Below are 72,089 nucleotides of genomic sequence, written 5' to 3' on the forward strand. Positions count from 1 at the left end.
GCGGCTGCTTAACGGCCTCCTGACTTTTCTGCGAATTCTCCCCTCCGCGAGACACGGCGTACTGCATTGCATCCAGCAGGGGCTGAGGCGCTTTAGGGGAGCGGGGCAACTGCTTTCGGCACCCTAAACCAGCCTGAGCTTGAGGCGCCAAACCTGCCCACCAAGGGCTTTCCTCATCTAACTGAGCAGCCCGGCCGGCCGGCCAGCCAAGAGGTCGGCCTACGTCGGGAGTAGTGAAGAAGGGGCCGCCCCCCGCCCCCGGATCCACTCCAAGCTGGCTGAGGCGCTGCTAAGCGGACGGAGCGAGAGAGTGAATGCTCAGTCCTGGCCCAGGAAGCCTCGTTGCCTTCCCCGCCCGGGGCCAGGCGGAGCCAGCAGCGGGAGGAGGAGGAGCGGGTGAGAGGTCGGCCAGCTCCGGTCGCCCATAGAGACAGAGGAGTCCCGAGTTGTGAGGGCGGCGGCGGCGGCGGCGGCGGCCGAAGGTGGGACGAGGACGGCGAGGGACGGACCCACCGACGGTAAGTGGCGGCGGTGGCGGCCACGGTCCGTGAAGGGAGTGGAAGGGTCTCCGCGAGAGGAAGAAGAGCTGCCCTTCCTCCTTCTCTGCCCCAGTTGTGTCCCCGCCTCCCGCCATTGCGACGGCTGCTGGTGGCGGATAGGGACTGCCCCCTCGGCTGCCACCCGCTGCCCGTCCTTTGCCGCCCGCGGCTCGGTTGGCCGAGCAGGGCGAGCCGCCGCCGCCTGTTCCTCGCCACTATGTGGCGCTGAGTGAGGCGTGGCTGCCGCGCATGGGCACCCTTCGGGCTCGTTAGGCCACAGCTTCCCTCCCTGCCCTAACGAAGCGCTTCACGCAGGGTCGTTGACCACCTCTGCCATCCCCTCCCTTCGTACTGGCCGTGATACTGGGGTGCGGGGAGGAGAGTGGATCGGATGGTGCCCCGCTCCGCACCAAAGGAGGTGCGGATTCTAACCCGGATTAGTCAGTGCGCAGCCGGAGGGGATCTCTCATGGCGCCTTATTAGAGAACATGGAGTGTAAGGGTGTGATCTTGTATATGTGAACACGTCGTTAGAGCCCTGTGGGATCAAACCAAAGAACCGTCTAGTCCCGCATCTTGTTTCCACACAGTGGCCAGCCCGATGCTTCTGCGAAGCCCACAAGCAGGGTATGGGCATGTAAGTAGTAGTCGCCGAACCTTGCTGTTGCCCCCCCCCCCCCCCATCACCCTGCAGCTGGTTTTCACGGCCTCTGATCCTGGAGTTTCCTTTTAGCTGTCATGGCTAGTAGCTCTTTGATAAACCTATCCTCCATGAATTTATTTAATGCCCTTTTAGTCATCTAAACCTGGCAGATGATTCCACAAATCAGTCACTCCAGCTTTTCCAAAATTCATGTCCTCCAGATATGTTGGACTGCAACCCCCATAATTCCCAGCCAGCATAGCCATATTGGCTGGAAATTATAGGAGTTGCAGTTCAGTGTCTGGAGGGCATCGGGTTGGGGACGGCTGAATTACCCGTTGCGTGAAGAAGTAGGGTGGCATGAGGTTACTGCCACCAAATGTCCCTTGGATTGCCCCTCATTCCAGAACCGCAGATGATGACTGCAGATAGAATGGACAGGTAAAGCATTGTAGTGTTCTGGTACAGTGTCTTTCATTGGCACTCATCCCTGTGTTCAGGTTATCCATGAGATGGTTTGGACATTTCAGGACAGCAGTCTGCTTTCACCACTGAGAATTGCACAGTGCTATGGAAAGTCTTTAAAAAAAATCTTCCGATCCTATCTCACAGGCACAGGATGAATAGGGCACAGGATGAGTATCTCAGTTGTGGGCAAGCACTGGGTGAAAGACAGTTACTGTATATTCTATAGATTGACTTTTGCTTGATGGTATTGTCTAAAGGCTCATGAAGTTAAGCAGGTCTGGGTCTGGTCAGTGCTTGGAGGGGAGACCAAATGTAGCCACCTTGAGTTCCACCCAGGGACAAAAAGTGGGATATAAATGTAATATAAATAATATAATATAAATGGTACCTGTTTCTTGGTTGGAAGATAGGTTTCTGTCCTATGTGGTATGTAGATGACTGCAGTGTTTGATGGTTGTTTAACCTATACTATTTCATAGCTGGTGCTGTGTGAGTGATATCTTCACCTTAGCAAAGCATTGTGGCAAAGTGGGGCTGATGATTCCCATTTCACTCAGTTGTGTGGCTTGTGTAGTACAGTGTGGCTCCTTCTGGTGAAGTGACCACATTGCACAATGTATGAAAGAGGATGCACAATGCTGGAGGGTTTTTAGGAAGAGGCTGGACAGCAATCTCTCATGGATGGTTTAATTGTTTTCCTGCATGTTGCAGAGGGTTAGACTAGATTATCCTTGTGATCCCTGCTGGCTCCTCAATTCTATGATTCTGTGATTTGTGACACCTTTTGCTCGCTTTTGCTAGTGGTTGTCCCTCAGTCGTATTGTGGTGGGTGTCCTACGGTACATCCGATCCACCATGGAGAAAGAACCAGTAATGATTTGTAGTCAGAGATTCACCAGTGCTATTTGAACTCAGTATTTTGGCAAGAATTGCATGATTCTTCTACTATACATTTCAGAATGTCAGGATTTGTCAATGAAAATAAAAAGCTTCTTTTTAAAAACAAACAAACACAGAAGCATGGAAATAAAAGGCCAGGAAAACAATCCTAAGTACAGGGTGTGTAATGAGGTTTTCCACTTTCTGGTTTCCCTTAAGCCGCTTGTTTTTAGTTTCATCCCAACCCACATGCTTTTTTGAAGGAGGGCTTGATAAAACTCCACCCATAATCTGTCCTGATGCTGTGGCAAAGGAGAAAAAGGAAGTAATTGTTCCAGTCTGAACTTAGTGTGATGACAGGCTGTAAGCTGCAGAACAGTAATAAACATACTTTTACCACTGTTGGTAAAACATCTGCTGGATATTAATTGCGTTTTCCCCCAAAGGGGACATCATAATTGGCAGATGTCCACAACTTTTTGTCTTGGATCACTAGCCACCCATAAGTTACAGTTGTTACTGACCCTTCCCCTCCCAATAGTCCTCAGCATATTCCAGAGAATTTGGGATGGGGCGGGCCCCTCTTGTGTCGCACTGGGCTTTCATATTGCATTCAATATGCTTTTGTCTGCTCCAAAGTTCAGCACAATCTGAGAAACACACCACTCCCTGACTCTGAAGAGGGGGAGGGCTCTTACATTTGCAGTTCTGCCTGCAAACTCAGTGCAGCATAAAGGTCTCCTTCTCCTCTCTCAAGGTGGGAGAGGGAAGAGGGTTTCTCATGCTGCTTTAAGCAAGGGGCCCTTGTTCTTGGCAAACTGGTAAGTGGATGTGTGGAGGCCTAATTATTGGAAAGCCTAGTCACAAGAAAAAGTGACAGCAGAAAATAAGGGAGTTATTGAACATGTTCTGTCATGTTTAACCTTTGTTAGCTACAGAAATAAAGCACAGGGCATAGTGAAATCTTGCAGAGTTGGATTGAACTCTGTTTCTTTTTATTAGGTCAATACTTTGTTTTATATATATTTCTTTGTATGATTTTAATCATCAGTTCATTATGACTTCTTTCAGCTGACATGAAAATGTTTTCTTTATTAAAACTGTAGCTCCAGCTTTTTAATATTTCTGTTAACTGTTGTTCACCTCCAGCAAATTATGAAGGAATGACATGTTGATGTTAGCATAGTTTTCTGTTTGTGCTAAACTCTTCCATAGGTTCTAGAATAACAAACATTCATTTTTACTACTACTACTACTACCACTAATTTATTTCTTACCCGCCTCTTCAATTGGATCGAGGCGGGGAACAACAGCAAGCATAAAATACATAAAATACTGATTAAAAACATAGTGTACACTGTTAAAAAAACATCCTAAAAGCATACTAAAAGTATCCTATGAACTTATGAAACAGAAAAGTTTCCATGAAAAAATAAAGCACCAGAAAATTTTCCACCCACACCATTGTTTGTATTACTTGGATACTAGAAGTTACTTTGCTCTTATGTTAATGTCATTTCATGGTCACAAATCAGTTGGAGTTAGAATTATTGTGGTATGCCAGTATTCAACAACTTAGCTTTATCTTATAATTTGAGAGTAGGTGATCCATGTAACACTATAATAAACGCACAACAAGACTTTTAAGCAGCATTAGGAGTTGCAGAATTAAGAAGATGAAATATATTCTTGCCTTTCTTCAATCAATTTTGGGTGGAACATATATGGATTTGACAAGCATTTTACTGGTGTTTGCAATCCCTTAAATTTTTGTAAAGCTCTCCCAATCTACAATATTATGCACACTTACCTGGGAGTAAGCCCTGTTAAACCTAGAAGAATTAAGTAAACATGTATACTACTGCATTGTATAGAATTGCACTGTCAGCTTCTAAACAATAATAATAAAAAATAGTTTTAAAAAGATGTTCCTCATACAGGAGAAACCACAACTGAGTGGTGGTGCACATGTTTTTCATGCAGGTTTTTCTTTTAAAATATATCTATCCTGCCTTTTAGTTGAAGGCCAAAGAGGCAGCTATAACTATAAGATAAAACAATGATACAAACCATAACAGCAAAATTACCATCATCATAGGAAGAGGAGGAGGAGGAGTTGTACACAATTACCTCATATTTAGCCCCAAAGCCCTCTCTGAAACAATCAAGGTTCTACTGATAAGTGAAGTTCAAATTGTGATGAGGCCAAGCAGGCCTTTCTTAGGAGGATATTCCATACTCCATAAAAAACCTAGCTGTCTTATGTGTTCACCTGGCATACTTCTAATGTTTATTTGAGAGCTGGGATAGGTTCATATGGCAGGAAATGATCCTTAAGATATCCCTACCCAAAAAAGTGAAAACCATCATAGAATCAGAAGGGGCCTTAGAGGTTATCTAGTTTAATCCTGCTCAGTGCAGAATCTATGCTGCAAGATGTGGCTAGAGCATTCCTGACAGATGTCTGTCTAGCCTCTGCTTAAATGCCTTCGGCAGATGAGAACCTGTCACCTCGTGAGAGACCCTGTTCCACTGTCAAATAGTTCTTGCCTTTAGAATTTTTATCCTAATGTTTAGCCAAAATCTGTTTCCTTGCAATTTCCACCCATTGCTTCTGCTCCTTCCCTCTGAAGCAACGGTCTGCTCCGTTTTCTGTGGCCTTAGCTAGACCTAAGGATTATCCCAGGCAAATGGAGGGGTCGTCCCTGCCTGCTCCCAGGATCCCCTGTGTGTCATTTGGATGCACAGGGATGATCCAAGGACAATCTCGGGATATAGGCCTGGTCTAGCCATGGCCAACGTGACAGCCCGTCAGATATTTGAAGATAGCTATGTTGTCCCTTTTCCAGGCTAAATACACCCAGCTTTTCAGCTGTTCCTCCTAGGACTTTGTTTCCAAACCTTTCACCAAATTGTCAAGAGGAGGGCAAACCTTGTTTGCCCTCCTCTTGACATAGCCCAGTTTGTTAATGCCGTTGTTAAAAATGTGGATCCCTGGACTGGTCACAGTACTCCAGATATACCCTGACAAATGCAGAATACAGTGGAACTATTACTTCTCGTGATCAGGACATTAGGCTTCTTTCAATGAAGTGTATGATTCCATTAGTGTATTTAGCAGCTGCATTGCATTGCTAGTTTATGTTTAGCTTGTGATCAACTTAAGACACCTAGATCCTTTTTCATATGCATTGCTGCCAACCTAGTTCTTCCCTCAGCCTGTATGTATATCTTTCAATTTTTTGTACCTACATGAAGGACTTTATTTATATCCTGATTTTCTGGGGCGAAATTGCATTCAATGCAGCTTACAATAAATATTGATTAAAACAAAATTTTCATTTCACTTCATTCATTATATTTCCTACCCAGTGCCTGTTTACCCTACCCTGTGCCTGTTTGCTTTCTCTTCCCCTCCTTATTGTTTTATCATGGTTTTATTAGAATGTAAGCCTATGCGGCAGGGTCTCGCTATTTACTGTTTTACTCTGTACAGCACCATGTACATTGATGGTGCTATATAAATAAATAAATAAATAATAATAATAATAATAGCCAAAGCTCTCTGGACAGTTCACAGAAATTAAAAATCTTAATTAAAAGTTAACATAAACACAATTTTTTTGAAAAAGTAATGCAAAAAAACATACTTTACTTTACTCTTACCTCTGTTTAATTTCATTTTGTTAGTTTTGTCCCAGTGTTCCGTCATGTCATTTCAGATATTGTTTCCGTCTTCTGTGCTGTCATTAGCTATCTCTCCAGCTTCATGTCATTTGTAAATTTGATAAACATCCCCTCTACACCTCCATCCAGGTCATTTATAAAAATGTTAAACAACACAGAGGCTAGGACAGCTTTCTGTAGCACTCCACCCAAGACCTCCCTTGAAGTTGATGCAAAACTATTGCACACATTGGATATGGTTGTTCAACCAGCTTTGAATCTACCTAGCAGTAGTATTATCCAGCCCACAGTTTACCATATTGTCAATAAGGATACAATGGGAGACTTTCTCCAATGCTTTGATGAAATCAAAATATACTGTGTCCTACCCATGAGCTATCAAATTAGTAACTCTGTCAAAAAGAAAAATCATTTTGAATTGAGCCCAGAAGTTTGATACTTTGAATCAATTGTAGTTTCTGGAAATCCTTGAAAGTCAGTTCCATATAATTTAGTTCCATATAACATCTTGTCTAGAACAGCTGATACATCAGTTTATGTAGGTAAAAACATTCTTGGCCCCTGCCATAACTGGACATCCAGAAACCATGCTAGATTCAGGATTATCTCCAAACTGTGAGCCTAATTTTAAAAAGGGAGGGCAATCCCTCACATCTCTGGTTTTCAGGGCTGGGGGAAATGTCTACTACAACACTAAGCTAAATGGACCAGTGCTCCAACTCTGTATAAATATTTGTGGGGGGGGGGCAGGACTTTAAAGAAATGCATGATCTAGAGTAGATTCCTGTGGATGTAGTGGTGGTGATGGTGGAAGGAATAAAAGTGGGGAGGGATTTGTTAAGTAGGAGATTATTCTATCCAAAATATTCTTATATGATAACTCTCATAAAGCGATGAGTGGATTGTATTGCTCTTCTTATTTGAATAAAAATAGTTCCATATGTTCATAAAATATTTCCAAAATAGTTTGGGTTTGTGTAGCAGACCAATGTTGCTCATCATCAGTATTATTCCGTTACACTCCTGCAGCCACATTCTGCGCAGCGCTAGGGACCTATCCTTAACGTCCATACAGTAGTTGCCAAGTTGTTGTTTCATTATACAGGATCAAGGTATTTTTACTCATGTCAGCACTAGGAAAGCAGGATCCCCCCCACAAGTTAATGCAGTTAGGGTGTTCATTTTTTAAATTATGTAGAAAGACTGTAACAACCACAATTGATGGGTAGCAACTAAAAAAAAAATATCTACAGCAAATTATTGATTTGGGTATTGGGGAAAATATAAATTTCCCATAATAGCTTGCAGGGGGGGGGAGTCTGGATCCAGCCCAATAAACGAACAGCAGCTGTGCAATTACTATGCAAAGCAAATAATCTGTAAAAAAATATATATATGTAAATTTCTTCTGATACCTTAGTTGAATCCTGAGCTGCAAAAGTTTGGAGACGTTTGAGATTAACAAATTTTCAATGCAGTTCTGTGCAGATTCGCTCAGAAGTAAGTCTTATTGTGTTCAGCGCGATGTGCTCCCAGGAAATTATGTTTAGGATTACAGCCTCAAAGTCATAGCTTTTTCAGGTTTTCTGCACTATGGTAATTTTGTAGAATGGATATAATTCCCGATTTTAATAGTGCTATTTTCAGTGAGGCATCTTAGATGGAGTTTTGATTACACACAAATTGGTATGCAATATGGTTCCTGTGCCCTACCAATGAAATAAATGACAGGATGCATGTGGCTTGATGACATAACCAGTCTTCCACAATGTGGTGCCCTCCATATGTTTTGAATTACAATGCCCATCAGCCCAGGCCAGCATGGGCAATAGTACAGAATAGTGGGAGTTGTAATCCAGAACATCTAGAGGGCACCCATTTGGGGAAGACTGGTGTATATAGTACCATGGAACACAAGGTTTATTGAATAATTTTTGCATGGCCCATCTTGCATTTAACTTGCTAAAAGTTGTTTCCATATCAGCTTATCAAGGGGGTTTCCATTTAGATATGTGATGCATATAAGTAATTGTCTTTCGATTAGCATTTGACAGCTGTGTACACCAGTTTGTCTTGTATGCTTGGAAATTATAGGATCAACCAATTATTTGTTTACTATTGCCACTAGTTGACCCTGTTCAGACGACACGCTAAACCATGGTAGCTAAGCATTTTGAGCTAAACATTATGGCTTAGTGTGTTGTGTGAACCATGACTTACTGTGTCATGTGAACCATTCCTAACCATGGTGGCTACATAACCACAGTTTAAACACACTAAGTATTTGCTGCAAAAGGCCAAACCACGGATTAGCATGTCGTCTGAACAGGCCCATTAAAACAATGCAAACAGTTGAGCTTATAAAGTGTTGCTTAGGTTTATTAGTGGCAGACTAGTCAACAAAATATAATTCCCATCTAATGAAATGGCTTTTAGTACTTTATTATTATTATTATTATTAGTAGTAGTAGTAGTAGTATACTGTCTTTTGCCCAATACTGGGCCTCAAGGTGGCCTTACAAAATTTAAAACATATACATTTTATATATTGGAGAGGAGCCCACCACCCAGGAGATTTAATTTATTTATCACATCTGTATGTGGCATACTTGCAGTTAATGTGTTTTATCCTTGCAACAGTCTTGTATAATATGTTGGGCAGAGTTTTTAACTTGACTAGGGCTGTCCATTACCTTTTGTGGTTAAGCAGGGATTTACACTGGGTTTTTTAGAATCCAATCCAGCACTCTCCCTACACCACACTTCTTCACTGCACAACACTATACTTAGATTATATGATACAGATCTGTGTTGCTTAATTTCCCAAGCATCAAAATTATAGCTAAAACTAATAAAAAGTGCTATATAGCTAGCACCTAGAGGCAACACTTGAAATGAGGGTTCAGCTTTGGTAGGCAATATGCACCTGCAATACTAAGGAACACATTCTTCTGCTTTGATGATCCCATATTCTAATGCATGCTTATGTTTTAAGCAAAACACTGATTCAATTACATTCTATCTCTGGGACATGAAACCACATGTAAATACATGTTTCTGGTGGCGACGGTCTCCTCCGCAAAGGAGTTGTAGAGGGCTGATGTTGATTTCAACATGATATGGCTGTTTTGGTGAGATACTTGTATGAGGTTTATAGATTGGGAAGTCTTGTCTCTAATGCTTAAATATCAACTGAGCTTCTGTACAACAGAAAGAGAACATAGACTTTCATTTGTTTTATGTCATGTTTATTTATGTTTATTTCTGGTGGTATAAGAATATTTCACTTTGTTTGGCACATTTTCCTTTCAGTTTTAGCCATATTAAAAGGTTAGTCGTTTCAATTGCTGTTTTGTTTCTGTGCTTGCTGCATAGTGCTAAATGCATTGGTAAAGTTTTGTGCTTCCAATAGAGAATAAATAACTTTCCATTTAAGTCTTGAAGACATAAAGTAGAACTTTGCCTTTGTAATAGCAGTGAGAAAACATGCAAATGGCTTGTATGTGATGTTACCCAAACGCTTTGCCTTCTGTGGCTCAAAAGACAGGTACTGTCAGTTAGTGTGCTTAACAGTCCTCCCATTTTATGATCTACTGCTTGCTAAACCGGAATTGCAACACTTACCAAAAAAAAGGCTATGCATGATCTTGCATTCCCAATTGACAGTCATCTGTGAATTTAACTTCCTCTTCCTAAGTTTCCAGTCAACTGGAAGAATAAAACTGCGTGTTGTATGAGGACAAATAAATTAATGAGCCAGTGTCAGGCTTGGATGTAGAGATATCCCAGTTCAGATCCATGCCCAACAATGGAGTTTGATGTGTGGTCTTGGATATGACTATGAGGAAGTTCAGATGTGTCTAAAAATCATGTGAATACATACCACCTGATACTGTACCACTTCAGACTAAGGTGGGTAAAGGCATGCTTAAATGCATTCAACTGTTAAAAATTCCATGTGTGAAAAGCTGATCCATCAAAGAAAAGACTAAGCTAAAACCCTTCTTCTTAATGTGCTAAATGAAATGGTACAGTTTCAGGAGGAATACTCTGCGCTGTGTGTTTTGGATGACTGGGAATACTGGAAAACGAAAAATAATGCCCGCAATGAAAGAATATTTATTACAGCATCTTGAATTATTTTCAATAATTGCTTCTCACTCCAGCATCAAATTCATAATGACATAGGAACAGACTGACTTTTGTGTTATTCAAGCTTGTATATTTTCCTTTCCCTTCAGTCTTGCTTCATGTGGAGCATTTGTAAAGTATTAGGATATCCTGGCACGTTAAAAAGAATAACAAGTTTGTTTCCTTTTGGCACTGTCTAAAGGGATGCTGTCACTCTTGATAGGCCCAAAGGTTCTAGAGCTTTGAAACACTGTACAGTACAATCCTACATATGTCTACTTCGAAGTAGGTGGGAGGCAGTCCGCTGGGTTAGCCACTCGACTGACCCTCCCTGAGGGAAGGGTTCTGCCTTGCTTTGTTAAGCTAATTAAGCTTAGAGGACAGCTCCTAGCATTCACACTCCTATCAGGTGTGAAGAGATGTCTTATTCACTGAATAAAGCTTTGTGGAGTGCACAGCAGACCTCTTTATTGTCTCACATTGGTGGGGGGCAGGCGGGGTGGGGGGGAGAGCTTGGAATCACAACACATATGCAGGTTTACTCAGAATCAAGTCCCATTGTATTCAGTGGAGCTTACCATGAGGTTCATGGGATTGCTTGGTTAATGACTGGAGTATCCTCAATAGAGATAATTACTCTTTGTATATATTACTTTTATATGTTAAGTCTATGGTCCACAAAGATTCCAAATATTTTATGATATGCTTAATTTAAAATAGTACTTTTATGTCAGCATTGATGTTTAAGGGCTCAATCCTATGCATGTTTAGACAGCAAAACGTTCTATATGGCTGGCTGGGGAATCCTGGGTTTTTTAGAATATTTGTTGTCTAATCATGCATAGGATTGCACCTAACACTCTAATCTGCATTGATTGCAGTAGGTCTCCATCTATGTAAATGGGTGCTCTAAATGTTTGGCAGCAGGCATGGTGCTCTAAACTGAGGACAAGGTTTAGGACTTGGTTCAAGTAAAAAGGTTTTCAATTTAATTTGAATTCTAGATTGGGTTCTATGGTAAGGCTGGTGATTCATCTGCCATTCTATAGCTTTTAAAAATCTGTTTTAATCCTTTTTGTTGTTGTTGTTTATTCGTTCAGTCGTTTCCGACTCTTCGTGACTTCATGGACCAGCCCACGCCAGAGCTTTCTGTCAGCTGTCGCCACCCCTAGCTCCCCCAAGGTCAAGTCTGTCACCTCCAGAATATCATCCATCCATCTTGCCCTTGGTCGGCCCCTCTTCCTTTTGCCTTCCACTTTCCCTAGCATCAGCCTCTTCTCCAGGGTATCCTGTCTTCTCATTATGTGGCCAAAGTACTTCAGTTTTGCCTTTAATACCATTCCCTCAAGTGAGCAGTCTGGCTTTATTTCCTGGAGTATGGACTGGTTTGATCTTCTTGCAGTCCAAGGCACTCTCAGAATTTTTTTCATCTGTTCTGCTGTTTTTAGTAATATTTTGTACAGGTTTTATATTTTGGATTGTTTTAATAATTAATTGTAAGCCTTCCTGGAAGTTGTGAAACTGAATGGTGGGATATCAAATATTTTAAACAAAGACCTGGACAATAGGAGATCTGACCAGTGCATCTAGGGTAAGGTGAGCTTCAGGTAGGAGGTCTTTGTTTAAATGCTATTGAGACAATCTAAAAAAAAATGAAAATCCCTACCCTACCAAACTCCCAACTCTAATAGGAAATGTTTAGTGTACATGGTGCTGTACAGAGTAAAACAATAAAATAGCAAAACCCTGCCGCATAGGCTTACATTCTAATAGAATCATAATAAAACAATAAGAAGGTGAAGAGAATGCACCAAACAGGCACAGGGTAGAGTAAAACTAACAGTATAAAAATAAGATCATTGTTTTAATCTACATTGTTTTAATCTACAGTTTCATGCTGCAGAAAAAGCCAGTGTTTATGAATTTTAATCCCTAACATTGGCTAATCACCATAGATCATAAATCATTTTTAAAAGGCAGGGGTATATATAATGCAGGTGGTACACTGAGATACACAGCGCTAACGTGATGCTCTGACTAGTGATGTCTCTCTGGAGAAACCAGAATGAAATCCTGTTTTTTAAAAAAATTGTTAGGTGGTTGCAAGTATATTTCATTTCATTGCTTTTTCTTCATTTATGTTATGCCTCTGATCTAGCTGTGCTCATGTGAACTGTTTAGTGCAGGAACTATTAGGACACTTCTCTGCTCATGCTCCTGAACAGGTTATTGCAGTATCTCCAGTTACCTGTCAGAACCCTGACTGCTGAATTTGACTAGGGAATTATGTGCACAGTAAAAGGGTTTTCTCATTAAGCAAGGGACATACATGCATGTGAATGACTTACCTGACGTCTACCTGAAACAGGGTGACATGTCTTAGTTTATGTTGGGGTTGGGAACCTGTTGCCCTCTACGTAGGAACATAGGAAGCTGCCTTATACTGAGCCAGACTATTGGTCTATCTAGCCCAGTATTGTTGACACTAACTGGCAGCAATGGGTCTCCAGGGTTTCAGGCAAGATTCTTTCCTTGCCCTACCTGGAGAAGTTGGGGATTGAACCTTGGATCTTCTTTATACCAAGCATGTGCTCTGTCACACTGACCTATGGCTCCTCTAGATGTTATTGGACTCCCAACTTCCATGAGCCCCAGCCAGCATGGCCAGTAATCAGGTATGATGGTAGTCTGAAAACATCTAGGGGGGCACATATTCACCACCCCTGACTTATTTGCTGTGCTTTCAGTTCATCTTAAATTAAACATCTGTCCTGTGACATAGAAGCCATCACAGAGGAAAATCACATTTCCTTATTTTAATTTCAGTGTTTTGCTTTCTCATTTCTTTGACAGTTCCTATATCCACTTACCTGGGAGTAAGCCTCATTGAACTCAATGGGACTTACTTCTGAGTAGATACTATATAAATCATTGTCAGGCTCTCTAGTTTCCTGCCAGGGCACTTTTGAGTATTTCCTCATACTAGTATGGGTATTTTCACATACTGATATACAAATGCTGCATAGTCCCTGGGTGTGCTGACCGCTGGAACTTTCAGGATCATATTGGGACACACACACACACACACACCGCTAAGAACATAGTTACATAAGAACATAGGAAGACCCATGCTGGATCAGACCAAGGGTTCATTAGTCCAGCACGCAGTGGCCAACCAGCTGTTGACCAGGAACCCACAAGCAGGACACAGATAAACTAACTTTTGGGGTTCAGGGAAGAGGAAGATCAGGTTTGTGATGACTTGGGGGGTGGTTTACAATGTCCATGTATAAAATGGATACCATACAAAACAACTCTTCATTATTCTGATGTAAACATCTTTCTTTTGTGTATAACTTTTTAAAGCATTCAGATCATTTGGAATCCGTTGAGATTGTTTTTCTCATTTTGTTTGCTTATTAAAATTTATATTACACTGTTGGTTGATAAACACTTCCTAAAAGAACAGGTATTTTCATTGGACTGTCAAATGATCAGAACTGAGAGTATTATAAAAACTTTGGCATCCTAAGAGTTCTAATGATTTATATGTTACTGTAGAAAAATGTAGGACTTAACCAAAAACTATTGCACTCTTTTCTCTCATTCTTATTCCAATTGACCCCAAAATATCTTCTGTTTTCCAGATTTGCTAAAGACCAAGTACAACATTTGTGACAGAACAAGAATTGGAAGCTAGATTACCAGATTCCTAGTCGGTGCTTTAATAGGCAGACTGTTCCTGACCTTTGAAGGTATTTTGGTGCTTTTTTTTTTTACCGGAGTAGAACCCTTCTTTTCAAGTGCAAATGTTACTTTTATCTTTCACAGGTGATTGCAATCTTTCTATTCAGAGTTGAGGCTTACAGTGCCAACTAGAGATTACAAATAAACATTCCATAAAAATGTAACTGCAATTCTGTGCGGAATTCTAAATTTGCCTTTGAATAACATTATTCCTGTTAATGCATTTGCACAGTATCGTATATAACTACATATGCCCGTATAGAATTACGGAAACTTCATGGGGTGCTCACACTTTCTCGTGTATATTACTTTGTACCTTTCTTGAAAGGTAGAGAGACTGTTTCTTTACTCTGTTTTCACTTCGCAGCTGTGGAACAAACAGTAAGGTTCAGTTCAGATGATGTCTATTCCTGGAAGTTGAATAAGCAAGTGGTCTTGAGCTGACGGAAATGGGCCATCAATACACAGGCTGGGCTGCATGCCCCATCCAGTGTCAGGAGCAATGGGCTGGAGAACATGTGAGGTCAGAGACAGGTCCTTCAATACCTTGGACAGATAGAGAGTACACAACTTGTTCTGATGGGTTCCTAGCTCCAGATGAGCGTTTATATATTCCCTGGGCCTGAATTCCCCTCTTGCGCTCAGCCCCTTTCCTGAGAAATGGAAAGCCTTAAAGGAGCAGTCCTTCGGCCTGGAGCTTAACACTCAGTTACCTCTCTGCTATTTCCTGCTTGGGTAAGTTGCCTGCATTAGCAAATGTGCATTGGAGAGTGAAAAGCCATTGATGGCAAGAATTCTGGGCCATCAGTGGCATTCAACTCAGGGGGTTACTGTCTGTGGGAGTCCCTGCTTAGGACGTTCTTGGTGTTGGGGCTGTGGTCCAGTACCTCTGCAGCTTGTGCTATTGACCCTCCCTACATAGTTGGTCCCTCTCTGTGTATGTCAGTGTCCAGGTCGCTGGTCATAGTTGGGGTTATGATAGATGCCATAGAGCTGTGGTGTTTCCCATTCTCTTCGGCATTCACATGTTCTGGCAAACTGACCCGGGACATCCACATCAGTGAGACGTCTTTTATTGAGGGAAATCTCATGGTGAAAAGCTTAATAGTTACACACTTCAGAAATACTTAAAGCTGATTGATGGTCAGAAATTTTTAGGCTTGAAGATTATGTACCCAGTTGCCATCTCAACGGTTCCAAAAACTGTTTTCAAACCAACCAAGGGAGGGAACTGATTCCTGGTCTGTTTCATCAGGCAGTCACAATGGGACATTCTTGAAAGGCTTAACAAACCATCCCATGGGCTGGTTCAAACGCGGCCATACATTGGTAACTCAGGGAAGATGGTCAAAGCCTAAACAAAATCACGGGGTGGGTAAAAATCACAAGCACAAGAAGTCCCGTGCTGGTGCTTTAGCATAGGGAACTCCCCACCACCTGAGTCTGCAGAGAAAAGGTCCAACAATAAAAAATCAACTCCAGTCTACCCTTACACTGAGCGGTTGATGAATAAACACACACAATCCACAACAAATGAGAGTTCAAGTCTATGAAAAGCTTCCCGATACTTCTCATGGCACAGTCTTTAGTAATCCAAAGTTCAAATAGAAGAGAGTCTATGTGCAGAGTGCTTTCAAAGTTCCAAACCGTGATGGATCCAAATAGGGAGGGATTTCAGGCCATGATCAAAAGATGATCCTTGCAAAGGTTTCTCACCTTTGCTCCAGCTTATAAAGGGAGGTATGGGCCTCTTTCAAACCACTTAACAGACAGGTGCTCTGGCCTGTAAGCCATGCTTGTGCCCAAACAGGCGGCACTGCTCAGCCCACCAAGATGACACTACAATCTGAGTGACTCATTCAGCAAGCCCTTTCCCCCACCTTTTCTAACATTCTCAAGTTCCCAGAGAAGCCATGTAGCCTCAAAGTTGAGACAGGGAATGAGTGTGTAGCTACTCCCCCCACCCCCACTCTTTCCCTGAGAACTCTGACAGAGATAAGTTTTCAGATTCTGACACTCCAAACTAATTCTAAATAAATCTAACTACAATTTCCAAGGCCTCAAGGGCCTTGCCGAAACCTATTCCTGACATGAGCCATGGTTTGGCAATCATTGCCCTTCCTGGCTTATAAAAGCTGCCAGAGGGGAACTGGCTGAGTGGGTAAGCGGAGTGGTCAATGCCTCCCTTCTCCAAGGAAGGGTCCCAGCCTGTTTGAAGGAGGCAGTGGTAAGACCCACACTGAAAAAGCCCTCCTTGGCCCCCACTGTATTGGATAACTACCAGCCAGTCTCCAACATCCCATTTTTGGGCAAGGTATTGGAGCGTGTGGTGGCCTCCCAACTCCAGGGATTCCTGGATGAGACGGATTATCTAGATCCATTTCAATCTGGCTTCAGGCCTGGTTATGGGACAGAAACAGCTTTGGTTGCCTTGGTGGATGATCTTCGCCGGGAACTGGACAGGGGGAGTGTGTCCCTGCTGGTTCTGCTGGACCTCTCAGCGGCGTTCGATACCATCGACCATGGTATCCTTCTGGGCCACCTTGCTGGGATGGGTCTTGGAGGCACTGTTCTACAGTGGCTCCATTCCTTCCTGGATGGACGGACCCAGAAGGTGGTACTGGGGGACTCCTGTTCGACTCCTTGGCCATTGGCCTGTGGAGTCCCTCAGGGCTCTGTTTTGTCCCCCATGCTATTTAACATATACATGGAACCATTGGGAGAGGTTATCCGGAGTTGTGGGGTGCGGTGCCACCAGTACGCTGATGACACCCAACTCTACTACTCCTTTCCACCCAATTCCAAGGAAGCAGTTTCTGTGCTAAACCGGTGTTTGTTGGCAGTAATGGATTAGATGAGGGCGAACAAATTGAAGCTTAATCCAGATAAGACAGAGGTGCTCCTGGTCAGTCGAAAGGCAGATCAGGGAATAGGGATTCAGCTTGTGTTGGATGGGGTTACACTCCCCCTGAAGACGCAGCTCCGCAGCTTGGGTGTACTTCTGGATTCAGCCCTGAGCCTGGATGCCCAGGTTTCGGCGGTGGCCAAGAGTTCATTTGCACAGTTAAAGCTAGTGCGCCAGCTGCGCCCGTTCCTAGAGATGTCAGACCTGGCCACGGTGACACATGCCTTAGTTACATCCCGATTGGATTACTGTAACGCGCTCTACGTGGGGCTGCCTTTGAAGAGTGTTCGGAAACTCCAGCTGGTTCAAAGAGCTGCAGCCAGCATACAACTCCCCTGTTAAAACAGCTCCACTGGCTTCCATTCTGTTTCCGGGCACAATTCAAAGTGCTGGTTATGACCTATAAAGCTCTATATGGTTCGGGTCCAGGTTATTTGAAAGAACGTATTCTCCCTTATGAGCCTGCCCATGCTTTGAGATCTTCTGGAGAGGCCCTTCTTTCAGTCCCACCTTCCTCACAGGCACGCTTGGTGGGAACATGGGAGAGGGCCTTCTCGGTGGCTGCTCCGGTGCTCTGGAACTCTCTTCCCGGGGAAGCTAGGCTGGCTCCTTCCTTGATGGGCTTTCGGAAGCAGGCTAAAACTTTTTTGTTCAAGCAGGCCTTTGGAGAATAATCCAGCCCTCCATCTATGTTAATATCTTATAATTTTGTTGTGTATTTTTTAATTGTTTATGGTTTTGTTTCCCTCCCCCCCCCCCCATGTATATTTTAAACTTTGTAAGGCCGCCTTGAGGCCCAGCATTGTGCAAAAGGCGGGATACTACTAATAATAATAATGAGGAGGAGGAGGAGGAGGAGGAGGAGGAGAACAGTACATAGGTAGGTTCATGTCGGGAGAGGCACTCTGACAGATATTGCAGTCAATTCTGTGACTTCTCAGTTGGCTAAGATTAAGAGGTCTTTTCCCTCCAGGAGCTTAAACTATCTTTTCCACTACCATTTAGATAATGTATTTTTTTTGCTGTAGGTAAGTATAGATTTTAAAATGTATTTGACATTCTTTCAATTCATTTCTATTCTAATTTCTTCTGGACTCAGATAGTTTACTGTAAAATGTCAAAGGAATTTAAATTCCCATATATATTTAACTCTGCTGAATTGGTTCTTACATTTGTCCACTAGAGGGTAGCCCTCTGCTGATAATAAATCCATCATTACTTATGGTCTTGCTACCAGTAAGAAACTAGATGATCGGCCAGAGTCCAATTTAATGCAGAGAAATACACTACGGTAATAGTTAAGTCAGAATGGAAATTTTGCCAGAAAGATCCATAAACTGGAGTTATAGTATTCTGTTCAGAATTTTTTCCCTGTACAATACACATGTTTTGATTTTGGCAGTGTTTCTATTAGGGGTATGCTGATTCATACAGATTCAGGGAATGCCTGAATTGAAGAGGGGTTACCTCAAAGTGGATTGAATCCCAATCTGAACACCTCTGAAGATTTGGAGGAATACAGAGAGACAGATAATCTGTCTCCAAAAAGTTAATACATTTCCCTCCAAGCTTTCCATATAAGGAAGACTTCAGGGTGGAGAGAGGAGAAGCCTGTAGTTTTGTGAGTGGCAGCTCAAGCTTCTAATCACAATGAATGGTTTTACTAGGGTTCTTCACTCCCAGTCCTATATCACAGGACTGATCAGAGCCCTTTGGTAGTTCTCGTTCTCTCTCTCTCTCTCTCTCTCTCTCCTGGATGGTGTCTTCATGGTGGTGCCTCCCTCAGAAACCCCACAGTTTTCTGCTCCTGCGATGCCAAGGAGAGAGTGTGGGGTTTCCAATGGTTATCTGGATACCAGAGCCCCCACCCCTCACCCTCTTTCTGGTGAAAGGCGACCAATCACCGGTCACCTTCCACCAGGGACTGGCCCTGGATTGGCCCTGGATTGGCCCCAGAGTGACGTCAGACAGCAGAAGAGCCGTACTGACTTCGCATCCCACTGAAAAAGTTGGCATAAGCCCCAACTTTTTGAATGCACAGCTTCGCAGGAAAGCCCCACGGTGGCTGTGAAGCTGCGTCTGCGTCATATAACTGACACAGCGCAGATCCACAGCTACCATGGGGCTTTCCCCGCCTATAGACAGCCCCCTGCTCTCTCACAGGTGCAGGAATATTAAAAGAGGTTTGGCGGAATTTGTGGGATTGGGAAGCTGTAGCATTAGGTACTTTCTTTGAAATTGGGGTATGTTAAATACTTCAGCCTCTACCACTGTATGGTACACATCTATCATCCACCCCTGTCCTATTGCACTTCCTGTGATTTTAGTGCCAATTGAGCCGAGAATAGTCTTTTGAATATTTTTCATTCATTATAACTCCCTAGCCCTGAACCTATTCTTATGGAATTTTGCAGTTTTCTTGCTGAGGGAAATCTGTATGCCATAAACTATTTTCATACAAATTACCCCAAAAAACCATGGGAGGGGGGAAAGGGGAAGTGAATTCCTTACCCTCCCCCCTCATATTAACACTCTTCTTTCACAGAAAACGCTGCACCTATCCTTCTGAAATTTGCAGGTTTCTTAACTAAGATCACCTCTTTGCTTATGTCATTTTCATAACTATTGTACACAATAGTTAGGATAAACACATTCTTTTTTGTAATCTCCCCCCAAACTATAAACACTGCTTTTGCACGAAGCTCCCTGCACCTATTTATCTGATCTCCTCAGAAGGGTTAAGTATCCTTGCAAAATTCTATCCACTTCTGCTAAGAAATAAAAAAGTTATCAGCTGTTTCCTTGAAAAAAATATCACAATATAAAGATGCACAGCACAAAAGCTCCTGCATTTGAAATTTGGCAGGCATAATCCCCTCATAAAGAACTACTTAACTACAGATATCATCCAATCCTGGCAAACAGGAAAAAAAGTTAGCCATTTATTGATTTCCAATGATAGCAATGGAAGGTATGAAGATTTGAATTTCCGAACTTAGATTCAGATTCGGATCTGAGTTGAAGTGGGTGGCCTCCGAAACAGTCCAAGCCCAAGTGAGTTGTTTTTCAAATTGGGCTCTGAACTGAATCTTGTGGTTGGTGCCCACCTCTAATATCTACGTGTAAAATGTTACATGATAATCCATCCTCTTTATTAGATCATCATCTGAAAATTGATCATTTGTCTGAAATCAGTGCTTTATTGTTTTGTTTTAGATGAACGCAGAACAGTCTTGTTAAGTTGGAAGAGTCACTCTTTCACTGCATATTGAATTAAAAAGAGACATGTTGCATTTGTGGAAATAGCTATAAAAACTTTCCCGTTTCAAGTCTATCCATAGGATACTGGAAGGCAGATAATTGCAGTATGCGGGGAAAGTGGCTACCAGTTCTTATCCATTATAGACAAATGGCAACATAAATATTTAAAATATGAATTAGGATTCCTGCCTACAGGAATCATATTGATGGTTCTCCTTCAAATTAAAGTGGAATAGTAGAAGTTGGTTTCAAAGAAAAAGGGGCAAGGACAGGGATGACGGGATGGATTTGTCGTTCATCTCAAATGACTCAGCCACTCACAGTAAGCAATTAAAACAACTCTGGAGGGAAGGGATAATAATTGACACACTTCTCCCTCATGTAACTTTCTTTATATTCTTCAGACTACCTTTTTCCTCTTTGGTTGAAAAAAAACTTCATTTTGTTAGTCTGCTTTAAATGGTTCAGAACACCTGTTACAGTGTTTTCATTTATTTACAAGATTGTATGATCTCTGTACCTCAGAGCATTAATTAGTCATTCTGAGGTAAAAGCTGTGGTAACAATTGAAGTATTCTGGTAAATTTTGAAATGCAGGAACCCATCATGACAGTCCCTTTAGCCATGCCCCAAGGATAACCCATAGTCATTCCCCCCGGGAAATGGACATATTCTGCTGCTTATTATTTATATTCTTTTTTAAAAAAAAATGGTTAAAAAACTCTGGTTCCTTTTCTTCATCCAAAGACGTTGGCCATGGCTAGACCAGGCCTATATCTCGGGATTGTCCTGGGATCATCCCTGTGCATCCAAATGCCACACAGGGGATCCCGGGAGCAGACAGGGACGACCCCTCAATTTGCCTGGGATAATCCTTAGGTCTAGCTAAGGCCTTTGAGAAAGGGAGAGGGAATCCTCCTGAAAAGCCTCTTAAGATTTTTCCCCTTGATAAAGACCCATGTCGAATCCGTGTTGGGAACAACCGGTACAGCTTTCTCTCTTGTTTGTTTTTGATTTAGTCTCCATACCAGAGTCTGGTTTAGATGCCTTTGGATCTTTTCAAGCTCAGCTTTAATGGCAATCATTTTAAGAAATTTATAAAGGATTTAAGGATCTATGAAAATTGTTTATGTGATGAATTGAAAGTAAATAAGGTGACAGCTATCTCTAGGGAATAAAAACTGGACTGTTTGGGGGCAGTCTGGGACAAAATAGGCATTATGATATTGGTATACTTTATTGTAGGACCAAATTACATTTTATTTTTGACTTGAACTCTGGTTAGTCATAGATGATGAGCTCAGCCTTGTATAAGCAACAAAGCATGCAATCCTTAAGAACAATAAGCGGCAACTTTCTAAATATAAACACATTTGGTCATTAATGAGGGAGCCTGAAATTAGCAATTACACACAAAGAATATAACTAAAAGAATAAGCTTACTAGCAGGAAGTTCTGTGAAAAAAATTGTTATTGTTTTCTTAAGTAGAGACATTTGATTTTTTAAGTATTGGGTATAACTTTGGGGTGCATATGCACTTCATAAGTAAAATAAGTGGGGGTTAGAGATTTTGAAAGGTCAGTCCTCAGCTGTGAACTTAAAGCAGGGATGGTCAACATGTGGCCTTCCCATCATCTCCCAATATTGGGTGGAAAAATACTTTTTAAACAAACAAAATGGGTCCATAGCACTATGGAGTACCAAAAGGACCAAATTTAACATATAAACAAGCATTGACCCTTTTTGGTAGTCCATAGTGCTATGGATGCCATATTTTTTTTAAAAAAAAAAATTAATTGTTTGCGCCTGTGTGTGTCTGTACACAGACGTTCCACTGTTGCCCACCCCTGACTTAAAGCAATAGAAGTACTATTAGACTTCAGCCACGTTCACACAAAACACTACAAATGCAACACCAGAATTACTGAGTATTCCGTCTTATTAGTAATGTGCAGCATGCTCGTGTATGCTGTCCAATTGCTCCTGGTTGGCCCTTTCTGAAAGCAGGAGAAGCTAAAGTATCCAGAAACTTACCAGGGTGAAAAAAAGCTTGGCATTACATCCAAACCTGGGCCCTTGCTTGTTGCTCCGTAAGCCAACTTCAAATCCTGGCTTCAAACTCTGGCTTGTTAGAGGGGTGGCAAGCCAAAAGTCTAGGTTTAGATGTAGTGATAAGCTTTTCTGCCCTGATAGGTTTCTGGTTACTTTTAACTACTCCAGCCTACAGGAGGTCCCAGGCAGGAATAATCAGGTACTGTGCACCAAGATGCTGTTTGTTACCAGTCAGTCAGAATTCTCAACAACCCTGCCTTGTTGTTTTGTGCAAAGGCTATAAGCACAATATTTAAATCTATGTTCATGTACAAGAACTTTGTTTTGGGGAAAGCCTTCAGCTTAGCTAGAAGAAACTTGCTGAGTATTATAGCCTTAAGATTCAATCTGTAGTGTGTTGGATCCAGACTTGCCCTTCCGTAACTGGAATGGCTCTTTTCATTCACAGAAGGGGCCAAGATTCAGCAGAACCTTCTACTGTAGGAATGGGATGGAGAGTGATTTTCACCAATTTCCCCCTCCCCTCTGTAGGCCCCCATGCCACCTGTCATGGTGTTTCAGAGAGTCTACCAACCCTTCCAAATGACTTTTGGAGGTGTACATGGTTCAAGGAGAAGGGGGAACTGGGGAAAAATCTCCCCATCCCCCTTTCTCCAGTAGGAGAGTCCCAGGGTGGAACTCCACCAACAGGCAGTCTGGATCCAACCTTTTCAGTTGAAGTATATGATTTATAAGGTTGAGATTTCATAATCAATGAAAATTACAGAATATTATCTAAAGATCCCTTGATTCTTATCACAGCATGTGGTAACCAACTCCAACAACTCCAAGTCTAATCTGACTGATACTTCAACTAGCAGTCAGATTAGACTTCTTGTCTTTTGGACCACAAAATAGTATACCAATGTGCAAGGATGCACTTCCTGAATTCAAAGGCATCTCTGTGGCATACATAAGTTGTACCCGGCTTCTACTGTCATGACTTTACTCAAGGAGCTTAAGGAACTGTGGATTTATGAGAATACTCGAATTTTGGTGCTGGCAATCCCTTGCCCCATAAAGAACTGCATTACCTTATGGGGAAACTGACAGTTACACCAGTTTATAGTGTAGGTGTGGCTTAAGGGTTGCATCAGTATTGTTTAATAAATTTAGTTAAATAAAGGCAAAGCTGTGACCCATCTCCCAGTGCCACACTGTGCTACAACTTTAATACAGAAGTAACACTATTATTATTATTATTATTATTATTATTATTATTATTATTATTATTATTTATTTATTTATATAGCACCATCAATGTACATGGTGCTGTACAGAGTAAAACAGTAAATAGCAAGACTCTGCCGCATAGGCTTACAATCTAAATGACAGATATAGTTCTATGATTCTGTCAGGTACTGGGGCTCCGGCACTGCCTCACCTGCAAGCCCAGTCCCCTCACTTAGTGGCTGCCTGGGCCTCCGCAGTGGGAAGGCTTCGTACCCGTGCCCAGCTGGACTCTCTTCGTTCTCTCACATGTTGGGGAATGAAGTGAACAAGGCCGGGGCTCCACCCACACATGGATTAACCCCCCTGCCCACCGGCACCTTCCGGATCCTACTCCCCAAAGGGGCTCACCTCCTTTGCCCCCTTCCGGCCTTTCACAGAGCAAATGGAAACGCAGAGGCGAGCCGCTCGAGGCAGGTCAGTGAGATAGATATTGTACGACAGCCACTCTAATTGCCAAACCATGGTTTGGCAGTAGGGACTGCCCTACAGATTCATTCAAACTCTCTTCCCCACTTGTGTGAAGATTCTCTGCTCCCTTTCCTGATTTGCTCTAATAACATTTGCCTTAATATCTAGATTGGACAAACTATGGCTACTGTTAACCAGGCATTGCCTACAAGCAATGGTTTGAAGTGGGTTTACATAGTTTGCCCAATTCAGATGTTGTAGAAAACTTTCTTAGAGCAAATCGGGAATGGAAGCAGCAAATGTGGATGTAAAAAGGGAGATGGGAGTACATGAGTCTGCAGTGGATGCCCAATTGCCAAACCATTGATTGAGAATCAGCCTGCATTTGATGTAACTGTACTCTGGGATACACTCGTGCATTGGATGTGGTCACTTTTAAAATGCAGGTTCACATTCTGGATGTTCTCCTTGACCTGTCACTGATTTTGGATGCCAACTTGGTGCTCCAGCTCCACTGTTTCCTTGAGAAGACTGATGTGGCTTTGCTTTAGTAGCTTCTAGAAAATGACTGGAAACTTTGGCCAAAAATTGTTTGAAGCTGGCTGGACAGAGCATATTATTCCAGTCTTTTGATTTCCTATTCATTCCTGGTCTGAATTCAAGGTGCTGGTTCTTATATTTGAAGTCCTAACCGACTTGGGACCTGGCTATTCAAAGGACTGCCTTGGTTTTCTCCAGGTTCCCTGCTGACTGAAGTTTAACAGGTAGCTATAAAGGGCAGGGCAATTTTAGCTATGGTGCCAACTTTGTGGAATGCCATTCCTGGGTAGGCCCGCCTTGCTCCATCTTTATGTTCTTTTTGATGCCCCAGCTTTTAATGAAGGCTTTGGAGAAGCCTGATGACTTTGCCAGACTCTGGCCTTAGCTAGACCAGGCTTTATCACGGGGCAAACCCCAGGATCATCCCTGTGCGTCCACATGATGCACAGGGGATCCTGGGATCAGGGAGGGATGATCCCTCCCTTGCCCCGGGATAGAGCCCTCCACTTTGGGCCCACTTTTTCCACAGTCTCGAGCTGAGCCTGAGACTGCAGAACGTGTGGCCCATTGCCACGGTTTGATCCAGCTCCCGCGATTACTCACACGGAGCCGGGAGCTGCGCACAGGGTTATGGTGGGGGGAGCGGGGTAATTAAATTATTTTTTTAAAAAAGCACCTACCTTTAGCGCATGAGCATTCGTGCACTCCTCTTCTTTAAAAATAAAAAATGGCGGGCGCAACGCCTCTCTTCCTGAGGTCGTCGCGCCTCATGTGTAAACGGAGGGGGGATCTCGTGTTAATCGCAACACGAGATCTTCCCTCCTCTGTCGCGGACTATCAGGTAGATCTAGCTAAGGCCAAAGTATCTGTTCTGACTGAGATTGATCCCCTTTATGTTGCTAGATTGCCAGTTTTTAAATTGTGTAAATCACGCTTTTAAAATTTGTATTACACTTTTTTGTAAGGTGCTTTGAATTGTTGTTGTTTTGTTCCAGGAAAGCAGGACATATTTTAAAATAGAATTGTTTGGGAACTGGACAAATTAATATCTAAAATGAGCCAAAGTATGACTGGTATTTTGGGCTAAAGAAGTTGTACTTTAATCTTTCAGTAAAGATACTCGGGTATAAGTTATGGTTCTCTTCAGTCCCCTACATTCCATCCTTAGTGACAGCTGTTCAATAGTCCGAATCCATTTATAAAAGAATGTGAACTGAACTATTAACTCTTGCTCAAAGGTTGGTTTGGAGCCAGGAGAGTGGAAAGAGCGAACTTAAAGGTCAAAGTAGTGCAGGGAACTTTAATGAAGTAGAACAGGTTTAGAGAAATTATCTGCAAATAAGTTCAAGTGTTAAGCAAAGATATTCATAACCTTCTTTCTTTTTCTTTTCAATCCCTTAATTATTTTCACAGCAAAGAAATGTACACCAACTCTTTAGTAAATAATATTTAAAAGAGGTAGGAAGGTTTTCTTATTCTCAATTACAAGCCTTGTAAAATGGATGCATAAGCCATTTTATGCAATTTTCAGGTTTGCCCCAGTTATAACAGTGTTTCATCGATATTTCCTACATTAAATATGAACAGATGAAAGACAAGTGTGCATCCCCAAAAGCATGAAGATGCAAACCAGAGAGCCCTGACTGGCTGAGGCTTCATGGTGAAGGTTCTTGGGTGTTTAGAGATGTCCACATGGCCTTCATATTTTCTACAGGAAACTCATTGAATGTTATGTAGCTACAAAAAACATGTTGAGTATTGCATGAAGTGTTAAACACCTTTTCATTCTGATGAATTTAGTGCAGCTTGCATGTGTATGTGGCTGTATAGTACACCAAATATATAAATACACCAATCTCCACTTAGGAATTCTTGGTGTAAGTTTACACCAGCCCTTCCAAAAGAAGAATTTTTGTGAGCCTAAATTATTAGACAGCATTTACAATATGAGTCGTGCGTTAGTTGGAGCTTATAGTAATTGCAGCTATCTTGGTTAGGAAGACGCAGATGTGAGTGAGGGCAAGATTTCATATATCTTTAGTAGAAAAGAGAATTCTGGCAGATACAGCTCTTTGTGTCACAATGCTATAACTTTTAAAAGGCTGCACCTGCTAAGATATATCAACTGCATGAATATTTGAAGATCAGGGTCTCTGTCTTCCTTTGCATCTGAATACCCTGCTTTTTGCACTTCCCTTCCTTTAGGTGTTTCATTTAATACACAGATGGAGAGGAAGAATGGCTTATGAATTATAAGCCAGAAGGGGAAAGTGGGAGTTAATAGATTTATTCTTGACTTCAGAAGTTTCCTGTGGGATAAAATGAGTCACTGGATTTCTTTTTAAAACGAATGGTTTCTGCCTGCTTGCCAGAAACCTGTACAAGAGTTAATTTAAGAATGCTTACCTGGGATTGTGGACTCCTTAGTTTGCTTTGGCCATCTCCTTCCTGGCCAAGAACTGTGTTAAGACACAGACCTGGTTTGAGCATCACAGTGGTTTGTTTAATCCAGTACTTGTGTGGATAAGCGGAGCACACAAGCTACTCAATCATTTCCACTTTCAGTTAATAATCCAGAAGCGACCCATTCCAGGGTTGTTTTGAGATGTGCGAATCTGATAACTCTGGGTTGTTTATTGGTTAGACAATGCATAATTAACCCATTAATTGCCTATGGGTTGTTGCTGGGTTACCTAATGGTTTTTAATTGAAAGTGGAAATGTTGAGCATGCAGTTTGCACACTCAACCCGTCTCTGTAATTCCTACATTAAACAACCCCCAAATTGCTGTTATGATCTGCAAACCGTATTAGAAACCCCTGACTTGAAAGTGTCAACAGCAGATTCATATAAGTGCTTAAGTCTTGACACTGGATCCATTAGTACTTCTTGTTTTCAGGTTGAAGTACATGCTCTTTAAATTAATAAGAGCTTCACATTTGAGGTAGTAGGAAGGAGAATATATACTGAAAGCTGGTGTTCAAACACTGAACACCGACTTGCTTTGTTCTGATGATGGGCTGTAAAAGATTGGTCCATGATGAGCAAGTAATTCAAGATTCCCATACAAATCATTAATATACTTTTCTGTGCTGTCTGATGGATGTTTCTCATTTGTTATGTCACATGTGTTCTCAGGGTTTTTGACTCTGTGTCTGCATGGACTTTATGGACTCTGTTGTTATATACCATAGCAGTCCTATTAAAAAATAGAAAAATATATTATATTAAAATAGAAAAAAATGTGGCAGTGAGGGCAAAACTTGCTTACTGTCCCTGACAGTGGGCAGCCCAGCCTCTATAGCAGGGACCCATGGAATAGGTCATGCTTCTGTACTATCTTATCTTATGGCTGCCTTGAGGCCCTGTATTGGGCAAAAGGCAGGATACAAATAATAATAATAATAATAACAACAACAACAACAACAACATTAAAAAAAAATTTTTGAAAGCTAGGTGAACATATTCAGGCATAACATTTTTTCTGTAGAAAGAATCACTTCTGCTTAGTCAGACTGTGGTTTCATCATTCAGTACTGCAGCAGTGAGTAAGCCTATAATGGCCAAATCATGCTGAGTAATGCAAGACAACTATGGCATGGGAATTGCCTTATATGGAAAGACTCAGGGCTCCATCCGACAATCGTTTTATTGCACACTCGTAACTGGTCACTCACGGATTTTTCGTAGGTCCCTCACATGATGTTGTCTGCCTCCCGTGCGCCTTCCGCCCCTTCTGGTCTTCCTTACGTGACAAAAAAACTCTCAAGAAAGTCCAGTATAATTTTAAACCCGGAAGTTGCTGCTCTCTCCTGCTATGTGCAGGAGAAGCAGCGGGATTAGAACAGCCTACTGAATGGGCCTCGTGCTCGTTGTTTACTTCCTGTTTTGAAACAGGAAGTAACTGAGCAACAAAAACAGGAGCGGAGAAGCGACGGTAGGGAGCATGTTTTCCCACGTGTGATGGAGCCCTTATACTGCATTCATAAGAAAGTCGTGCCATCCAGAGGATCCATCTGCTTCAGCTGGGCTTGAGTGATCATCTGGCCTCAAAGACAAAACAAGGGTCACGATCCAGCCAAAGTAAAGAACTTTCAGATCAACTTGAGTTCGATGAAAATGGCATGCGCTGAACCTAAATGTGTTCAACTTTGGTTGGAACAGGCAGGCCCAAAGTTCACTGTGGTTCTGAGTCTGCAGAGCAGGTCATGAGTTCGGGGTGGGTGGGATGGGGTAAACAGAGAAGGCAGCTAAAGTTCCAACTGTATGTATGGTTGGAATCATCCTATTTTCATGAAATCTGCTGAAAGGTTGTAGGTTCATCATGGCTATAGAATAATGTTTCTATTTATATTCTGAGACTCCATTTCCCTCAAAAGGAAAAGTGAACAGGTATGCATAAGGTGCAGACTGGATGGGGGACTGTTAACTGCCTTACTTTCCTGTAGCACCATCAATGCTAGCTGGAAAAAATATGAATGGGATAGACAGCCCATCGAGATGGATAGAATGAGTGCCAAATCTGAGTTGGGAGTAGAATTCCATCTCCCAGGTCCATGTCTTGGTTCTTGGTTTTTATTGTATTGGTGTTGGATCTTGTTTTTTATTGTTACCAAGTTATCACTGCATGTTGCCTGCTTACCTGAGCTAAGTAAAAGCATAAATCTATTCTGATTTGAAAGAAATAATGATTAAAAGTTAAAAGTTGGTCTTTTATATTTGGCCATTGTTACAACTGAGTTTCTAGTTAATTATTTTTAAGCTATTGTATGAATTAAATTTTTGTAATTGCAGTGAGCAGCAGGCTACCTACAAAATAAGTAGAGTAAATTCTTTTGCATACTTGCCATTGTGAGTTAATTACATTTCACTCAGTGGGTAGCTTGTAGGTTCAAGGTCTAAGATAGTCTGTAAAAGAAGCTAGATTGACCTTAATTATCCCAGTTGGAGCTTACCTTTTAAAACTGAAATATACCTGCAGTGAGTGTTTTAAACACTTTAAATGCACTGTGACTACGGGCAAATTACAGCAATATTCTACACATTCTGTTTTACAGAAAATACACCCAACGATCGTTCCAGTGTGTTTGTTTTTCTGAGTATTACGACTAATGCATAAAGTTTATCAGCTATTCTGAAGGTGGTAAAAAAGGAGATGATGCTAAATGGGAGTCTTATATTCTTTAAGCAAATAAAAATATTTCCTAAGGGTTAAGATGATAGGTCGCAGACCAAATATGGGTGAATAAGGTATATGCATTTCAAAATAACAATAACAATCTTATAATAACCAAGTGGATGATTTCTTTATAGATGATCTAGAATTGTTTGGCATTTTGGGAAGAGCAGATAATTTGACGGATTTTTAGTGTTTAGATTTCACAATATCTTGCTTCCTGTTCTTTGTTTTTGTTTTAAAGAAAAGAAGAGGAGCAGTTTCAGTGAGCAATAATTTACTGGTGCATATTTTTCTTAACTCTTGTGCTACAAAATCCTAATAGCTTCCTCTGGTTTATCTTTCATTTAGGCTTTATGTAAACCTTGCCAGACTAGCCTTCTGCTGGTAGGATTGCGTAGTGAAGTTAAAAAAGTGCCTCCACTAGTGAACTTAAAAGTTCATAGTGCAAGGCTCACACATAATGACAAACCATGATTCAAAGACAACTCATACTCAGTCTATACTCAGCCTGTACTCTGGGTCGTTGTTACATGTGAACCAGCAGGTAATGTCTGGGTTCATAGGTCATATAGAAACCTTCAATCTGTTGTGTGCAAACCAGGTCTGTATATGCTATTTCTGATTAAACTTGCTAATACCTTATTATAGCCATACATAAAGAAAATGCCCCTTTTTGTTTTCTCTTTTTAGTTGTAATTAAAAAAAAACTTATTAATTATTTATCTTTTGTTAAGATATTTTAATATAAGTTCAGAATGGAATTTGTGAACACCAACAAATATTACTAATTGAAATCCCTCCCTGTGTTTATGGCTTCACTTTTTTTAAAAAAAGGCCTTACGTTTCATGGTACAGTAAGTACTCAATGTTGTTGTTGTTGTTATTATTATTATTATTATTATTATTATTATTATTATTATTATTAATTTATATAGCACCATCAATGTACATGATGCTGTACAGAGTAAAACAGTAAATAGCAAGACCCTGCCGCATAGGCTTACAATCTAATGAAACTTTTTTGGATCTCAAAACATGAAGAGGGCCTTTTGGGAATCTAGGACGAAGCTGACTGGAATGTTAAAAAAAATACAGTTCACAAATCCCATTGTCTAATCATTGGGCCCGAAGCCAAATACTTATCTGAAAGTGAACTTGGATTTCTTACTGCTGTAAACTGATCTAATGTCCAGCTGTAGTTGAGTCATATCTTATGCTCTCAGAGCTCCTTCCCTTCCTTTGCAAGGTGAAGTCATCTAAACACTAAGCATCTATATAATCTTTTACACACAAAAAAAACTCCTTTAGAAAATAGTACCTTCAGCCTATATCCAAAGAGTTACTTTATTTAAATCAATATCTGAAATTCAACCTCCACTCACTACTTTTGGGCCTGTTTTCCCCTTAAGGTTACCAAATCGTAATGCTGCAATAAGAAAACAAGCCGCAGGTACAGTATTCTCTACACAGGCCTAAACTGTGAAACTAGAAACCTCTGGCCTGTTGCTCACAATCCAAAGCCATCCAAATTTCCTCTGCCTAGCATTCCTTCGTGTCAGTAGTACCACAGGCCCAATCTTAATTTGTCCGTGGCTCTATTTTTTCTTCTTCCTTGAACTACATTTTCCCCGCCACTCTTTATTTCATGTGGCACCTACTTTATTTCATAATTTTAAATGGTGCAGAGATAGATGTTAGTATGGGATGTTAGAATCATAGAATAGTAGAGCAGGAATGGGCCTATAAGGCCATCAAGTCCAACCCCCTGCTCAGTGCAGGAATCCACCTTAAAGCATTCCTGACAGATGGCTATCCAGCTGTATCTTGAATGCCTCTAGTGTGGGAGAGCTCATGACCTGCCTACGTAATTGGTTCCATTGTTGTACTGCTCTAACTGTCAGGAAGTTTTTTCAATGTCCAGCTGGAATCTGGCTTCCTGTATCTTGAGGCCATTATTCCGTGTCCTGCACTCTGGGATGATCGAGAAGAGAACCTGGCCCTCCTCTGTGTGACAACCTTTCAAGTATTTGAAGAATGCTATCATGTCTCCCCTCAGTCTTCTCTTCTCAAGGCTAAACATGCCCAGTTCTTTCAGTCTCTCCTCATAGGGCTTTGTTTCCAGACCCCTGATCATCCTCGTTGCCCTTCTATGAACCCCCTTCACCAGCTTATCTGCATCCTTCTTGAAGTGTGGCACCCAGAACTGGATGCAATATTCAAGATGAGACCTAACCAGTGCCAAATAGAGGGGAACCAGTAGCTCCTGAGATTTGGAAGCTATACTTCTATAAATGCATCTCAAAATATCATTTACTTTTTTTGAAGCCACATCACACTGTGTTGGCTCATATTGAGGTTGTGATCTACAACAACTCCAAGCTCCTTCTTGCTTGTAGTATTGCTGAGCCAAGTATCCCCCATCTTGTAATTATGCATTTGGTTTCTTTTTCCTAGGTGTAGAACTTGGCATTTATCCCTATTAAATTTCATTCTGTTGTTTTCAGCCCAGCGCTCAAGCCTATCAAGATTGCTTTGAAGGCTTTTTTACCCTGTCTTCCAGGGTATTAGCCATCCCACACAATTTTGTATCATCTGAAAATTTGATAAGCATTCCCTGAGCCTCGTCATCCAAGTAATAAAAATGTTTAAGAACACTGGGCCCAGGACTGAGTCCTGTGGTACCCCACTCATTACCTCCCCCAAGTTTGAGAAGGTACCATTGATAGGCACTCTTTGAGTCTGATTTTCTAGCCAATTTGGATCCACCTAATAGTTGTTCCATCTAGCCCACTTTCAGCTAGTTTGCTAATCTGAATAACAAGGGGCACTTTGTCAAAAGCTTTTCTGAAGTCAAGATATATTATGTCCACAGCATCCCCACAGTCCACAAGGGAGGTTACTTGATCAAAAATTGAGATCAGATTAGTCTGGCAGGTTTTGTTCTTGACAAATCCATGCTGGCTTCTAGTAATCACTGCATTGTTTTCAGGGTGCTTACAGATTGATTTCTTTATAATCTGCTCCAAAATTTTCACAGGGATGGATGTCAGACTGACTGGTCTGTAGTTCACAGGTTCCTCCTTTTTGCCCTTTTTGAAGATAAGGACAACATTAGCCCTCCTCCAGTCGTTCAGCACTTCACCTGTCCTCCATGATTTTGCAAAGATAATAGACAGTGGTTCTGAGAGTTCCTCTGCCAGCTCCTTTATTACTCTAGGATGCAGTTCAATGGGCCCTGGAGATTTGAACTCTTCCTTGGCCATTTGTTTATCAATCTCAAGCTGTAATCCCGCCCCTTCATCTTGCACTTTACTTTTTCCAGGGGGGTCATAGATCCACTTTTGGGAGAAGACTGAGCCAAAGTAGGAATTGAGCACTTTTGCCTTTGCTTTGTCATCTGTTTTCATTTTTGCCATCCTCATTGAGTAGTTCAACCATGATTTCTTTCCTCTGTTTGATCTTATTATTCTATCTTAAATTTTAAAAATTATTAAAAAAAAAAAAAAAAAGTAGACATGATCCAGCAAATACTAAGCACTTTTAAGCCCTATTGATTTTACAGTGTAATCCTATAGTGGATTTTATTTCTCAGAAGTAAATTGCATTGAATTCTATGGGGCTTTCTCCATTGGATTGCAGCTTAAATTTTGTAAATTCCCTGGAATCTTTGATTAAGGGTGGTATAGAAATGAATTTAAAAACAAATACTTAAAAAAAATCAATGGGATAATTGGTTAAACCTTTCCATTTCTTTCACTGAAATAATTAGGATTTTAAAGTGCTGAGCTTTCACTGGATTGACTGTGGCTTTAGAATGCTAGACAAATAATGAATGGACACACCTGATTTTGTCCCCTATAAAACCAATTTCTCATTTTACATTTTTGAAAATACTTAACTAGTCGCTGTCTGGTAATGTTCATCACCCTTCTTGTCTCCTGACTCAGTTCATTAGAAAGCAACATTAGCTGAAGCAGGTTAGCAGTGTTACTGGTAGAACTGTAAACATATCAGTTCAGGTGCTGCCATTGAGACAGTGTCAAAAGAACTTTGGCAGTGGACAGTATGAATTCTGGTAAACAGTCTTTTGAAGACCATACTGATTACGCACACAGTCTTGAACAAGGCAGACGGTATTCAGACTTTTATTTACTTAGTTTCACAACAGGAAATGTGATCTTGTTATAGGGTTGTTGTTTTTAGACTGTGAACTGCATGCACTCCTGATTCTATGGTGCTCAAGTGTTTGGCATGCATAGCTAGCAGAGCTTCTAAAGCTAGTCGGTACATGCTAAATGTTAACATTCTTCCTCTTCATGTGTTTTATAGACAGTGTTAGGTATTCTTCAGTGATTGCTGCCTGAGTTGGCTGCTATTCTTTTAGTTAAATATGAGCACTTTTGTTGACTAATGGTCCAAATTAGAGTGATAAAGCAGGTCATTAGGTCAGATGATAGAGTCTTCATACTAGCATAATGGCATAGTCTGACATCATCCCACCCTTTCCACCACGCCATCAACCAGCACTACATGTTGACTCCAACAACAGATAGTTGTACAAATAGTTTTGTGGGCTATCATAAGCTCAGAATCCCCCTCTCTGGAAAAAGCCTGCACCTCCAGTTTTATAAGAATTTGCAACAGCTACTGTTTTATAGAATGTTTCAGTGGCAAGTGGTACAGCATATACTTCTCATCCTATATACTAATAGTGAACTCATTATCTAGGTGCCAATCCTTATGTTGCCAAAACGGCACCATCCACACCCAAGAGGAAAGTATCAGCAGGTTCAGAAGAAGCCCTAGGTTTGTAGAAGGACAAAACTTTAGGGAACAACCCTAAGAGGCAAGAGAACTCCAACAATAGCCAAATGAGGACTGAACATGATTAGATGGGTTGGAATGCTGACAGTCTTTTGGGAGGAGGGAATGCCAAATGGGGAAGGAGAAATGGAATGGAGTATCCTGGAAGAGAGCATGGCTAGCTAGAATCTTAAATAGGAGCACTCGATGCTGCAACATTTTGTTGCAGGTCCCACTTGTCTCTCTCCATTTCAAAGGATATCAGGTAATAGGATTAAGAAATATTTCTGCTTGGAGACCTTAGAGAGCTACTGCCAGTAAGAGTAAATTATATTGGGCAAGATGATTTTCTTTTGTGCATAGTTAACCTGTTCTGCCAGGATGTTTCAGGCATCCTGGCAAGTTTTATAAAAGTTATGTCTCTTTGAGGCCACAAATGACTAACCCAGGTGCTTGTGGGCTAGGAATTATTTTTATGGGCTTATTTGCAATTATTTTTATAGTTTTATTATTGTTATTATTATTATTATTATTATTTATTTATTTATTTATATAGCACCATTAATGTACATGGTGCTGTACAGAGTAAAACAGTAAATCGCAAGACCCTGCCGCATAGGCTTACAATCTAATAAAGTTTTATTTTACTGGAGATGCCCACGCATTTGTAAATGCTAACTATATGTTGATTTTTGGCTAACCAGACTCTTGAGAGTGGACCACCCTCCTTTAAGAGACGTATGCTGCAAATTGTTCAGTTGCAATTTAGGAAACTGGCAAAAAGAGCCCCTTGGCTTTCTCCATAGGCATCGTATCCTTGAATTGAAGTTTATGCTACTTCCTGCCATCCAATGTCATACATGAACATGAAGTGTCATGCACTGATGTAATACCCACAATGTTGTTACCTTTGAAAGGCTTGGCTGCATTTTGCCCCAGTTTCCCCATATCTTTTGGGAAAGTAGTTTTCCTTCAGGTGCTCCTTTTATCAGAGGACCTTGAACCTAACTTGCCTGTTCTTTACTGCTCATTATCACGCAGGCAGCCAGGCAGTGACTCAGCAGGATCTGAAGCAGCCAGCCAGCACCAGCTCTAGGTTTTTGAGAGCGCTTGGGCAAGGCACCCTCAATGGGGTGCTGTCTCACAGAGGGTAACTTCTCAGTAGCATTGTTACCAGCTGCTACTGTTCCTCCTCTTTCTCTTCCCTTTCAATACTGCTGCCAATTGCTTACTTAGCAGACAGAGAACCAGTGAGCAAGTAGGCAGTGGCATCTACTGCTCCTCCTTCTCACCACCCCCATTGTCTCGACCAGAGCAAGACGCAAGTGAAAAACAGCCTGCAATGGTGAAGGGGAGGAGCATGTCCAGGGGGCCCTTGTCAGTGGGCCCCTGATGGGAGTGTGGGCCCTTGCTACATGCTCCACCATGCCTCTCCTTGGCTCCAGCCCTGCTTCTGGCCTAAAGTGAACATGTTTAGGTCCTCTGGGAAGAATTTACTCCAGACAACAAAAACAAGGCTGACAACCATTACCCAGGGGGGCTTTTCTTCTGCCGCTCCCAGATTGTGGAGTGGCCTGGTGGGAGAGATTCGTCAACTTAACAGTCTTCTGGAATTTAAGAAAGCCATAAAGACTGATCTCTTCCAGCAGGCCTACCCAGTTGAATTTTAAGATGCCTGTTAATAATATGCTGCTTTTAATAATGTATTAGTTTTATATGTTTTAATCAATTATATGTATTTTATGGTGTTTGCATTTGTGTTGTGCCCCACCTCGATCCAGAGGGAGAGGCGGGTAACAAATAATTTATTATTATTAATAATATTATTATATTTATATTATGCTTCCTAACAACATCAAAAAAAAAGGGACCTCCTTTCTTTGGCAATAAATTCCTGTCATATTCAACATACATTTCCTCTCACCTCAACCACCAGACAGATTTGTTTGCTACAGAGGGTAAGAACTGACTTGTCTGCCAGGAAGCTTAAATAATGACATAGTGTGCTGTCTGGCACAAGCCTCGTTGCAACTGATCCAGTTACTACATTTTCTTGTCACAGGCTTTGCATGACTTCTTTCTAGACACTGTTTCTAACGGATTACACTTGTCTATAGGTTTTGCTATGAAGCCCTGCTCTTCTGTCAATTTCATATGCACAAAAGGTGCATATATTCATGGCTGCCAAATTTTACAATGCTGGGATACTCTGATATTTATAGCTCAATATTTAGAGTTCTAATTTAGACCCTGAAAATCTTTTAACCACGTAAAATTTAGAACGAATAAAAATTGGATTCTTGTTTTTTACTGGGTTGTTAGACTTTTCAGACTCACTGGACTCATATATTTCAAGCATGCCGCTGGACCTATGAGAACTAGAAACTTAGTTTTGAAAAGAAAGTCATGATTTCTGGTATTTATTCACATGTTGCTCATCACTGATGGAAACAAAACAGAACAAATAGCAAGATTGGTAGGCACGCCGTTTATGCAGTAGTATCAGAAAGTGTGTCCCAAAGAAGCTGGATTCTTATTTCTGGATCAGCAGTTTTACTGACAAGGAGCACTTCTATCTTGTCTGGATTAAGCTTCAGTTTTTTAGCCCACCTTCAGTCCATTAGTGATCTCAGGCACCCATTCAGAGCCTCTCTTAACTGAGGTGAATTTAGCTTCTGAAGATTTAGCTTCTGAAGCTTCTGAAGGCTATAGCTTCTGAAGATTGCTCTGTAATTCAATAGTTTTACAACATTCAAAGTGTAGTAAGTATTATAGGAAAACAGACATAACAGAATGCACTATTGTGGATCTGGTGACAAAGTAATTGTTTCAAGGCCTTTGTAGTAGACACCTTACTATAAACTTTGCGAAGGGGTGAAAATACCAGCTTGAGCAGGAGCTCAGGCTGATGATTTCTTCGTGCTGCAGTTCATTTTTCTTCTTCTTTTTGTTCCTAACCAGACTTGGCACTCTTACAGTTTTGCTCTTTACAGTTTTTGCTTGCACACAAGAAACTCGTTAACTACTTCGTAAGGTTTGGCTGCGACAAAATGTCTGTGCACAACTAGCAGTAAAACATTTTTGGCACTGTTTCAGATATAACCTTGAAATTTGTTCAACAGTTGTCTTTTAGCCACTCACATGGCATCACGAAGGCTAAAGAGCCCTTCCAGCAAAGTTGTCATGTGCTGCTGTGGTCAGTCTTTGGTGGAACATGATGATCAAAGTCATCATGATGATTCATTGGAAGGCATCCAATAGCAGGATTGTTAAAACCCTCTGACTCAGCTGCTTCTTTGAACTCTCATCCTGGGATGCGGAGTGCAATCAGTGCCAAATGCAATGAACAATAGCTAAAGAAAGGAAATTTGATCTTTTTTAAAGACTCTTTCTGCTGCTTTTGATTTCCATAAGAAGTTGGGTGACATCCTCGCATCATTTCAAATTCCATATATACACCTACTGTAAACGCATTTAGAGCTGAAAAATAAGAAATGAGAAAATATTTTCAAAATGTGTTTATATGAAACATGTGAAAACTGATGTGTATAGATTTTAAAGTTAAAAGGGTCTTTTGTAGCAAGAGACGAAGAATGAACACTAATAAGCAATACTTTGATTTAATATTAGTGCCTTCATTTTCCAAAAAAAAAACAAAAATAGAAATTTAAAGGGGAAAATCTGTCTCGTAAAACTTGAATGGAGAGGGGAAACTAGAAATAAAATTTTAGTTTGTGGGAAAGTTAAGATAACAGTATTTTTTACATGATCTGCCACCTTCATTCCAAAGATGGAAAAGGAGGAGAGCAGGTAGTATTTTTGTCTTTGATCTTGAAGGCAGTACTGGGGGTGTTAGAACTGCAGGTTACTTTAAAGAGTTTGATTAATTGTGATGCCGGGGTTGTGTCTAAAAAGAGTAAGCCTATGGGGAACATGGGTAGGAAGGTGCTGTTGCACCGTGACCTTCTTATGGGTCCCTGGGGGAAAGGTAATAACGGCCAGGGAAGGCAACGGCAAACCACCCCGCTATAAGGCCTGCCAAGAAAACATCAGCGAAAGCTGGCGTCCCTCCAAGAGTCGGCAATGACTCAGTGCTTGCATGAAAGATTCCTTTCCTTTCCCTTCCTGGCTAATATGTGAACAGAGTGCTGGACTAGACGGACTCTTGGTCTGATCCAGCAAGGTTTTTCATATGTTCTTAGGTAGAGTTGCAGGTGCTCCACACAGCACATTTTTCTGCTTTCTGGTTCCATGCTGGATGAAGCCCAAGATGGCTTTGATCCATTCCTCTTCATGGATGCTGGCTGGATACAATGGTGGGGATAAAGAATGAACCCCCCCTTGTAGCCATAATTCCATTTGAGAGCTACTGCAGAAGAACAAAATTTGTTCATTACAGGTGTTATATAATGTATGATTATCAATAATAATTATACAATTTTGTCCCTTTTATTTTCCAGGTGTTGGAATGGATAGTAGGTCTTAAGCAAAATTCAAATTCCCTTGGTTGATTCCCTTTGTAAAATGTTTGAAACTGTACAAGATAGTCCACGGTTATGAACTGGAATTGCTATTTTATTAAAAGAGTTTTACATCTATAACCCCATCCACATAGTTTCTCTACTTTATTACTGTGCAATTATTTTCTCTTGCCATTGAGACAGCTTAGTAACGGTCAGAAAACAAAGTCCACCAAAAGACGTGAAATTTTGTGAGCAGCCCTTTTTGGTATTGATTGGCAACCATTATAGGTTGCTAGAAAAATGACTTGTTGGCTTTTCTTAACAGTGCTTGAAAAAGCTTACTGAAAATGTCTAGCAAAACGTCTGGCACAACAAACAACATAGCTCAGGTCAGAAGAACTGTTCAGCAGCTGAGAATAGAAGCATCTATAGAAAGAATAAAGGTAAGAAGGTTGTTGTTTTCTTGTACTCTGTGACCATTATTTAAAGCAAGTCATTTATGTTTATCTGAAGCTGATTTTTTTTTTTAAAAAAATCAACTATTCCTAAGTTGATCCTTGCAAATGTTAGAATCAGGCTGTATAGAGTATTGCAAGCCATGTTCAACCAATGAATGTGGCAACCAAAACTTCTAGTTTCTGTATACAATGTTCAGATGTCTATAGCAGGCACACATTCAGAGCATGTTATTCCAGGCAGTCAGAGATATCAGCATTGTCATACTTTTGATGTATATTGGGAATGTGTGTGTGTGTCTGTCTGTGTGTTGCCAAATAGATAATGTACATAAAAACTGGCTATTTTTAAGTACTATGTGCAAAGGAAACTTTCCACTTCCCTTCTGATGACAGCCTCCTACACTCCCTGCGAGGCTTCTGGAGCAGCAGCACCTCATGAAGTGTGAGCGGTTGCCAGGAGAAGGAAAAATCAACCACCCTGATTTCCATTCACCGTGCATGAGTTTCTCTGACATAGGCTCAGTTCAGACAACACATTTCTCAACGGTAGTTTTAGAAATCCACAGTGGACTTTTTACACCACTGTTGAGAAATGTGTTGTCTGGAGGGAAAACTCCACCCCATGGTGGAGGTTTTTTTTTTTTTTTTTTTTTAGAAAACACTCCATGCTGAATATCCATGCTGTGTAGAGAAGAGTTTCTGCACAACCATTGTGTTGTGTGGAGGGCTCCGTGGAGTTTGCTGTTGCATTGACTTTTCCCTCCGGCTACAGAGTTCTCTGGCAAGAGTGGCAAAAGGAGCAAGTGCTGCTCTAGGGGAGCCGCCAAGATTGTGTGTTTTTTCAGCAATGGCTGATGGGATACCATCAGGAGGACTGGGGGAGTAGAGAGGGAAGAGGAACTGTCAATCAAACATCGCGTTGCCTTTTATTTAACTCCACGGGAGACCACAGTCACACAACAGTGGAGTTAGAACATGCTGTGTTGTGAGTACCTCCTAAAAACTCAACAGCTGAGTGGTGTTTTCCTACTGCATAGAGAAATGTGTTGTCTGAACTGAGCCATATACAGCTTTGCAACCAAAATGCTCTTTTTGTGAAGCATTTTCTGCTTAAGTTTTACCATAGCTCGGAATTTAAATAATATGACTTTTTATTTATTGCACTTTTAAACTTCCCAATAACCCAGTTTCTCTAGGCAATGTACAATATATTAAAAACATAAAATGCAAGTAAGGAAACAAATAAAACAGCACATAATAAAACCAAGATAAAATCAGCAACAAAGAATAAACATATTGAACATATAATATTAAATGCTGAAAGTGCTTCATATACATTATCCCAGTACAACAACTCTGTAAGGTGGACTAGTCTTATTGGGGGACGGGGAGGCCAGAGGATACACACTTTATGGGCAAACTGAGATTGGAAATGGCTTTTGTAATGTTTGTGACAGTGTTCCCCATCATAGTGCCCTCCAGATAAGCTGGACTACAATACCCATGCTGGTTGGGGATGGTGGGGGTTGTAGTGCAACACATCTGGAAGGCATCATGTTGAGAAAGGCTGGTTTACAATATTATTTGTTTGTGGGTACATAGATACCCAGATTAATTTCCTATCAAAATGTTTAAGAATAAAATCTATATGTAAAGAATGAAAGGTGATAATCAATGCAGAAAAGGCTGAAGTCCTGTGCACATTTACCTGAGAGTAATTCCTGTTTATCACAATGGACAATATAAATATGAACAGTATTATGCTGTAAGTTTCTTGGAAGCTGCAAATCAAATGAAGTCCTAGCTGGCTGTAAATATTATTACATGACACAGTCTTATTGTGTCATGTTTTATAATTGTTGATTTTTGTATATATTCTAAGCTGTATTGAGTCATTGAGAAGAACTACATAACTTCTCAAGTACCTGAATAAATACGACATCTTGTTTTGCATTTTGTTGATTTCACCACTGAAACTAATCCAGAAAGCAAGCTGAAATACAGCAGCTTCTCTGCTTGGAGGCTGACTTCTGTATTAATTTTTATATTTATTCACTCATATGTATCCAGTGAATCTACTTGTAACTGCTTAAAATTCTGGTGATCTTCTATGCTAAAGTTCTGCATGGTTTTTTGCTCTTCAGGTGTCCAAGGCATCAGCAGACCTACTGTGCTATTGTGAGGAACATGCCAGGAAGGATCCTTTACTAATGGGCATACCTGCTTCAGAAAACCCCTTCAAGGATAAAAAGACCTGTACTATCCTATAGGCAAAGCAGCAAAATGCCTTCAAGACCCTCCCCTGCAAAACCGACCAAGCAGATTCTTAGAGAAGTAACCGAAGGTCTCCTGGTACCAACTCCATAAAACAGCAACTCATTTACATATAGTGTATAAATGAACATTTAAGTTTTCTAAAATGTTTCTTTCCTTTATAGCACTCTAAGTGGGGATGCAAGGTTTATAAAGTTACTTCTTCTAAAATGGGATGGTTCTAAGAGCATAGTTGGAAATTGGATTCTTTTGGCTTTTGAGGGGATGAGAGAGTGTTGTGTTGGGGTGGGTTTTACTTTAAAGTGCAATGAGTGTTCACAGTTCCAGGTGTTAGGCTGAACAGTCAAGACCAAAGTTGCCTGAGTTTCATTTACAGAACAGTGAGGCAGACAAGCATAGAATCCTAATCAAGGTTACTTTTACATTTGATTTTATACATGTGTATATCCTTGTCTGTGTATTTGGTGTCTATATCTAGGTTGTGTACGTATGTTTGTTTAGGTATATACACACATTCCAAAGTGCATTCTTTAAGTGCGCCTTCAGAGTTAATTGCTGCATTTATCGATAAACTCCTGCAGTTCATGCCTTTACCATCAAGTATGTCTTAAGCTTTTCACAATGACTTAAGAGAGCTTATAAACATATTCCTAGTATAAATTTGTATTCGCAAAATGATTTTGAAAGGTGAAGGTTATAACTTTTGGTTTTGCCTTTCTCATAGTTCCTTTGAAATTTAGACAGTACTAAATAGCACATAGATTCTGAAAATGGCATCTAAAATTCCTCCTTCTTTTCCACTGGCCTTTAAGAGAGGAATCTGCCCCTTACCTTTCCTACACAATTCCTACTGAACCGATTTTAGTAAGCATCTCAGCTTTTCTTACTTTGCTCACCAAAGTCATATTTCACAAATGCCAAACACTATCTAAAGAGGAGTGGGAGACTGGTTGCAATCCATGGTGCTATTGCTTCTGCACAAGGCCTAGTGAAAGTAACGGTTGTGTTGGAGAAATGCTTGAAGGATTGCAGCAATGCTCAGCAGCAAATCTCTGAGCAATATAAACTTTATTAAAATAATTGTGTATACTTCATGTGTTGATGAAGTATTGAATGGAAAGAAATATTGACTTCTTTTAAGCCACAGATTTGTATATATATTCCATTTGTTGCCAGCCCTTTAATATTTTTAATTTTGTAGTCTGCCATAGGTGTGTTTCTACAGAATTTGTTAAGTCTCTGGAGTTTTGTCCAGCAAGGAACATACTGTGGTTGGTCCAGATGCATGACTAGATGGCCTTAACAGTATACTAGTAGAGAAGCCAACCCATAGTGTATCTACCAAAAGTATCCATTTTCAGAGCATCCATCTTCAGCCAGCCTAAAGAAAAACCTCCCTTGTCGAGAAGAGGTAGTTTTCTTCTTCTCAGTTAACTGCAGCCATATCTGCTCCATGACAGGTAAAATAAACCAACAGAAATCTCACACACCTAGTTTCACTGTGACTACACTGAGAAGTTGGTTGCAGAACCAACAAATCAAGGTCCCTGCCCCGCTCACTGGTTTTTTGCACTGTACTAGCCTGAAACTACAGAATCAAGCTCTTGCAGATTTCAGTCTTAATGCTGCATAATTCAGGTTAAAGCCTTGAATGATGGCAGTATAAAAAATGTTCATAGTCTTACTGCTTGTTTCTTTTTACGGTTAGAATATTTTTCTAAAGGCAGGTTTAGAAATGATAAGCGATAAATATTCACAGTGATGTTGCTCACCATACTTCAACCTGCCCTCTCATAATGAATATTATTATGAATTATTAACAATATTAATTAATTTGAGGGCAAATATCCATATCCTTAGAGCCATTTTGTTAGGTCTGAAACAGAGCATTTATAACAAGAGATGTTTCTTCTCTGATAATCGAGTCCTATGAACATGCTTCCAAATGAATATACTTAGGATCAGTCTCTGAAATAACTGCCTTTGTATCTCAGTTGGTTTATGCTAAGATATTGGGCAGCTGCTGATTTGTGAGAGACACAAATCTGCTTTTCTAAAGGCTGAGAACAACATGGGTTGATTTGCATTTTCTGTAGGTTTGTAAGCGTTCAATCAGTCTTGTCAGTAGTTCAACATTTGCCTAGATCATGATGTACCACATATGGAAATCTTTGAAAAGTGTATTGAATCTGGATGCAGTGACTCAAAATCTAGATACCTGTTGAAACACTCATAGAGTTAATGCAGCAAGTAAAAGTCATTGGAAAAGTCTACATGTGTTCGCTCTACCAATTAAAAAATGACTGCTTCACGTGACCATAAGTGCTGCTCTAGTGGGACACGAAAAGCACAGAAGCTGTGTTCAAGCTAACAAGTGATGGGGATATTGTACCTCTCTGGCAATGGAATTGGCACTCATCCCGGTAAGCCTCTCAGTGAGGAGAACCTGTGTGGGCAGAGCTGCCAAGGGACGGCTGCCTTGGCTTGGGTTTATGTCTAAAGCTAGCCCCAAATCCCTGGTGCCCGGTTGCCTGAGTGACTAAAAACATGATGCTAGCTCCTAAAAAGCTGAAGTTGAGCCTAGGAATTTGTACTCTTCCTTTCCCACCCCCAGCCCCACCCCCCACAACCATCAAGCCCTCGTAGATTATATCCATATATCTATGTTTTTCAGGAACTTTATCCTTTCTAGAGCGCTTTCCTAATCAAATTAATGCATTTTTTTAAAAAAAACACTAGTTCTTGATGCACGAATTAGTTTGGTACTTACTTATAAAAAGGAATATGTTATTTCAGTGATTGCAGTCATTTTTTTTTCAATTACTGAATTAAAATATAAACTTGGAAGCAAACAAAGCGTTTAAAATATTGTACACAATACAGTGTTACCAGCAAATGCTGCTGTGGATGCTTTAATGTAGAATAATTTGGACACATTCTATTGTCATTCCCCCTCTTCACATGAGGTTAGTGGGTCATTTTCTTAAACCTTAAAATCAGGATACAGCTGACTGACCTAGTACAGCTTTTGCCTATTTAAAATATAGTAAATAATTGGGTAATGAAATATGTAAAACTTAGACATTACATAAGCATTGCATGTCTATTGTCAAAGCCAGTGTTAAGATGTGGTGACCTAGGCAGCTGAAAAGGGAATTTCAGGACAGAAAGAAAGGTTGTCCAAGGAGGTTGCATTGCAGCTGACCAACACCATTCCTCTTTTCAGATCTTCTCTTCCTCGTTTCCCACCTCTGGTCCCACATTTTGCTGTAGCGGCCCCCTAGATACTGGGCCTGTTTTCTTGGGGTGGGAGGTATGTTATTTTTATAACCAATGCTATTATAACCTAAGTGTATTTTTAAAATATTGTTCATGTGTTCAATATCTTCATGTGTGTTGCAGCACCAGGACAAAATGGGTTGGATCCAAAGGTGCCCTTCTGCATGTGGCAGAAGGTGTCTTCTGCTCACCGAAGGACTGTTTTATACCTCATGTTAGAGAGTTGCCCACGAAAAGTAAAACTAAGACTGCAATCCTATGCACACTTACCTGGGAGTAAGTCCCATTGAACACAATGGGCCTTAATTCTGAATAATGTTTAGGATTGCACTGTGAAGTTGCAATCCTAAATGCACTTACTGGGGAGTAAGCACCACTGAACTGAGCATAGTGGGAATTGCTTCTGAATAAATGTATAGGATTGCACAGCATATCCAAAGATGATTTTCTGTTATGTAAGAGAAAGCCTGAGAACTGCTAAAGAACTTACCTATTAGAGCACTCTGTGAACAATTCTGCTAGCGGTTGCAGAACAACAGTGCTCATGGTGCTTTGGATCCAAACCAATATTTTCACCAGCAGTGCTTTAGATCTTTATTACACATAGGTATTTTACTACCTTTATTACACATAGGTATTAATTGAAAGGGGAGTATTAAAAATGTCATGTTATAAACTGCAGGGACGTAATGTTAACCAAGTAAAACTTGTGCCAACTTTGTTTTCAGAAATGCCTTTTGACTTTCACTCTAAAATCACATAGGTTGAAACCCTGGCCCCTATTCAGTTTCTTCCTTGACTTAAGTCACAGCAACTGTAAATTTAACACCAAAAGACAACTAACTGCTTTGGGTCACTTCTGTCAGATGTTCGGTAATTGCGAGAGGCATTGCCACTTTTTTCCAGCCTTCCATAATGTACTGTCATCTTGAAGAGTTAAAACATGCACACGTTGCTCTTTTTGTGAAAGCAGACTTTGTGGTGATAGTATAATCATAGAGTGAAGTATAGAGAATGTTGCCTTCGTATGCACCTCTGCTTCTCATTCTCCATTCATTTCACTGGGATTTGAATGGAAGTTCTGCGGCAATAGCACTTAGATAATTGCATCCAATAGCATTGAATGTGGAAAATTGAACCATCCAAAATAATAACTGCGAGATCACTGTGAGGTTTTGAAATTATGATACTTAACTAGAGTTTTCAGCAAACTGTACCACTACAATGCGTCTTGGTGCTTTGATTAGAAATGCCTCAGTAGTAAGATAATACTTCAGAAAATGTTTCGTATTTTCTTTTTTGTCCTTTTTTTAAAACTGTAATCTGCTTATTTCTTACAGGCACACTTTTTCTCTGGGCTTTTCTTTGAATTGCTTTTGCAAAATATTGTTTTGTATTATTGTAATCCTAGATCAACAAGAATAATACCATGATTTGCCTTTGGGGGGGGAAAAGGATATGTGAAATTATTTTAATCACGCTAACTTGTTTTTGCCTTTCATAAGCAATCAGTCTCTAATAAGATTGCATACATTGTGCATTTGCATACATTGTGATATTTTATTGAAAGATGGCTTCCTGTAGCCATGAGAGGGGTTAAAAAACCTGTAATTAAGATTCCTGTTCACAGCTAATATATTTAGTACCATGGATATGAAACACAATAATTAAATATCATTTCTTTTCATTGTACTTTTGTTGACTTTTGGTATTAGAAATGTTTGTTACTTTCATATGTCACTTCAGTTACATTGCCCAATAATGAGGTGTGAAATGTAAAAAAAAGAAAAGGTATTGGATTCTAACACATTTATGCTGATAGTACCTGCCTGCAATCACACTCTAACACCACTGATGTAACACAATCCCTCCACAAACAAAGCAGAGGTGTGGGAATTCCACACCCACAGTGCCAGGGGGTTGTCCTTGTTTCTTCCCAGGGCTCCTTTGACTTTCCAGAAAGCATGACAAATATCAGTGGACCAGGGACCAATGATACCACTGACTTCTGTGTTATGCAGTTTTCTCAGGCACAGGGACCCTGTAGAAACAGGAAGGTGGCAATCCCATTCCTCTGTGGCACTGTCAGACGTCCGCCACGGATCATTGTTAAAAACAAACAAACCTGACTATGGCAGCTGTTACGATGGCTAGCATCCTCTACCCCCTGCTTGTTACTCAACATATTATCAGGATAGAGTACACAGAACGGGAGGAGGTGCAGTGAGTTGATTATTACCAGAACTGAGGGCCTGTATGTTGCCAATGACCTTTCTACTTGAGCATTTGTGCGCAGAGGTCCTAGCAGCTCATTATTCCCCTGAACCAAGCACTAAGGCTGCAAAAAGTGAAGAGGAGGAGAAGTAAAGCTTGGTGGGTGGAGTCATAACCAGACAGTTGAATGCACATGAGAGAGAGATGACTTGGATAGCTTTGTGCATGCTTCCTTCGGTGGGGTGCATGCTGCTGCCACCTGTTGAGTAAGAAAGGGTTGTTAAGCTAGTTCAGTTTCCCCTGCTTCCAGGGCAGGAACAGAACATTCTCTTTGTAAATGCTCTGTGCAGTCATCTCTTTTCAGGAGGGGGTTGTTGAGGTGGAGGAGGTGCGGAAACTCTACTCTGAGGCACAGAATTCCCCACTTCCCACCCTGCTTCATTGTGTGGTGTGACTTCTCTTTGTGCCACCCCTTGTAGCAGTGGAATTGAGATTCCTGGTGGATATTAAGGTCTAGAATCCTGAGGAAAGGGAACAGTTAAAGATTCTGAAAAGGCAAGGGGTGTCCATCTGCCCCTCATTTCCTTTTGTCCCCTCTGGCTGTTGGGTGTTCCTTGTTTGTACCTAGTGAATGCATAACATGTACCATAGGAATATATTATGTGGAGACACCTTTCAAGTTTGCAAGTAACACTGCATGGCTCAATTAGACAAGTCTATCAAGAGAACCAGGCCATCCTCCTCCACCAATACGAGTACTGACTCGGAACAGTGCGTGCAGTGAGGATAAGATGGTAAGCATTGATATCTTTCATGTTTTCATTCCAGCAGTTTCAAGTGATGACTTCGCAAACTATAGTTTCAGGTTCTGCAGCTACACACATGTTAACTGCAGTTTCATTTACAGTTAGTCATAGATCTTTAACTATGTGCAGAATACTGGACCAACTGGTTCCATCCATCTGGTACTGCTACTGAGTAGTCTCCATTCCTTTCATTCAGGCATGTGCAAGATTTTATAGTGGCAAGCCTTAAGACAGTAACGTTCCTCCTTACTCCCTCCTTTAAAAAAATATTGATTGCTTTTTAAATGAATGGCATTTCTGCCTCCTAAATGTTTAAGATTAAAGTGGAAAAAGAAATTTTAACCTCAATAAGCCATTACTGTATACATTATTTTGAAAGGCTGACACTTAAAATGACAGAGAAAGCAGCAATTCCAGGTTTCAAGGGATAGTGTCATATTTGAAATAATGGTGTGGTGCTGGTGTTCTTTGCTCTGTGTTCAGTGTTTTAACTTGTTGATTTCCATTAAGGCTGGCTAGCTGAGGCTAAGCTGATTAATGAAGTTTGGGAGCAGGGAATCATTTCCATTAACTTCGTTTTTTTGGACTTTACCTAATGCTTTCTGTTCACAGTGCAATGAATGGTATTGATAATGGCCCTGGGTGACATTACTGAGTTCACAACATTCCTTTCCAGTGTTGGCCTTTGTACAGCATAACTGCCTTGCATGGTGCAGCTACTGCAGTTACTGTTCTAACCTGTGTTAGAACAGTATTTTATCAGTGTAAGGTCACTTATGTGTGAGATCTTATCTTACCATAGATATTGCCTGAGGATACGATTGTACTATTAGGCTGCTTCAGCACACACCATTTACTTCACAACTTATTGTAGTTGCCAAAGGAAGACCTCAGAAGACCTGGATATGTCCTTTTCAGAATATATACCACAAAGCACAAGAGTGGCATGTGATATTTTCCTTACAAGTGGTATCTTGCCAAGGGCCAGCCCTAGCATTAAGCAGATTTTAGGTAGTCTGAAGTATGTGTCAGATGATGGGGTAACATTAAAGAGCACACATTGTTATTTTTAATATATTTTCAGTACCATAGGGAGCAGTAATTGGGTTTTCTGCCTCAGAGGTAAAATGTCTTGAGTGCTCTGTTATCCAATGTAACGTGTATCTGTTGGTTTTTTAAAAGAAAAACATTGATAGTGTAGCCTTTAAAGTCCCTTTGGCCTGGGTCGGACATCACACTAACCAATCATATGGGTTGTTGAATTCTGCATTGTGATAAGTGAATGCTAAGCAGGAACAACCCAGAAAGCAGGGTTTGTTGTTGGGTTGTGAACTCTGGGTTGTTTAAATCATGGGTTGCGACATGCAAACCCAGAACCGTGGGTTGTTCATGGATTGTTTCACCAGGTTGCAGTAGTGGCAGGCAAGAATGGTCAAAACTAGTAGCCACTCTAATGCCACTACTGCAGCACTGCAAAGGAGGGAAATAATCCCAGAGTTTGGGAAAACAAACCAGAGTTTGTTCAGTCACCTGCCAGACAAACCCTGGGTAGGGCAATAAACCATGGATTAAATAAACCATGTTAGCATTATTTGCAAACCAGGCCTTTTGACTGGTGCCTAGAAAGTTTTTTGTAAATTTTTGACTTCCAACCCACTTAACGCCACAATATCTTCATTTTAGCCACAGGCCTTAGCTAGACCAGGATCGTTCCGGAATCATCCCTCTTCATGTAAATGACACACAGGATATCCTGGGAGCAGTCAAAGACGACCCCGGGGTAAACCTTAGGTCTAGCTACGGCCTCAGTCAAAATGCTCTGACTTCTGTTTATGTTTGTGAAGCATAATATTCTTTGATCTTTTTGTATGCTTGCCCTCAAAGTTGTTATGCTGGAATATTTCCATTTACTTTCATGGACTTCTACAGAGTAAACAGAGTCCGCCTTTCTTTTGTCTCTGCTGTGTAATACACTAAGGCAGTATCCTCCTTCATGGCATCTCTGGTGTGTAATGCTTCAAGCAATTCAATGGGTTCTTTTAGCAACCTGTATGAAAACAGAGATTTTTTAAAAAAAATTGAAGCAATGGGTGAAATTTTAAACTGACCTGATCCATATGGAAAAATTCAGTGGTGCAAACAGTCCCTTTGATTATAATGGGCTTAGACATGCCTTTCTCTGGATTATTCCTTATTTCAAGTATCAGCTATATTTAGACAAGCTGGAAGACTTTTGGAGAACATTTAGCATTTAATTTGTTGAAGTTACTTACTCAACTTGAAGAAGGAGACCATTTGGACACTCATAGATATTAGATCCTTTCCATAACAGTCATTTGCATTTATTGCACACAGTTTCCCCCTCAAGATTGCACTGTTGCTGCATTAACTTATTTTCAAAACACATAGGTCAAATGTTTGTCATTTGGGAAAATATGTAATTCCTTAAGTGAATACATTTGTTGTTACTGGGATTGCCTGTCAAGCATGTGGTTAAAGAGTGTCAGAGGTACCTCGGACTACTTCATGGGGTGCAATTAGCAGCAGCAGCATCTTCCCCAAGTGTAGGGACTGTGCAACTCCTGTGCAGGATTGGTAATCCAGCTAGTGACAAAGAACAGTAGTGCCAACACCTCTACACCATTGCTTCCACTTATTTTCTAAAACTTGTCCTTTTTTTTCTTGCCCTCTTTCCTTTCATTTCCCACTTTGGAGGAGCACCAGTGGGGTTTTTTTTTTAAAAAAAAAGCGAAGGGGAACAACAAACAGCAAAACTATTTCTACCTCTGGCCACCACATCACTCACAAATATTATGTTATCATAAGGATCTTGAAAATGTGTTCTGCAGAGGTTTAAATGTTAGGTCATACTCTGAGTGCAGTGCCCTAGTGGCAATGTCCCAGATTAGCACAATCCTGTTGGTGTATTTATCTGCTTCCCAAGAACTATGTCACCAAAACCAACTCCTTGTGTTGTCTCCATCACAAAAGCAAAAACACTGGCTTTCTGTGGCTTTTACATCTTTATTTGAGCGAACACAGTCCAATTTCAAACAATTTATTAAAAGGTAGCAGTTCAAACATTTTAATACAAGTGGTGCACGCAAGATGCTCTTCAAAATCCCTAGCATAAATAAATCTTTCATTGGTATCATAAAATAACTTAATATTTCCTAGAATAAAAACTTAGGAAATCAGCATGTTGAAACAAAATAGAAAAGTTTTAAGAATGATGAACCCCCCGTTTTTTTAGCTCTTGCAAATGTAAAGTATTTTAAAACGAAAACTAAAAATTGCTCTTTTTCAACTCCAACAAAGGGCATTTGGTGTGTTCTGAAAGGAACTCCATCACACTGCTTTCACAACCTTCTTGTAGAGCTCCAACTTCCTCCAATGACTCCCTATTGCTCCCTCAACGCAACTTCTGCTTTCAAGTCCATCATTTTCCATCAGCGAAGTCAAACATCCTTCAGTTTCACACAATGTGTAGTTCAACCTCAACCTACCCACTTGATATCACAGTTATTGTAATCCTTGTGCCAGGCTGGGAAATTACCTCCTGAGCAAACTACTAAAGTATTTTAAAACTTCAGTGCAATTTTTCTATACAGTTCAGCTTCATTCATGTGCCGTCACCGTTCAGGAAGGTTAATCACTGGGACCCACTGATCCATGTAGCGGCTTTCCCGGCAAAAGCAAATCAGCTGACTTAGGGCTGGATCCTTCCACTGAGAAGCATGTGGATTCTGTAGGGAGGGGAGGGAAAAGTCATGTCAGCATAAAATAAAATGCTGTGAACAGTAGAAGAGCCTATCTCTAAATGCCACATAGTCATCTAACTAAGGCTACACAAAGACGAGGTGTATGTCTAATTGAACTTGGTTGGCTTACTTCTGAGTTGACATGCATAGGACTACAGTTTCTTTAGATTAAGGTGTCTGCATACATTTTGTGTTTATAGCACAACTTACAGGGTATTTTGAAATTCACTTTTTTATAACTAGTAGAAGACAAAAGGCTGCAGTTGAATATATTGTTGTTTCAAAAATGTTAGGTTGGTTTTTTTTACTATTTATAAGGAGAATCAGTCTAAACTAATTCCTTTAAATAATCCAACATATTTTAGGAAGCTGCCTATAACCTGGCTTTGGATAAAAGTTAAGTAGTAAATCAATAAAATGTAATTCCCATTTTTGGCAATAATCATATACAGTGTGTAAGTAGAGCTCACAATACAGAAAGCAATCCTTAATTGCATGAACAGTTAAGTAACTGCTTGGTTTCATACAGGAAAATTTTTTTTTAGAGTAACATACACACATAGACCAAAAGATCAGCTTTGCAAGATCAGCTCATTCATTTTTAGGCAAACCTTGCAAGTTCTGTCATCTTCTACTACTTAAAAAAAGATTACCCTGGCTGAATTCCTCTCTGATTTACATTTTCAATAGTAAAAGCATTAACACTGGAAACATATTTCTTGAAATGTTTTCTGGACTATGATTATCAAGTCAGCTGTCCACATATCACATTCAATCCCACAAACGTATCAGGATTGAATAAGAGTGACCAGCCTTTTTGTCACAGTTGTACTAAGTCATCTTAATAATTGATCTCTGAACCAACTAGCAAAAAGGAAAGACAAATACAGGCAGGGAGTTACTGTATAAAGGTGACTCATGGGGTTGTACTTTCCTGTTGTCTTCAGGACAGAACGTGTTTGAACATGTCTTTTGCTTTGGAAATCCCTATAAGCAAAGTAGGAACTATGATACAACTTGTGCAGTGGGAAAGGCTAAGGAAAGGCATGGTTTTGCTGATTCTCATTCAAACTAAAGTGCCACATGCACCAAATGTAAGGACACTGAATACTAGAATACCTACCAATCTTGAAGTGCAATGAAAAAACTGGAGCCGGACTAGCGTTTTTAAAAGATTTTTTTACAATTTGCCAGTGAAGCTCGTTTCAAGGAAATGTTGCTCTTACAGTCAAGTGAGGTCACCCTGCCCAGTAGCTTTTATGCCCTATCTGTTATAGGAGCAGAGCACTTACTGTCACGAGTACGCAGTGCAGGTCTGCAGGCTGCTCGCCTCCTCCGCTTGGCCCCAAGAGCAGCAGCTCCGCGAGCCGGCTTGGGTTACTCACTCGAAGTATGTTAATGTCATTCTCACAGCAAAAAGCTTGGATCAGGGTGAAGTGAATTTGTAAAGCCACATCCTGATTGTCTTCCTCATCCGCTGCCAACAGACAAAGAACCACATTATCTGGATCCCTGCAGAGATAAAACAATATAGGCTAAGTTAGTCACAGCCCAACAAACAAGGATTTTACAGTGACAAAACAGAGACAAAACAGGAACCAGGCATGCTACAATCTCATGCTAGCTATACTGCTCATATGCAATGCACAGCATGGACACATTGTATTATCTATGTGTTTGATCCTTCACACATGCCTCAGATTATGGGAACTGGATTTTTAAGTACTCAGCATCTCCAATCGAGGCCCATGGATGGAGAGGGGGGCATTTTTAAAACATGATCTGATTACACTTCAGCACCAAACTGAAGGGTACATTTTCAAACTAGCGGATCAGCAGTTCCCATTGTGTCAACTGTCACTGGGTGCTCAGAACTCTTGCGTTGTAGTTAAAAAAGGGGTTCTTTGGAAATCTGGCCCATAAAGAAACTATGCTTATGTGGCACATGCATGATGGATAACAAACATTTACATGGCTATGACCAAATAGACACCCATAAGCTTAACCTAAGTTGACACCTTGAGCACACAGCAGATCTTTCCTGCCCTGGTGTTTCCTCAGATAGTTGATAAATCCACAAGCCCTGAGGCACAGTAATCCAATAATAGTAGGAGGACCTGGTGGTGGTGGTGAATAGAATAAAGGCAGCAGAAAATCAGTTCTCACTTACACATTTAGCAGTTTGGCAGCCTCATACACCCCAACCGTGACGCTTCTCTGAGTCAGGGCTTTGCTCAGGACTTCTTCCAGCGCATCCCCTACCTTCTCCATGCTGATGGAAGCCCCAAAAGAAGAAGAGAAAGGAGAAACCAACTCAAACTATAGCCCAAAACAGCATTAAAAGAAAACAAGCTAGAACACCCCTATCTTAAATAGATTCCCAGTCCACATTCCCTCCCGGGGCCCTCCTATGGTGCAAAACTGAGGAAAGGGCTGAAGTCCCCTTAATCCGAAACGATCGACTCCTACAGAAGCGGGGAAGAGAGGTGGCTGCAGGGCAATCGTTTCTACACGCTGGTTCTCGTGTCAGGGGAAAAAACATACCCGCTCCTCACACACACGCTTGCCTCCCTAGAAATTCTGCCCCCCCCCTCTCTCTCTCACACACACATATCCTTTCCCCCGCACCGCCTCATCCCAGATCCCCTTCAGGCATTTTTGCACCACCGCTTTCTCCCCCTCCCCCCCTCCCAGCTGTGAGGCGGCGACAGGCTGGCCGGCCGGCGAGTCGTTGCGATCCTTAGCCACCGTTGCCCTCCTCCAGCAGCAGATCCCGAAAACTTGGCAACCGGCAGGGGACCCCCACCCCCACCCCACCGACCCTGCCCGGATCGAGGGCGGCCAAGCAGCTGTCGTGGCATGATGTACCTTCCAAATGTCTGATGCTCCCCAGCGAGCTCTTCCAGAGTCATGTTGCGGCTGGAGGTCTCTGCAAAGAGGGGATGAGGGAGGGAGGCAGCTGGAACCGGGCGCCTGGCCCTATTCCTCCTCTCGGCTGCTTCTCCTTCCTGGCGGGCGGGCTGCGGCGCTCCGCTCCGGCTGTCCCCGCGCGAACCTGCGGTGCGTGTCTCAGGGTCGATCAATCCACCAGCGCTGACCCCGCTGCAGGCGCTGCTGCTGCTGCCGCCGCCGCCGCCGTTGCACTTCGCTCCAAGCCCCCTTCTGCCTTCTGCCTTCCTTTGCCTCGCACGACGCTTGCAGAACCCCGCGCACGCCGCCCGGTCCCTTTCCACGGCCCGCTGCAGCCCTCCCCACAACAGCATCGAGCGCAGTCTGAGGGACAAAGGGCTCTTGGGGCTGGAGTTATCCTGCCAACCCCCAGCCAACCGTCTCACGGCTCGTTTGCATGCGGCCTTCTGATTGGGTCATGCAAATAAGCCATGGCGCTCCACTTGACCTCCGCCTCGCCACTCCACCCCCGCCCGGTGTCCCTTAGGCAGAAAGGGAAAGAGCGCGCACACGCGCGCGCGGGGGGGGGGGATTGGGAGAACCGGGGCAGGAACTTTCCCTGCCCTCGCTGGTGCTGATTGGAAGATGGCTAAGTTTTGGGGGGCGGAGTTTGTTGTGGGAGCTGTGGATCTCTCTCTCTCTCTCAGCTGTTTTTCTTGTTGGTGCACATTTTTCCCTTCTTTGTTTTGAGAAAGGGGAGGGGGGAGGGATTGACCATAAGCTTCTGTTTGCAGGCCCTAATGCTTTACAGATCAGCCCTTACAATAAATAGCTGTTAGTAAGCAGGTTATAAAAGTCAAAGAGAAGCTGACACTCTGCAGTGAATTTTAACTGATGCTTCTGTAGGCCTGGGAGCCACAATGCACTACTGGGCCACCTCCCCTCCCGCTTGCTAGCGTGTTGTTGGAGGTGGGGTGTTTCCCTGTTGTTGATTTTTAATTTTCTAATTAAGCTATTATTGGACAGATACGCATGACAGGATTTTATGGGTGTTTTTAATGAGATGCATCCCAGGTATTTTAAGTTTCAGGCATTATTTCTAAATTGCAGTGACCCGTGAGCTTAGGTCAGCCTTGCCCAACTTGTGCCCTCTAGATGTGTTGGATTGCAATTCCCAGCATCCCCAACCAGCTGTGCTGGAGGCCACTAGACACATCTGGAGGGCACTGTTTGAGGAAGGCTGCTTTAGGTCGTATTTAAACCTTAATCTGAATGGGGAACTGAACCCTTGCTGTAGATATTAATTTCAGGGCAACAATCCACTTTAGTAGGTGCTTGGCACTGCTGAAAAAATTAGGCCCGTTTTACAGTTTTCCTGGTGTGTATGTTTTATAGACCAGAGATGTTAGTTTATATAAGAAAAGTCTTTCAGGGTCAGAAGCGTAGCCTTTCTACACCTCCGTCCCTCCTCCCAATCCCCTTTCCTTTTGTGTCATGTTTTTTAGATTGTAAACCTGTGGGCAGGGACCATGTTAAGAAATATTTTTGTAAGCCGCCTTGAGATCCTTTTTGGCTAAAGGGCAGGATAAAAGTGCTAAAATAAATAAATAAAAATAGTATTATTTCTTTACTTACTTATTACATTTTTATCCCATCCTTCTTCCAAGGAGCTCAGGGTGGGGTAGCCAGTTCTGTTATCTCCAATTTTATCCTCACAACAACCCTGTAATGTAGGTCAGGCTGGGAGAGAAAGACTGGCACAAGGTCATCCAGTGAACTTCATGGTTGAATGAAGATTTGAAACTGGACTTGACAACAAACAGTACACACTGGTTTAAACTATTCTTGCTTAATGTTTCTCACTTCCTTGAAAGTTACTAGCCATCAATCTTCCATGAACATCTTGTCCTTATTGGAACCCAGTTATATCAACCAGCTATTACCACAATTCTGCTAAAACATTTCTTTTCTTTTGAATTGTTTTTGAAGGATTCTTTTCAGCAATATCTCTCGCTCAGAGAATAACAACTACCATTCTCACTTTAAACTTGAATTTATTTACATAAACAAGTCTGAGGTAAAGTACATTTAAGGCTGAGGCAAGTGAAAATCAAGGACAAGAGCTCTGGAACAGGCAGGGAGGAACTTTTTTTTTTGCCTCAGCAGTCATCTCAGGTTATCTGAGGCCAGGTTCACACATGCACGTCTATCAGTTGATGATAGTTGCATCAAGTGACGACTTGCAAGTGTGAGAAGCATGCCATCTAAGGTAAAGCACTACACACAGAATTTTCACATCACCTGAAATAATGTATTTCAGATGTCAGTTCACACTTTCAGCTGCCAGGTATTGTGTACAGTAATCAAATTATGTACATGAATATGTGAACATCTTGCCTAATGTATAAAACAGGAGTGAGGGGCTGTCCAAATGTTATTTGACTCCAACTCCCGTCAGCCCCAGCCAGTGTAGTCAATGGTTAGGGATGATGGATGTTGGATATCTGATGGGCCATAGGTTTTCCATTTCTGGCGTAAATAATATTTTCAGTCAAGTCCTATTCCCACAGGGCAAGTGGGAATAGTGATTACCTGCCAGCATGCAGGGGACTCCAATAGGGCAAAAGCGCATACACCTGGTCCTGCCCATCAAATGTTTATACAGTTGGCACTACATTCCAGGGAATGGAATGCAGAATGGCTGATCTCAGAAGCAGAATGAAAAGCCTGCATACTTTAATAATGCCAAACAATTGTTTTATTGGCATAAACTATGTGTGTTAAGGTATGTGTTATTCAACATTATAGGTAATCAATCACAACAGAGGCTGGTCGGGGTTGCAAGAAAGAGCTGAACAGGACAAAGCAGTCATGAAGGCAAACAACTTACTCTTTACCTTATTTATTTATTTATTATTTAATTTATATCCCCTTTTCTGCTAAACATAGTGCTCAAGGCAGCTAACAATAATTTTTTAAAAAGCAGATAAAATGTAACATACTTAAAACATAACCACATCAATTAAAACACCTGTTTTAAAACATGTCCGTTCAAAAGAAAATAATGACATCCACCAGTTAAAACCTACTTCAGCAAACAAAATAACAGCCAACAACCTGCCTGACTAAAATTATCTTGCCTGCTGGTGGAAGGACATTAAAGATGGAGCTAACCTGGCTTCCCTTAGTAAGGAGTTTTAGAGGCTGAGAGCAGCCACCAAGAAGTCCATGTTCCCACCAAATGTGCCTCTGATGGTGTAGGGATAGAAAGAAAGGTCCTTTTCCAGGATCTTAAAACCCATGCAGGCTCACATGGGACATTGTGGTCTTTCAAACAGCCTGGTGTCACGTCATGTAGGGCTTTATAGGTCATTACCACCACTTTGAATTGTGCTCGGAAACAGACTGGTAGCCAATGAAGCTGTTGTAACAAGGGAGTCATGTGCTTCCTTTTAACCACGATCCTCCACATTTCAAACATCACAAGTCATCACAAATTAAGCAGACTACAAATGCAGGGGAGGGGGATACAGTGTTGGTCTATCTTCATGAACATACATACATTTAACATATTTTGTAAATTAATGGAATTTCAAAATCTGTTTTTATCAGCTGAAGCCAAAATGTGGAGACTGACTTTTACTCTGTATAGAGGCATGCTCTCCTCCCATCTTTTCTATGTTTATTGTTTAGACCAATGAAAGAAAAGCCTTTGATCTCAAAGTAAGAGAAGCCATGGAAAAGAGCCCTCCTATCCAAGGAACCGCCTAAAAAGAGGAGGGGGCAGAACTTCTTTGCCTCTCTTTTCTTCCTAATGATATTGCTGTCATTGGCCAGAATCTAATAATAACCCAATATGGAGGCCACAAAAGATTCTTTTTGTACTGTGTTCTCTCCATATGGTGTGTAATACTGGCCCGGACATGAATATGTAGATGGAACCAAGCAAAAAGCAGCTTTCAAATGTTATCGCCTCCATGTGGAGAACCAACATAAGGAGTTCATTTTATTTTATTTTATTTAGCAACTTCCACAAGGAGCTTGAGGTCTGAGTCAGCCTTTAGGCCCAGTCCTTTGAAAAGGAGCCACATGCATGGGGGAAATTGTTTGTAATGGTTTCTACCGCACCTGTGGACAACCCAATAAAAAGGGGTTGCTGTCACAACCACCTGCTTTTCTTACACAGTTTTGCACATTTCAAATCCTTTTCAAGTGGCAATCACACCACTATTACAATATATGAAGTGGTAAGACTCCTGACAAGAGAGCAAGATTATTCATGGCAACAGCATTTGAGGCAGAATTAGTGTACTGAGATGTCATGTCCAACAGAGAATAGATTTATTATAGATTTGAAAAACGTGTCACAGGTAGGGCTTATGTTGAGCCAGGTCATAGGTCCTGGATCCTGTTTTGAATGTCAGGGCTGAGCATTGGAGTTTGTGGTAATAAAGAAGACTACCTCTGAGCATGTTCAGGGCATGCAGCTTTCACCACTGTATAACCACAGCCTTTCCCCCAAATAGCTGGCATTGGAGATGGGTGTTTTTAGGCAGCTTAGCTTTGAATAAGCTCCTCAACTGCACATGCCAACAGATGAGTAAAGGCATGCTCCAGATGTAAGGAAACAACAGGGCTGTGATGACATTAACAAGCCTCTTGGCAGCAGATTCAGGAGCTTGCCCCAAATTCTATTTTATATCAGGGTGGCATTTCTTCTTCCACTCCTTCTTCCCTTCCCTCATCAAGCCTGCCACCCTCTCATCTCAGCCATCTATTTCTGCTTGGGCTGTTACATTAACAATCAGGGCCATATACACAAGATAAAGGACCCACTGTAACATAAATTCTGTTTTGAATGTCAGGGCTAAGCTGTGTAGTATGTGGTAAGGAGACTACCTCTGAGCATGTGCAGTCTACACTGCATATAATATAAATAGTGAATTCTCCAAAATATGATGCCTACTTATACGTGTATTCTTATTTATCATCATTCTTTATTACTATATATGTTCAGTTTGCATATTCATAATTCCATAACCTTTTCAGCTTCCACCTCTCCCCAGACGCTCTGCATTGCCCCTTTTCTCTGGACCAGTTTGCACAATCGAATAGCCCACCATGGTCATGATGGGCTGCGGCACATGCCACTTTGAATAGTCAACTCCTGGCGATGGCTTGTTGTGGCGTTCCAACCCGGGGTGTGTGCGAGGGTTAAACAATTCTTGCATAACCCATTGCCTGTTGTTGGGTTATTTAACTCTAACACAATCCCCACGACCTGAGTCTGCATGATATGACAAGCTGTGGTCAGGCATTGGAAATTCAGATCCCAGCTGGAACTTGCCACAGCCCATCATGGCTTAAATAAACCACATTGGGCTGTTTTGATTAATTTGAGGTGTGTCTCTAGGTGGTAGAACCTAGCAATGTGGATGTCATTGAAGTAATCATACAGCCAGTTTTTCTGGGAATGTCTCAGTTCTTCACATTTTCAGTCTCTCCTCCTCCCATTTCTGCTAGGTAAGATATGACTTCCAATCAGTCTTTAGCTCTAACTTGGCCACCTTTCGTATACTAGTTATTCTGCAAACTGCTAGTCAAGCATAGTACTATTTGCTGCCTCTGCTACTTAATTCCTGCATTTTATATTCTTCCTGTTTCATTTGTTCAAACTATTCTGTGTCTGTTTTGGAGTTCATTTTCCTATCTGGATTCAGTCTTGATAGTGTTTGTTTATTGCCTCTAATCTCATGATTCCCTAACTCATTTTACTAAGGACTTGCATTCATGTTTCACAAGCTGGAGTGGATTCTTAGGGTACCTGAGGTAGGGTACAGTGTTAAATTGTGGCAGCAGTGAAGGATAAAGACTTTTCTCTTCTCCCAAGCATTTAACACCATTTAACAATGCTAAGTTTGTTTTTTAACAGACCCCCAGAACTGTTGTTTTTAAATGGATACTGTTGTTTTTATACTGTTGTTTTTATGTTTTTAAATCTTGTATATTTTTAATGTTTACTGTTTAAACTTTTGAAAACCGCCCAGAGAGCTTCGGCTATGGGGCAGTTGCCATGACACAGGCTCTGAACACCAAGCCTGGCCGCAGCTACTCCCTGCTCAAGCCAAGCACCACCGCTTGATACGCCTGAGACAAGGGACAAAAACCACCTTCCTCCAAACTATGTGGAGAAAGGGGTTTAAATGGAGAAGGATTTCAATATATAAAATAAAACACTGTGAGTTATATGTGCTGAGGTGAATTATTGTCAGAGTGGGTGCTAAATGTGTAAACTTCAGATGATGAATGCCAAACAGACACGTGGGATTTTTGTGGTAGTTAAAAACAAAATAATTAAAATTTATTTTTAAAAGTTCACAGGCTTTGTTTAAAAAAAAACACATTTAAAAACGTTTTTGAAACCTTTCATCCAATCCTTTCACTCATTCACATACACACTTTCCTTTCACACAATCACTCTTGAGCTTTCTTTATTATCTGTATTGATTAATATACATCAACTATGTGCACACCACACTCCAAAGACACCACTCTCTACACTGAACCTCAAATTTCCCAGAACTTAAGTACTCTAAACACAGAGGGCTAAAGCTCAGAGAGCTAAAAACTCTAAGAGTACCTAAAAAGTCCTCTCAATCCCCTCAGTCATTCCTTTATATATCACTCCTCCCCATCCCAAGACATTCTAACTCCACCCACTCCGGCCAACATTCTAAACTCACCACAGACTTACAAACTGCAGACATACATATGGGAACTGACTTGTGGGGTGTAACGCCACAGCGGTATATAAATGTAACAAATAAATAAATAAACAATGAGAACAGCAGCAGATTTAGGTTCTAGGACATTGTCCCAACTGAATTTGAGTTTTCTACATCAGTCAGTTACATGCAAAAACTATGATGAAATAACTTTGTTTGCAAAATGGCTATCCTCAGTTTTCTATATTCCATTTGGAAATTACACAGTGAGGGAGTAATGTTGAATGCAGTCCTACATCTATTTTCTTGGGAGTCAAGTCCATTGAACTATATATAGGACTCATTTCTGAACAGACATGTATAGGACTGCGCTATAGAAGGCAGCATTATTAGCATTACCAACTGGACCTGCGACAAAATGTTGCACTATATCCTCATCCCCTAGCAAAAATGCTCCTGCTCGGAGTTCCAGACAGCCCTGCCTTCCTATGGATACTACAAGCTGTTAGGAGCACAGTCCATTCTCCTCCCAGCCTTCTCCATCACCCTCCTGCTCTAGTTTACATTTTTCTTTTCCAATTGGCAATCAGCATTTCATGGCTCCTAGAGACAATTGAGCATGCTCAGTCCCTTTTGGGTGTGTGTGTTTTAATCTACAAACTTACATACTTCTATGTATCTGGGCTGTAGCCTGAGTATGAAACCACCATGTTATTTGTGGGTGGACACACACATAAACAGAATAGCTGTTTTTATAATGATGCTGTTGTTTTCATGCTTTTTATGTTTTTAAACTTTGTATATTTGTTTTTAATGTTTACTGTTTTAAACTTTTGTAAACCGCTCAGAGAGCTTCGGCTATGGGGAAGTGTAGAAATGCAATAAATAAATAAATAAATAATAAACAAGCACAAACAAATACTTATACAGAATTATGTATCAGTGGGGCTTTCTCCCAGGTTTAGGTGCACAAATTGCAATCGGGCTGTGCAATCCTGTGTGTTTACTCAGAAGTGAATCTTGTTCAGTTCAATAAGATTTACTCCCACGGATGGCAGCCTTGGTCTGGTATGAAACAGAAAACTGAAATATCACGTTTTAATACCTTTGACTGGGATGGGTTTGTTTTTGTTTTTTTAAAAAAGTTTGTTGTGCTACATTTTCACCTACTTTTGCAAGGTTCCCATGATCCACTGACACATTCCATGTGACTCAGCACTTGGGAAAACTTGTCCTAACCAAATCCATCTGCTTCCTTTCTGGGCTCCATCTGGCACCTCATTTTTGTTTTCCAGATCCATAATTGCATTGGCAGGATAATGATCTGCCTCTTCTGGCTACCCTGAGATGAACAGAGAAAGGAAGCAAAGACAGAGGCCATGTGTGTCTTTAGAGCAAAGGGCAAGTTTGAGAACTGTAGAAGAAAGACAATGAAGGTGGATATTGTTGTGCATTTGCACCCCACTTTGGAATGGTAAGAAGTTTCAGGGGTCCCAGTGCTAACCCAGGATTCAGTTTCCTTAAAAGCAAGTCTCTAGAGACTTTGGGTGTTTTGGTAATGTAAGGTTTGTTCACATGTATACACAGGGTGAGCATAAGACAAAGGTTCACAGTATGAACACTGCAACAGATTCCTGTTCCCAGTCAGATGTCTGGGGAAATCCTCAGTGCCGTAGGGTTTCCTGTACAGAGCAAAGTCATATCTCTGTCTCCTTTTCAGATCGAGTTCCATCTATACACACACACCCTTCCCTTTGTCTAGTGTTGGGCCGGGGGGGGGGGAGAAAAAATGAGTCATCTCTGCCCATCACATGGATGCCTCTGACCAGCATTTACTTTGTAAAGAGGGGAGGTGCTGGGTTGCCAAGCTGCCCAGACAATACGCCATGAGACTTGGAAGCCCTACCTTCAAGAATGTGGGAGCCGGCTGAGGTGACTTAAGGCCCAAATGTTTGGCTCGAGATCACTTTAACACAGATTACTTGCACCAAAGAGATCGACAACCTTCTCAGCCTTTCAATGCATGCTTATGGGTTGCTGGAATTTACTGGGGATATGTTGGTACAGAATAACGTCAACCTGGTAGTGTCTCCAGCTAGGACTTTACTTCTAGGTTGTTGTTTTTCTAGTCTAAATAGAAAGCAATCCCCCCAATGCATCAAGGAGTGCTAATTTTAAATAGATATCTTGCAAAGGGCAGGATAAAACCTTCCTCCTCATGAGTAGATCCTATGGCGGAGACATGCACCAGCTCACTACTTCATGTGTCACAGAGTGCAGCTGCTCATCATGAATGGGTACGCCAGGGGATCAGACAGCTGGTGCAGAAGGCTCTTCTCCATCCAGTTTCCTCCTGGAGCAGATTCATCTGTAGCGAAGAATATCTGCATGATGCAGCATATGGTGTAGAGGAGCCAGGACTCACAGTGGTGAAGCACCGGGACTTTTTGATTAGCAGGAACAATGACATCATCTGCCCCCCACCCCGCATCCTTCAGATGTCTTTGTTGCCTCTGAATTGAGATGAAATCCGCACAGCAATATAGATGCATCATGCTGCATTGTGTGTGTGTGTGTGTGTGTGTGTGTGTGTGTGTGTAGCATGATGCATATATATTGTAATATATATCAGGCAATATATGCATTGCTGGAAATCCATTTTGCCCCAGCTGATGTGAGGATTGCAGCTAAACCTAGAGGCAACAGGCACATCTGAGGGGTGTGTGTGACAGATAATGTCATCATTCCTGCTAATCAGAAAGTCCCGGTGCTTCAACCCTACGAGCCTGGCTGCATCATGCTGCATTGTATGTGTACGTAATATACACATACACACCATATATATATAGATAGATAGATAGAGAGAGAGAGAGAGAGAGAGAGAGAGAGAGAGAGAGATTGAGCGCAGCACAACTGCCTGCATTTTTGGCTCAGGTGACCATATGGAAAGGACCTCAGAGCTCCTGTATCTTTAGCAGTTCTATAGAAAAGGGAATTTCAGTAGGTGTCATTTGTATGCATGCACCAGCTGGTGGAATTCCAGCTTCATCACAACAGTTAAAGCTGCAGGAGCCCTGCCCTCTTTGGTATCTGGTCACGCTAGGCAGGGCTCCTGCCTATTTAACTGTTGTGATGAAGAAGGAATTTCACCAGGTGCTGCATGCATACAAATGACACCTGCTGAAATTCTCTTTTCAGTACAACTGTTAAAGATACAGGAGCCCTGTCTTCCTTTTCATATGGTCACCCTATTTTTGGCCTCTCCTTGGGATCATGGCTATGGGAAATGTCATGAAGAGCACCTGCACTTCAGAATTTACCACTGTACTTCTACATACAGCCAATGGAGTAACTCCAAAAAGCGCCCCAGTGAATTTCATATGATGTGCATGAATACTTGTACATGTAGACTGTGCATGTACAACAGGTGTCACAAGAGCTTACACACACACACAAAGCAACCTTTTCAGATCAATCAGCACATTTGAGATTTTGACAGTGGCTAGGTTTGGACAACATGATAAACAACAGTCGATTAATTAGGCAATCGTCCATTGCATTGCTTATCAGGTTGTCTGGCGAGCAACACACAACTCACTGTACACTATTTTGTCAATTCAAACAACGGAGAAAAACAACGGGCTGCTCTGTTGCTTATCCAGAGACCTGCTGCTTAACATGTTGTGTGGCAGGCTCCATGCTCAAATTTAACTCATTGAGTGAGCTATTTCGGGAGCACATGGGGTTCTCTGGCAGGAGCGGCCGAAAGCGCCTTGGCTGCTCCTCTACAGTCAGCACAACTTGCAATGGCTGATGGGATAGGGCTGGGAGGACTGAGGGAGGAGGGAGGGAGGAGCAATGGAGGGCTCGAAGATCACGCAACCACTGCGGGGAGCCTCAGTCGCGCAACTGTGGTGGGGCAACATGTTGTGTGGGGAGTACTTGTGCAACAACTCACGGTCAGTTGATTATTCCCCCCTCCATTGCCTACAGTGTCGTCTGAAATCAACCAGTGTGGGGGGGAGGCTCTTGCCCATTCATAAAACGGCTGCTATAGTGAGCTTGGCTGGCCACAAAAACAGTAATTTCCTGGAAGGCAAACTGGTAGCTGAAAACAAATGTATCATGCCCAAGACCTTAAGTGCAAGGCAGAAGTGAGATCTGAACTACAAAAAATATTTTTTTAAAAAATCCACTCTTTTGCATATAAATAAAGATGGTGCAGGAGAGCAGCACTCTGCTTTGTAGTTTTCCAGCCTCCTAGTTTAAAAATTTTTAAAGAATTTTTTGTTTTTAAAGGAGCAGGGAGCCCATTCGGTGCTAAGAGAGGTATTTGTGGGCACGTCAGTGCCCATGGGCACCACATTTGAGACCCCAGATATACAGGGTCAAGGAAAGAGAAATGCAAAAGAGTATATCCCATGTTGTCCTGGGAAGAAACAAGCTCGGGAGGAGGCAGCCCCCTTCTGCTGTATTTCCCCAACTCTTGGTATGGGTAAAGCGGCCTGGCAGCCCCTTCCAAGTATCTACAACTCAATATTTGGGAATGGCCCCCCACGGCCCAGGCCCTCAACTGCCTCATTTTGGACACACAATCACATCCGGAGTTTGTCATTCCCTCCTTATTTTGGAAACGCAATCACATCCTGAGTTTCTCACTCCCTTCTTATTCCGGTAAATTATTGACGTAAAGACTCAGGCAGAAGATATGGTGAGAAACTTTGTACCTCTGTCGAAACAGGAAGGGCTGAACCCTAGAGCTATTAATGTCACAAGGGCTTCCTTAAGAAGCAAGGTCCACATTTGCACACTGAAAAGGGGATTAGGTATAAAATGGGCATCCTCTTTTCTGCCCGAAAGAAGAATACAATGGGTAACCATGGTGTGTGGGTTTTATTTGTCACTAAAGCTGGACCAGTTTCAGAACAGTTTTTAGAATTCCAAGACTCTCTGTGAAAAGGGAGAGGAAGAAACATTAAGAAGCATAAAGTATTATTAGGAGAAAGGGAAGAATGAGGTTTGCCACCTTTCTCTCTCCCCCCCCCCCCCCCAACGACTGATGTCTTTTACTCCACCCACATATTTGTAACTCTGAAATAAACTCTTGCCATGACAATTTAACTAATCCAAAACCAAATGGATGATGTAACTTCTGGGCAATCCCCGGCATCTACCTGCAGATTGAGCCCTGGACATTTGCCTGGTTGCCCAATGCATGTGCATTGACATTCCGTGTGGTCACCTTAGTAGCTGCATGTTACTGCAGGTACAAAGTTCTCAATAAACTCAGCTGCATGAATCAGCATTTCCTCTGACAGTAAATGGCCAAGATAAAGATAGAACATGAACACAGCAGATTTTTCTCCCAGAGGTTGAGGCCAACTTCCTTCCATTCCTGCAATGTAAATACTAGAAGTACATACCTGCAATAAGAACACTGGTTCAGTCATCAGCCTTGCTGTGCTTCAGGTGTGCCACCCACCTTTTTTTAATTTTCAAAATGCCATAGATATATTTAGGGTGCAATCCTATGCATGTTTGGTGAGAAAAGGGCAGAAGAAAAAGCCCTTCAGCTTCTAGCATTCCCTGGCCAGCCATACTGGCTGAGAAATGCTGGGAGTTGTATAACTTTTCTTCTGCCTTACATGCATAAGATTGCACTCTAAGGCGTATTGGCACTTCTCTCCCCAAGTCCTAATCAGGCAAGGGTGGGCTTTGGGAAAGGCCTCCAGGGTTATGTTTTGCTCTTTAGTCTATTCTAGTAAAACACACCTGTTTTCTGCATGTTCCTTGTTTTTGATCACAGCTCGTCTCCTGTGATTCTTCATGCTCATGGTGTTCCATTGCTGCACTTTCAGAAATGTAATGTCTCGTCATCGCTCATGTCTGATTAACGGAAGGAATTTAAGGCTGCAACCCTCTATGCACATAACTGGGAGTAAGGCCAACTGAACGCTGTGGGACTTAGTTCTGTGAGGAAACATGAATAGGATTGCACTGTCAAGGTGCTTCCATATGGACAGCTCCTAATGCTATCAATCAGGATGTGCTGTGCAGCATTTTTTTAAAAAAAATCTTTTCCCCCTTAAATGGATTTTCTGTGGTAAGGAAAAAGATGGAAGAAATGTTGGGGAAACCCAGGAAGGTTACAACTGGAAGATGATGATGTCTGGACACACATACCCATCGAACCCCGTGAATGGGACAGGGTGATGGTGTCAAAAATGCCTTGTCTTCAAGAATCCTAAGAAAGAAAAAAGACAATAAAACTTTCCCTCAAGTCAGAATTGGTTAAGGGTGGTCACCTGACAGCCTCTCCTCTCCTCTCCTGAGAGTGCGGCAGAGCTCACATGGATCTATAAATATAACACAGGTCAAGCTAACCAACGTTTCCTGCTTTCCCCCTTACATTTTTATCCTGCTTTTCCTGCAGGGAGAGCAGGGCAACATATAATCTTAGTTATCCCCGCAATGACTCTGTGAGAGAGTTTAGACAGAGAGGCTGACTGGCCCAAGAACTGAGGTTCGTAGCTGAGCAGGAATTTGAACCTGGGCCTCCCCGTTCTAACTCTGACACACTTGCCACTGAACTACATTGGATTTCAAAGAAATTGTGTAAACCAGCCAGGTTTTAGTCAGTATTGCTGTAGTTCATAAGCTTGAGCTGATTGTCAGTAACGTGATGGGCTGTACTTGGGAAGTAGGAGTGTTGGCTCAGTGTTTCTTTTGAAACTTCTGCTGACATAAGGGGCCAGCTTTTGCTGTTTACATTTTAGGGGGAGAGTTCATTGTCACTCACTTTAATTGCGAACTCAGGTGGTGAGTGCCAACACAAATGGAGCCAAAATGGTGCTATTGAGAAACAACATGCTTGTGGGAACCTGGAGGTTTGCAGAAGTACACATTTTTTTTTTAAAAAAAAATCACAATTCTAAGTGGGGGGGGGATTGGCACAATAAGGACTGAGCATGCTCAGTAGCTAAGGGATGTTGAGTGTTAGTTGAAAGTAAGGGAGACCTTCATTATGCTAGATTAGGACTGTGCTTGTGATTCTTTTTGTTTTTCTTCTTTCTGTTAGTTTGTGCTAGTAGTTCCCAGTGTGTCTGCTCAGAAGTAAGTCCCATTGTATTCAATGTGTCTACTCAGAAGTAAGTCCCATTGTGTTACTCCCAAGTAAGTGTGTCAAGGGTTGCAGACTTACAGCACACGAAACCCCCCACCTTTGTACACATGCTGGGGAGGGAGGTGCTCCCTTGAAACATCTCTGCTGCTTAAAGGAATACCAAGAAACAGTGGGATTTTCCCCCTTGTTGCCCCTCTCCCTCCATATAATGCAGCCCGTATCAATCATGCCAAAGAACCAGGAAGCACAAGAGCACCGGGTAATCAGTGCAATTTCCCTTAATATAGGGACGCTCCAAGTTAGAGATCACATTTTAAAAGCAATACTTCGTATTTCAGTGAGCTTATGTACAAAATACAAGTTTGAGAAGTCTGAAGGGGAAGCCAGCATAACACCATTTATTCGTATGTGCCTTCACTGAACTGTTGATCAGCCAGCTACATTTCAGGTACAAACCATCCTACAAAGCAGCAAATATCATTTGTTTCTGCCCAAATCTCTGAGGCTGTTCAAGCAATCTGAACCTTCCACAGGTCATTTGAAAGTCTGTGGCTTAAGCCCAAAACTAGGTGGCTTCATTGTACACAGGATGCTCTTTAGACTTTGACATTCAAGTTCAATCTAAGGTATCCTTTGACCTCTCTCAGGTATTTAGGGCAAGGCAGGGAAGTCCCTCTGTCACATTAGAGCAGCTGAGCCAAGACAGCTGCATGATTTGCACAAGCTGAACACACACACCCCGTCCCTATCAGGAACTCAGTAACCCCCCTGGTTTTCCTACCTGCCAGAGACTTGTAGGGGAGGGGATGAGTTGTGCAGACCAGAGCTAAACTAGTGGCAGTCATTGCCCAAAATTTCAGCACCATAAACAGATCCACATCACAACAGAGGAGACATAACCCTGCTTCATCACATCAGGGTTATACGTGCAATCACTGCGAATTGCGTGTAAAGGACTATGAAGTTTTCCAGTTTATAACATGCTTTGACTGTGAAATACTCCCATGCATCCTGCTTTAATTGTGCTTCATATATAAAAGAACCAACCTATTTAACTACCTCTTTAGGAGCGAATCTTTTGTTGTTCTCCGAGCAGCCACTGGGGGCGCAGGAGAATGATTTGATATGTTTAAAGTACAAATTAAATAAATGCTTACAACTGTGTAAGTTTTAAAGATAAAGACATCAAAATTGGCACAGTAATAGATATTAAGGAGGGCTTTCAGCATACCAAATTTGAATTGGATTGGGTTGATTTGTTGATTTTTAATGATTTTTTATATTTCTCCCCCTTAAACCCTATCCTGGTATGCAAAGGATGTTAGGAGTGCTGCCGCCCAGGGTGTAATTTAGCTAACAACAACAACAACAATGACAGCTTTATGTTATGGGGATAATTTGAGGGAAACGGGTACGTTGGATGAAGCCCAAAGGCACAGCAAGTAGATGCGGGAGATGGGCAATTTATGGCCCTCCAGGAGTTTTGGCCTGCATCTAGATAAGCATACAAACAGGGATCCAAGCTTTCTCAGTTTTTATTAACAGCTTGAAGGAAGGGAAGCTTCCTGAGCGATCTCATCAGTATCCAGGTAATATGTAAGTATGCAAGTTTTATGTAGAGGAAATGTGTGCATTTCTAGTTTGTTTCAAAATTATAATTTTATCTTTGTAAATTATTTTCAGCTCTACTGCATTTCCTCACCTTACTTAGCCATATCTTAGCCCTAAGAGTCCTGTCAGTTTGATATTGTTTAAATATGCATATGCACTTGAATGTATTTATCTTATTTTTTGTTGTGCCGGGTCCATGAGTTGACATCCTGAATTCGTGAGGGTTTTTTTACTTATAATATAATTGTATGTTTATATAAGTTTGATTTTTTAAAATAAACTTGTTTTTATAATTGCAGGTGGAGACATTGTAGTATTATACATTGTGAATATGTATGATAAGCTTGGATAGGGTGTGTGTGTGTGTGTGTGTGTATGTGTTTGTTTGTTTTATATGCCATTTTACATGCCAGCCCACTGAAGAACACCTATGGTCAAAATGTATTTGGTTACTTTTGGTATTGAATGACATGATTGTACACCCTGGTTATGCTTTTTTACATTGTATGATGATGGTATGTTTTAGACTGGACAGATAAAGGTGCATTATCCAGCTTTTTGGGTATTGTTTATTTTTACCAGTTTACTTGTCCCAGTTGATTAGTTGCTTTCTGTCATATTTTATTTTATTTTATTTATTTATTTATTTATTACATTTTTATACCGCCCAATAGCCGAAGCTCTCTGGGTGGTTCACAAAATTATTATGCCATTTACTAGCAATGGCATATAAATGGCATATATTAATATGCCATTTACTAGCAGACTCTTAGATTCTCCCGCACCCTCCATTTTAAGTGTGTGAACACTTGTTAGTGTATATGGCTACTTATCATCTTGATTTCTAAATATGTTTAATCCACAACCACAAAAGGTGGGTTTTACAATATGAGTCAGTAATTTGAATTAAAGTTGCATATATTTTATGTATGTATTACAATGGCAAAATCTCTGGAGTATTTTTCCCTTTGTAACAAAATTAGGAATATTTGGGGAAGATGTTTTATGATGAAATGGAAGGGGTTTTATAGTGTGTGAGATCACTGCAAATGGCAGAAATAAAAGAACACCACACACACGTCTGTCCGTCCGTCCGTCCGTCCGTCCTTCCTTCCTTCCTTCCTTCCTTTCTACCAGCCTGATCCCAGGCAGTGTTCAGTGCTCCTAACCCGGACTTATTTCCGAGTAAAGATGTGTAGGAGGGCGCTTAATGACTTACAGGGGATATCCACGAAACTACTTAGGGGAGAGAAGTCCTTGTTTTTCCCAAATCTGTTCAGCAACAAGAGAAGCTACTGCTGAGGGAAAAGAAGAGCAACACCTAGTAGTGCCGCATGTCCATCACAGTCAGTGCAGGGGGTGTGGGGAGTTGTCCAACCAACACCAACCAATAAAGTGTAGGGGAAGATGCAAAGGAGATCTACAGGAGGATGCAATAGCGATTTGCAGGTACATACAGGAGGAGAGGTCTAAAGATGCATGAACTCTAAAAGTGCACAGGTGGAAGTGATCAGGGCTTCACATGCTATGGAAATGAAAGGGGATAAAACGAGGGCAAAAGTGTAGGTGTGATGGAGCTTTTGGAAAGCAGGCTGCGTAGGCACACAGGTCACCTGGACACATATATGGTGAGATCACTGCATTGCCCAATATGGTGAGAAAACGACATTTATGTTAAAATTCAAGTCGTTATTGGTAAATTTGCATCTATACATATGAATTAGCATATGCTAATTTTATACACATCTGGGTTCTCTTTTGTTGTTGATGATGCGTTTTCATTTTTATGGCAAGTCCAAAGTGGCCACCCTAGGCAGATGATCCACCATTTTGTCTCTCCACCAATTTAGGATTGATCTCTCAGAGCAAAGCCAGCGAGCCTATTGTTTACATATTCCCCTCCCTCACACTCCCATGTGGTTGGACGTGCCCTTCTAAACATATCATAAGTATAAAAATTGGGAGGTATAGA

General features: G+C 41.4%; 2 protein-coding genes across 2 annotated transcripts; one reads left to right on the forward strand and one right to left on the reverse strand.

The window, feature by feature from the left end:
* Window positions 1-329: 329 nt before the first annotated feature.
* Window positions 330-46,680, forward strand: GNG12 (G protein subunit gamma 12). Its single transcript, XM_063137588.1, has 4 exons — window positions 330-518; window positions 13,994-14,101; window positions 39,303-39,420; window positions 41,580-46,680. Exons 3-4 carry the CDS (start codon window positions 39,325-39,327, stop codon window positions 41,703-41,705), a joined length of 222 nt encoding a protein of 73 aa, XP_062993658.1. The 5' UTR covers window positions 330-518; window positions 13,994-14,101; window positions 39,303-39,324; the 3' UTR covers window positions 41,706-46,680.
* Window positions 46,681-50,992: 4,312 nt separating this feature from the next.
* Window positions 50,993-55,047, reverse strand: GADD45A (growth arrest and DNA damage inducible alpha). The gene is made up of 4 exons (XM_063137600.1): window positions 54,638-55,047; window positions 53,940-54,041; window positions 53,062-53,281; window positions 50,993-51,754 (listed from the first exon to the last, which is right to left on the reverse strand). The coding sequence occupies exons 1-4, from the start codon at window positions 55,030-55,032 to the stop codon at window positions 51,641-51,643; spliced, it is 831 nt and encodes a 276-aa protein (XP_062993670.1). The 5' UTR covers window positions 55,033-55,047; the 3' UTR covers window positions 50,993-51,640.
* Window positions 55,048-72,089: the final 17,042 nt, after the last annotated feature.

This window comes from Elgaria multicarinata, chromosome 1 (genome assembly GCF_023053635.1).
Source record: "Elgaria multicarinata webbii isolate HBS135686 ecotype San Diego chromosome 1, rElgMul1.1.pri, whole genome shotgun sequence".
NCBI lineage: Eukaryota > Metazoa > Chordata > Lepidosauria > Squamata > Anguidae > Elgaria > Elgaria multicarinata.

Excerpts from the sequence above, each read along its gene's own strand:
- GADD45A (XM_063137600.1), bottom strand. The coding sequence starts at position 55,032 with ATGCTGTTGTGGGGAGGGCTGCAGCGGGCCGTGGAAAGGGACCGGGCG. Across the intron at positions 54,042-54,637 it reads GAGCATCAGACATTTGGAAG|CATGGAGAAGGTAGGGGATG; the intron begins GTACATCATGCC and ends GGCTTCCATCAG. Across the intron at positions 53,282-53,939 it reads GCTGCCAAACTGCTAAATGT|GGATCCAGATAATGTGGTTC; the intron begins GTAAGTGAGAAC and ends TTATCTCTGCAG.
- GNG12 (XM_063137588.1), top strand. The coding sequence starts at position 39,325 with ATGTCTAGCAAAACGTCTGGCACAACAAACAACATAGCTCAGGTCAGA. Across the intron at positions 39,421-41,579 it reads CATCTATAGAAAGAATAAAG|GTGTCCAAGGCATCAGCAGA; the intron begins GTAAGAAGGTTG and ends TTTGCTCTTCAG.